The sequence below is a fragment of the Chenopodium album genome, chromosome 21 (genome assembly GCF_948465745.1).
Source record: "Chenopodium album chromosome 21, dcCheAlbu1.1, whole genome shotgun sequence".
Classification (NCBI taxonomy): Eukaryota; Viridiplantae; Streptophyta; class Magnoliopsida; order Caryophyllales; family Amaranthaceae; genus Chenopodium; species Chenopodium album.
This window is the reverse complement of record NC_137854.1, coordinates 34,046,647-34,118,735: the sequence shown is the minus strand read 5'-3', so window position 1 is coordinate 34,118,735 and position 72,089 is coordinate 34,046,647. Positions and strand designations below refer to the sequence as shown.

The 72,089-nt window shown below is 33.8% G+C and overlaps 4 protein-coding genes across 5 annotated transcripts; 1 reads left to right on the top strand and 3 right to left on the bottom strand.

Annotated features, from left to right (window-relative positions):
* Positions 1–14,265: 14,265 nt before the first annotated feature.
* LOC145600698 (uncharacterized) lies at positions 14,266–14,922 on the bottom strand. The gene has a single exon (XM_081656578.1). It carries the CDS (start codon positions 14,920–14,922, stop codon positions 14,266–14,268), a length of 657 nt encoding a protein of 218 aa, XP_081512704.1.
* A 4,555-nt stretch (positions 14,923–19,477) lies between these two features.
* Positions 19,478–34,674, top strand: LOC145601295 (protein COFACTOR ASSEMBLY OF COMPLEX C SUBUNIT B CCB4, chloroplastic-like). Of its 2 annotated transcripts, none has more exons than XM_081657293.1 (9): positions 19,478–19,653; positions 19,749–19,918; positions 20,995–21,094; positions 21,228–21,301; positions 21,619–21,800; positions 21,921–21,991; positions 26,532–26,615; positions 33,695–33,863; positions 34,348–34,674. In XM_081657293.1, exons 1-8 carry the CDS (start codon positions 19,531–19,533, stop codon positions 33,785–33,787), a joined length of 897 nt encoding a protein of 298 aa, XP_081513419.1. In that variant the 5' UTR covers positions 19,478–19,530; the 3' UTR covers positions 33,788–33,863; positions 34,348–34,674. The 2 variants fall into 2 exon arrangements, with proteins under 2 accessions (XP_081513419.1, XP_081513418.1); XM_081657292.1 differs by having other exon boundaries at positions 34,342–34,673.
* Positions 34,675–34,923: 249 nt separating this feature from the next.
* On the bottom strand, positions 34,924–37,535 carry LOC145601294 (glycosyltransferase family 92 protein At1g27200-like). Its single transcript, XM_081657291.1, has one exon. It carries the CDS (start codon positions 37,097–37,099, stop codon positions 35,204–35,206), a length of 1,896 nt encoding a protein of 631 aa, XP_081513417.1. The 5' UTR covers positions 37,100–37,535; the 3' UTR covers positions 34,924–35,203.
* Positions 37,536–57,703: 20,168 nt separating this feature from the next.
* LOC145602526 (TORTIFOLIA1-like protein 4) lies at positions 57,704–62,532 on the bottom strand. The gene is made up of 5 exons (XM_081658718.1): positions 61,584–62,532; positions 61,358–61,469; positions 60,242–60,939; positions 59,605–60,052; positions 57,704–58,372 (listed from the first exon to the last, which is right to left on the bottom strand). The coding sequence occupies exons 1-4, from the start codon at positions 62,409–62,411 to the stop codon at positions 59,612–59,614; spliced, it is 2,079 nt and encodes a 692-aa protein (XP_081514844.1). The 5' UTR covers positions 62,412–62,532; the 3' UTR covers positions 57,704–58,372; positions 59,605–59,611.
* Between the last annotated feature and the right edge of the window lie 9,557 nt (positions 62,533–72,089).

Here is a 72,089-nt window from a genome sequence, read left to right as displayed (position 1 = left end):
ATGTCATATTATAATATTTTACAAGGTTAGCACCCGTACGATGCACGGGTTTACCAGTAATTTATCTTTGGATTCTTGTAATTTTTTTTTGAGTTTAAAGTGTTCATAAGTTCAATTTAATTGACCTCAATTGTGCTAACAACTCCTATAAAGACTCCAACAACCTAATATCAACATAAATCACCAAAGTAATAGGTACTTATTTTAAATTAATTACCTAGATAATAGCTACTATCTGTTTAAAATTATTTAGCATTTTGTTTCAAAATAAAAAAAAATCAAAAAATTAGCATTTGAGCGGGGAATCTTTTCATGAAATAGAGCCACGTGTAAAACTTTGAAAAAAGATGACATCAGCGGTTGCTACTTTAGTATTTGTTATAGATTAGGGAAAAAAATTGACCAAATACGTACCAATAAAACGGGGTTATTATTATTCCTACTCATTAGGTGTAAGACATAATTTTAAAGTACTTATTTGGCTAATATAGAAAGGAATGGAGTTCGGGAAAGGAGCGAGGGCAGAAACAAGTATGATGCTCGTTGTCTAATTGACTATTTCGTTATATTTCATGTTTAATTTTTTTCTGAATCACATGTTTAATTTTATTTTATATGCAAAATAAGAAGAAAAAAAAATATGAAATATGTTAAAGTTGTATTTTTGTCCATGCTATTTTTTTTTGAAATCACTATGCAGGGCACATGACCTAATCAGTTAGTAATTAATATGAATTACTAAATGGTAACTAATAAATATTAATAAAAACAATTATTATTAAATACTTTTATTTATTGACAATTTTTACTATATTAATTATTACAAGCATTATTATCGTATTATAATTAATATTAATTATTATTAATTTTAACATTAAAATTAATAATTGATATTATTTTATTTAAAATATTAATAATACGGAGTAGTAATTATCATTATCAATAAATATAATTAATAATAATACTTTTTAATCATATTAATCACACAAAATAATTGTTAACATTGATATTAATCAATTATTGGAAAATGTTATGCATAACCCTTATATAAGCATTAAATAGACACTAGAAAATCGTATAAAGTTAGGAAATCATAAAAATAAACAATAATTACACTTATATATGCGTGTTTTCGTCATGAATTCCTAATTTTATACAATTTTCGAAAGTGTATTTAGGGTCTATTCACTTCAGCTTAATTTCAATTCAGTTCAGCTCCAATCAGTTCAGTTCAGCTCCTAATTTCCTTCTCTCATAAAATATTCATTTTAGCTAAGCTCAGCTCCAATCAGTTCAGTTCAATTCAGCTCCAATCAGTTCAGCTCATCTCATTTCAGTAAATGTGAACAGGCCCTTAATGCTTATATATAGCCCAACCAGACGATTTTTGATGATAATAAAATATTAGATATCATGTATTCGGCAAAAGCTTTTGGTATCAAGATTCATTTATGATATTTTGTGTACCTAATGAAGAAGTTTGTATTATTATAGCTACTAGTCAAAATTCATGTTGCTACTTGCACCTTGTTAAAAGTTCGTGATGTTGAGGCCAATCAATATCCCTACCTTATAAAAAGTACAAAAGAGCTCTTATGAATAGTGTGATGACTTTTTTTACCCCTAAAAATTTTTATTTATCCATATACCCATTTATGTCATATTAACTATTATGCTTCCCTTATTTATTTCTCTTAGCTTCTTTAGTCTTCCTTCCCTTCCAACGCTTAAAGTTATTTTTCTTCTATCTAATGTTAGAAGGCAAACCTATTCAACCTGATAATAGTCCTCTTCAAGGGGTGGGGAAATAGGTTGGATATAAACCACTTTGTTAATATTTTCATTAAAAAGAAATAAGAAAAAAACACACACACAAACCCACCGAATTTAATTACATCATCTCCTAATTAGACATTTTTTCTTTAAAACTTTCTCCGTTAGCTTTTAGTTGTAACATTTTAACTTTCACGCTTGTCAACACATAATTTTAATCTTTTGTATCTCAGATTATAGACATGTAAAAAACTCTAAAGATTAAATATTTAAAACATATATAAAAATCGAGATGAACCTAATAAAATCCCACATGAATATTATGCCCAACAAAAAAGGCAAAAAAAAAAAAACAAAAGATCAATTAAAAAAAAAATTGAAAAATATGTATATATTTTCAAGCGTTGCAACTAAAAGTGACGAATGATGTGTATTATAATTCACAACAAAAGCCATATTGCACCGTAAAAAGCTTACAACTAAAAAGTGAATTGTGTATATATATTTTCAAGTGTTACATTTCTGTACCGACTCAAGGATATAATTGTCAACAATTTATTTCTTAGTTTTTGCATTCAAAAGCCTAGCCGGCAAATTTTTGGTGTCATGAAAAGCTATTAGTCTATTACAACTCGACCATAAACATCGAATGTATCGCACGCAACGCGTGCGTAGGCTCCCCTAGTATATATTAAAACTCAATGGCAAGGATTGTAATCTTGCCACGTGTCACCAATCTTGCCACGTGTCGCCATGTCACCCACTATCATTAGTCATACATTAATGTTTTCCCTTTAAAATTTATGATTTATTAGCATTAATATTTGAACTCATAAACTCTTATTCATTAATATTAAACTTTAACTAACCACCAATCCATTGACATCTTATGATGATAAAGTTGTATTAAAAAGAGTTACTCATATTCATAAATTTTAAAATTTTAATTGTAAACTTATATGTGTATATTTTAACAATAATATGATTGCAAAATTAATTTTATTTCTTTCATTTACCCAAACATAATTCATATAGGTTATAGTTAATAAAAATATATAACCATGCAAAGCAATTTTAAAGGTTTTTTTTCCTTCTTTTTAACCACAAAATATGTTTACTCGAAGGAATTTATAATGACAGCTGAATGATAAAAAAAATCCCTTTAACAAATAAAACAAACTGATACAATATAAAATTTAAGATGCTGCATATTAAATAATGAATTTTGATTTTCAATTATATTTTAAAAAAATTAAAAAATGATATTATTTTTATAAAACCAACAATATGTTTCATTATATTTTGTTATAATTTTTTTATATATAAACAACGACCCGGGGCATCGCCCGGGCCAAAAAACTAGTTTTGTCTATATATATATTATACACTCCGTAAGCTAATGAAAGTTAAAAATTTGTGAAAGGTGAGATGTCATACTTATGATTAACTCATTAAGTCTTGGTCCTCCAAAATCCAATGGGAACATTTAACTTATCAGCTAGGGACTGTCATGGGGTTGGCTGTAATCACGTTTTTCAAGATAATAGGTGTTTGGTTCACTTGCAAAAATATGTGTTTGGATTAGGTTGTTAGGTGAATGAAATTGCATGTTGATTTAAATCATTTAATATTACAAACTGGACATATAAAAGTCCTTAGATAGTTAAGCGTGAGCAATAAACATACTGGATAAACGTACTCGTAGAAGAATAATTATGCATATCTATCTATATATGGTAATATAGGAAGAATTCAGTGCACTTTACAATCCTACAATCCACTTGGTTTACGTATACGCTAACTGGTAGGCGGTTACCGTATGTATATGGATTGCTGGTTTTATAAAACTATGTCCTATCTCCTACTTGTATGTGTTAGAACTTAGAAGCAGAGCTTTTAGACCCAATAATGCACAAATAAATGATAGATAATTTAGGTAAAGAGGAAAGGTGGCCATGGAGAGATTAAGAGAGGAATGGGATATACTAGTATTAATCTCAATTCTAACTCGCCGGCTGCTAGTTTTAGGTTACTCTACATGTGATGAATGTGCGAGCAATAGTGTGTTCTATACTTATATTATATTACTATCTTGTCAAAAAAAAAATACTTATATTGTACTATTATTCACCTAATTTTTAGATGAATCTTGCTAGCGAATACTCACCTTGAGTTAGATAAGCATTTAAAATACTACCTAAAATGACAAAATCACGAGTCGATCGGTGTAATTAATATTCATTTTTATTTAATCTTTCTAATTTTAGTTATCTTATCCAACATCCCGAGGCGTTCCTTAGCTTTTGCCTTTAGGAATTTAATAAACTGTAGTGATAAATTGAATTTGGGTAAGACTCTTATCAGCATTTATTTTATCTAACTTTTTTTTTTAATTTATTAACCTAAGTGAAAATAAGCCTCGTAATTACCATGTTACTTCAATTCAACCATAGCATTATCTATTGAACACATACTTATTTTTTCAATAAGCATCCTTAAAATCAAAGTAATTACTTCGTATAATTATAACTATTCAACCCTAGCCCCTCTCTCTCCTTTCTTTCTCTTCTCCTCTAGATTTTATTTTTTTGGCCGTTTGATTTAATTTTCATTGTTGTTTTCAATAAATCTACACTTGTAGTATAGATGTACCAGTCTCCATACGGTGGAGTTGGTGGTCTTTGGTGTAGTTGTTCATTTCTCTTAGGGAATTATTGTGGGTTAGGCCAATTGATCAAAAAATCTATCTTTATGTGGCTAGTCAAGATTTTAACTACGTTCAAATAAATCAGATGAAATTCATCCTCTATATATTATACTAATCGAATAATCCTATGATAACTGATCACATGGTGTGACCAACCACACATAAAAATTTGTACTTTAGATTTGGGCTAGAAGCTGCCAAAAACTATACTTTAGTAACTCAAATTGTATACTGTACTAATTACAGTATATGCCAAGTTTTTAACTTCTAAATATTTTCCGTACAATCTTGAACTATAGATGAGGTTAAGCGTTAACTAAGAATCTCAAATAAGATGACTTTATTGTACTTTATAGTAGGATGGAGAGTTGTAGACACGAGCTTCGATATTGCTTAATTATACTATTCTAATCAAAAGTAGAGTGATGATATACTGTTATATAATGGAATAATGATGAAAAGAGTATAATTAGGAAGACTTAAACATGGGATTTGACCTAATTAACAAACATGACCCTCATGATTCTTAATTAGTTGAACCCAAATGTAGTTGGAAGAGTCAAGCTAAGAGAATAAGTGGGAAATAATGTTTGGTTGTAAGTAGAAACCACAAGAAAAAGGATAAAAAAAAGTGAAGTAATTTCCATTTAAGAAAGCAAATGAAAAACGAAAACGAATGGTGTGAGAAAAAGAGTGATTCTCCACCGTTAGGTTGGCATATTCTCTGTTGCATACAAGTATATATTTGTGATTTTCTTTGAAAGCTACATTTCTGGTTGTCTCTAAATTGCACCAATGTTTATTCATTTATTTAATCACATTTCTTTTCACTTTAATTGCTCTTTCAATTCTTTTGGTGATGGTGGGTGGGTGGTGCGCTATGAGGATCCCAAACCCCACGTTACATTATTAAATTTGCAATTCTCTATGATTTACTTATTGTTTTAGATTGTACCGTTTGAATTAATGATATACAAATGTAACGAACTTGTAAAGGTAAAATTATTGACCATTAAAAAAACAAAAGTTGTACTCGTAGAAATTGAGGATTGATTTAAATGGTTAGTAAAAATTGAAAAGACAATTCAGTTGATCAATCTACATACTACTGTATTAGATTAGTCGGCCCTTAAAAGATTTACTTCATGTAGGTATTTATTTGAACTGATAATTCATAGAACTTGATTCTTTAGTTAATTAAATTAACTGTAAGGAGTTCGATCACTTCAAGTATTAGAGATAAGAAATTCAAGTATTCAACCACGAAAGAAACTCTATTAGAACTCGACTGATCTGTGATCTCGTGAGTTTGAGTTAATGTATATCATAAATATATGCACTATTACAAAAAGTTTTTTTTTTATTGTGGAGTACGTGCAAATTGATTATGCATCTTGATATTGATTTTGACCTTATATAGGTACTTTTGGGTTACTTGGTCTTCGTATCTTTTCACATATTGCTTCCACCTTTATATGTTGCCAATACATAAGCAAATTGGTAGGCTTTGAAGATTGGAGTGTCCACGTACATTGAGACATGTACTAATAAAAATTAAAAAGACGAACAAGAGATTAAAACCATGAGAAAATAAAATTAAAACCATGAAAAAATAATGTATTAGTCAAAATTCAAGATTAAACGAAATATAAGTTATTGGTTATCTCGTAAAGTTTTGAAAATCTAAACTTTTGAAATTTAGATAATACCTCCTTTTCTTATTATTTGCAACTTTGGAGTATTTTATATAAAAAAAAAATATACATTTTAATAATCCCAATTATGGGGATTTATTTTTAATAATCCCAACTAAGATTTATAATCTATTAATCTCAACTATGGGGTTAGTTTACCTCCAATAGTCCCAGCGGCGATGACCTGCTGAAAGGATAATTTTTTTTTTTAAAGCCACATATCACCACGAGATTGGTTTAATATTTTTTTAACAAAAAATTAATAAAATTTTTTAAAAAAATAATAATAACATTTTTTTTAAAAAAAAAAAAACCACTGTCAACCACCCCCTCCCCCATCGTGAACCCTAAGCCAACCCCTAGCCCATTGAAAACTGGCAACCGGCTACCTCCCACCTCCCTTACCTCCCAAAAATGGTCGGTCGTCCCTTCCCACCCCCGATACTTGTCGTCTGACATTCTAAGTGCCCGAAACTCTTGCCGCGCGTTAAACCCAATCAAGGGTTTCTCGGTCCTCAAAACTCCGGCCACACGTTAAACCCAGTCAAGGGTTTCTCAGTCCCCGAAACTCCGGCCGCACGTCAGATGGGGTGTTTGGGAGGTGGAGGCGGTGAGAGGGAGAAAGTTTGGGAAGGGGGGTCTCGATGATCTTGCGATTGAGATGTTTATGTCGAGTTTTATTGGTGATGTGTTAACCAATATTTTTATGAGAGAATTAACTGATTGATTAGGGTTTAGTTTAGGGATTCTGACCATATAGGGGTCGTATTTAGGTTTCTCAGGATGCGTGATGTGCACGATTCTGAAAGCGTGATGCTCACGCTGCTGAAATATTCTTGCGCTAGGGTTTATTCTAAGGGTTTTTAGGTAACTTCATTTTTTTTACAAAGTTGGGCTCGAAAAAATACTAAATTGCATGTTTTTTCAATCACCCAATTATATGAGCTCTTTGATACCAACAAAGTGTTGGCTTATTTGGTAGCTAAGTTTTTTTAGCTTAGATCCAAGAGTTTGGGCAAGCGAAGGTGCTTGGGGTAGGGATTGTCCTACCTATCCATCTACTCCCAAAAGTGTTTGACATGCAAGTGCTTGATCAAGAACTAGAGATTTGATCAATAAGGTTCTCTTTACTAAAGAAAAAAATAAAAAATTATATTGATGAGTTATATTATACCTAATGCATGGTGTTGTTAGCCAAGTAATGAGGAGATGGTGGAATTGTTAGGCCCTGTTCTTTTGAGCTTCTGGGTAGAGCAGAGCAGAGCAAAACAGATTTCAGCAGAGCAGAGCAGATTGAAGCAGAGCAGGGAAGAACAGGGCAGAGCAGATCAGAGCAGGGCAGGGCAGAGCAGAGCAGATTGAAGTAGCTATTTTTATGTACTATTTTTAAGCAGAGTAGAGCAGAGTAGAGCAGAGCAGGGCAGAGCAGAGCAAATTGAAGCAGAGCAGAACAAATTTCAGCAAAGTAAAGCAGAGTAGAGCAGATTTCAGCAGAGCAAAGCAGAGCAGAGCAGAGCAAAGCAGCTCTAAAGAACGGGGCCTTAGTCTGTTCATCTCCCCCCAAGTCGTTGGGGATTTGATTGCTCACCCAGCCCCCAATTCTTGTGATAGGGTAAGGGGGCCACCACGTGTATTATTGTATTAAAAGAAAAAAGGAAAATGCTAAGGGCTATGTTCGTATAAGCATTTAATACACATTAGAAAAGTTAGGAAATCATTTGAATATAAAGACTAATTACTCTGATTTACACGTGTTTTTGTCATAAATTCCTAACTTTATACAATTTTCAAGAAAATATGTAATGCTATATGTAACCCATTACACTAAAAAAAATTGGTGTTGTTAGCCTTGTTACATAAAATGGTTGTAATTTAATGTCACATTAGTAGTACATTGGGATGCACGTGTTCCCCACTATAACCTAAAGCAACAACTTTGTTGTGCAACAAACTTTGTCCATACAATTTTGACGTGCACAGTACACATTTGTGGTGCTTTGCTTTTTTGTCTTATCATATACTCTTATTATTCACTCTAATCATCAACGATAATTTTTTTTTTGGCTATAAATAAAATAATAGCGTTACATGTAGTTTTTGGAATTATAATAATGGCGGCTCTAGTTGATCCTAGGCTATTCCTAGCTCCCAACATATATTCTGTGTGCTTTTGAGTATCCTTTTAAACACATTATTTATTAGGATTCTTTAGGAACATTCCTAAGCATTGCAATCCATTTACTTGTTCAAATGGAAAAGATGTGTCGTTTGCCCTTTAAGATGTTCCACTTAGTGTAGATGATAATGCAAAATAATTTAGTATTAGGTACTTCTTGCTCTTATTATTCTTTGTCACGCTTTCTCATTTTTCATGGTTTTAGAATTATATTGAGCGAATTAGTAGTTTTCATTGTTAGTATGTATCAACTTATGTAAAGTAGAAATAAACTAAAGAGGAGCTTTGTTAATAAAAAAAGGAAATGAAGTAATTTTTAGGATAAACTAAAAAAGAAAACTAGGACAATCTTTTAAGTGATGCTAAGGGGTACATGCTTCTTACTTGTGTAGTTGTGTGCATGATTGACACAAGCAAAAAAAAAAAAAAAAAAAGTATTACGAGAGTATGATAGAATGAAGAGGAAATTGCATTGAGATTACTTAAGAAAATGATATACAGAGTTTCTTAAACGAGTTTTCTAGTCCATTCTCAAAGTATTTTCATAAATAGTTAATAACATAACGATGGACTATAATTATCTATGATATTGCAAGTAATATTCTACCAGATTTCTTATTTCCAATTGAGCATTATCTTTCAATTTACATTTGAGCTTTTAACTATGGCTTCATGAATCTATAGTACTATATAAAGAAAAAGGGATTTTTGGGTGATAAATTTGTTTTTTTTTTCAAAAATGCCTTCTTAATTTACAAAATTACCTCTCTTATCTACAATAAAAATTAAGAATTATTTTTCTAAAAAAAAATAAATAATTTTTCTATCATAATTCATAACTACTCTATAATAACTGCTCTATTTCTTTTACGTAAACTCCTTCTAAATTTGCTCATTTATGATTTTTTTTGTTCTTCTTTCTTTCCCATGCTTTTAATAAATATTTTATCTATATTATTTTTCCTTCTAATTTTTTATATGGTACATGCATGTAACGCTTAGCTTGTAATATTAAATCCAACAATCCATTAAGCTTTAATTTAAAATCAAAATAAGTTTCAAACCATTAATCTCGATAATCATCCAGATTTTTATAAGATCCACCTATCCCACCCCTTTAAATTTAAAAATTGTCTTAATTTTCTTTTTTTAAGTTTGTCGTTTTAAATTTGGGAGAGTAACTTTTGGCAAATGTTCTCCAAGGCAATGGAACAAACTTATATACCATAATCTTACAAAAAATGGAAGAAGTATTCATGTGCGTGTTTCAAGCCTATCGATCAAAACAAAAGTGTCAAAATCATTATCCAAAATTTAATCTGATAAAGTTAACACTATAATAATTTCGTAATGGGAAGACCTAAATGCGTAATATATGTGTCGATAAAATTAATAATTGAGACAAACAATAATCATACCAAAATAATGATCATGTGATTCACGACACCAATCATAGCAAAATGAGAAGATATATGTACAATTATTTCATTTATTTGCAGAAGGATCAGCTTTGAAAATGACCAAAAATGATAAAAGGGCCAAGTTCCTAGCTAGGGGTAATAATGTAATTCCTTAAAATGTAGATAAGAAACACATCTTATCTTTCATTAGTGAGCATCTTTTTTACGGCAAACTAGATGGATATAGCCATGCATGATAATATGATATGATGCATTATAAATTAGATAATTCCAAGATTTGATAAAACTACTTGCAGACTTGCAGGTAATTGCAGCATGCTTCTATATACGAAGTATATGATTATCTATGTTATTATATACACCAATAAAATGTTCCTCAAATAAATAATTTAATGTAAAGATATGTGCTTTCTAAATTTGATAAACTGGATTTACCTTAATGGTCACGTTTGTACGTTCATTCCCATGGAATTGCTAGCTCATCCTAATGAACAATCAGTAGAAATTTTCGTTCTCATCTAATACTTACTCCCAAATTCCCTAGTGAAAGTAATAAGATCGTTGCCTTTCTCATTGATTATCTTTGGGTATAAATACAAATTACAAGAGATAATCATGTTAACTAATTAGCTAGAAATTAGGCTATAAACAAGGCTAAATATACACTAACTATAATCAGTTATATACAAAGTCAACTCATAATATATGGCTTGCCATATATTCTAACACACCCCCGCAGTCGTAGCGGGAGATTCACGAACGCTAAGACTGGCACGGAAGTCATCAAACAGAACCCGAGGAAGTCCCTTCGTAAAAATATCTGCAATCTGATACCGAGAGGGAACATGTAAAACTCGTACCTCGCCCTTAGCGACTTTCTCACGAACAAAATGAATGTCCATCTCTATGTGTTTCGTGCGTTGATGTTGCACCGGATTGCCAGAGAGGTAGATGGCACTCACATTGTCACAATAAACAATAGTTGCTGTATGAATAGGAAAATAGAGCTCTAGCAACAAATTTCTGATCCAACAAGAATCAGATACCACATTAGCAACCCCGCGATATTCAGCCTCTGCACTAGACTTAGATAATGTAGGTTGCCGTTTAGAAGACCAGGAAATCAAATTATCACCTAAATATACACAATATCCGGAAGTAGACCGCCTGGTATCGGGGCATCCCCCCCAATCCGCATCAGTATAAGCAACAAGCTTATTAATGGAGGACTTATACAGATGCAAACCAAAAGACAAAGTACCCTGTAAGTAGCGTATAATACGCTTCAAGGCTCCCATGTGCGCATTGCGCGGATCATGCATATGAAGACAAACCTGCTGAACGGCATAGGAAATATCAGGTCTAGTAAAAGTCAGGTACTGAAGAGCACCTGCAAGACTCCTGTACTTAGTGGGATCCTCATATGGGGCATCATGAGAATCACTAAGCTTGGGTTTTGTGTCAACAGGTGTGGCACAAGGACTACAGTTGGACATGCCTGCTTTTTCAATAATAGAAGAAGCATATTATTTCTGAGACAAGAACAAACCATTAGCATCACGAGTCACAGCAATGCCCAAAAAGAAACTCAAAGGACCTAAATCCTTCATTGCAAATTCGGAGCTCAAAAGATCCATAATACGGGTCCGGAGATGATCAGAAGATGCTGTAAGAATGATATCATCAACATATAACGAATATAAGCAGTATCAGTTCCCTGTCTCAGAATAAACAAAGAATTATCAGATTTACTGTTAGCAAATCCAATAGAGGTGACATAATCTGCAAACCGCTGATACCAGGCTCGTGGAGCCTGTTTGAGACCATAGAGAGATCCCCGTAATAGACATACATGATCAGGGCGACTCTTGTCACGAAAACCCATGGGCTGATACATATAAACTGTTTCATTGAGCTTACCATGCAGAAAAGCATTCTTGACATCCAACTGATGGATCTGCCAAGAGTGGGAAGTGGCAATGCTAAGAACAGTACGAATAGTAGCCGGTTTGACAACCGGACTAAAAGTCTCATCACAGTCAATACCCTGCTGCTGAGTCTTGCCATCAGCAACAAGACGAGCCTTATATCTCTCAAAAGAACCATCAAAATTTCGTTTATGACGAAATATCCACATAGATCGAATAACATTCACATTAGGGGGCCGAGGAACCAAATCCCATGTATGATTATCAATAAGAGCATTATATTCTTCTAACATTGCATTTTTCCAATTATGGTCACGAATAGCACTAACCGGGTCCTTTGGGATAGGAGATATAGTAGTAGTGGTCATCATGTTTAGGTTGGAAAAATATTTTGGGTTAGGTTTTACAATGCCATCTTTGGCTCGAGTAGTCATATGGTGGGAAGTGGGATCTTGCTGGTCATCGATGTGGATAGGATGGGAAGAGGAGATATGAGAGGTGGTGCGTGAAATCTGGGCTGGAGAAAAGTGACCATCACTACGTGAGGTAGTGAAGTCTGGGGTGTCAGAAAATGGTGGCTGAAGTATGGGCGTGTGATGGAGTGTGGGCTGCCCATGTTGAGAGTGAGGTGTGACAGTACTTGGGCTGATTTGGGGTGAAGGTGGCCCATTTGGTGAGTGATCAGAAATTCTCAAGGGAGGGGAATTTGTGGGCTGATCTGGAGTCCGCATAGGAGTAGTGACGGGTTGGGCCTGAAGAGGAGAGGGAGTGGGCTGATTTGTGCGCAAATGAGGAGGGTGATTTAGTGGATTATGTTCCAAAAAATCGTAATCTTCAAATTTCGGATTGTGAGCTTTGGAAAACGGAAATTCGTTCTCAACAAATCTCACATGCCGACAAATGATGATTTTACCATTTGACAAATCATAGCACTTTGAGCCACGATGACTCGGGGCGGGACCAAGATAGACACAAGGAGTGGACCTTTCTTGCAGTTTGTTAATAGTAGTAGAGGGAAAAAGTGGATAACAAAGACAACCAAAGACCCGTAATTCCGAATATATTGGATCACATTGGTATAAAATTTGAGTAGGAGATTTATAACCTAAGACTTTGGTTAGAAGAATGTTCAATAGATAAGTGGCCATAGCTAGAGCATGATGCCAAAAAGAATGAGGTAAAGAAGCATGAGCAAGAAGGGTCCGGATTATGTTATTTATGGTTTTTATATGTCGTTCAGCTTTTCCATTTTGAGGAGAGGTGTGAGGACAAGAAAGACGGTATAGCATGCCATGATTATCAAAAAATTCTTTAAGAGTACCATTGACATACTCGGTGCCATTATCACATTGAAAAGTCTTAATGTTACGTTCAAATTGAGTTTGGACTACCTTGTGAAAGGATTGAAAAAGATGTTTAACTTGGGATTTTTTTGCAATCGGGTATGTCCATAGAAATTTGCTATAATCATCAAGAAACAATAGATAATAACAATGACCGGAAGAGCTAGTAATAGGAGAAGTCCAAATATCACTATGAATAATATCAAATGGTAAAGTAGTGAACGACATAGAATCATAAAACGGTAATTTAACATGTTTCCCTAGAGGACATGAAGAACAAAAAGAATTACAAGCCTTATTACATTCAATTAATTTTTGACTACTTAATGATCTAAGAACAGCATCTCCAGGGTGTCCTAGTCGATTATGCCAAAGATCGGAAGAGAGAGCAGTAAAATTTGAATGTGCGACGGAAGAGGTGGCTTGTCGGGTTGGAAAGATAGGATATAGGTCACCAGTACTGTCACATCTCATTAGGTTGGCCCCCGTCTGTAAATCATTCACAGAAAACCCATAAGGATCAAAAGCAATAGAAACCATATTGTCAGTTGTGAATTTACGGACGGATATTAAATTCTTGATTAATTTGGGAGCATGCAAAACATGGTTTAGGGAAAAGGGAGGGTATGGGGTGGGCAAAGTAGCACTACCATGACCAATAATCGGAATTAAATCACCACTACCAACAACAATGTTTTGATTTTTAATGCTCGAATTAACATAGGAAGAAAGAATACCTTGATCGGCCGTCATGTGAGATGTTGCTTCAGTGTCCATATAATAATTATTATCAGGACGGTTGAGATTAGCAAGCATTTGCATCGCCGCTTCTATATGCGTTGGGGAAGGATTCGGACCATTATCCATAGCACTGTAAGCTTGCGGAGCGGGACCCAATATGCCAGGCCCAGTAGGCCGTGACCCAGAGGAAGATGCAGCAGGTTTTGGAGCCCATGACTGATTTGGATATGGGCAGGGGGGGTTGGGCCACTGGGCTTGCCAAGGAGCCCAATTACTTGGCCAACCGTACTGGCCTTGTGGAAAGAACCATGGCTGCCCATTTGTTGGGCCAGACTGCTGCTGGGCCGAATTGTTGCGCGGCTTTCCAGCAGGTTTGGAGTTGGACTTCCTTTGCTTTCCACCTTTGTTGCTTGGCCTGGAGGAATTGGCAGAGGAGTCTGACTGGTGATTGCTGGTGGAAACAAGGGCGGTCGGGGAGCGATTCATGGACCCCCCCTCCTTAGCAAGACGTTTTTGATAGTCCGTTCTGCTAATTTCAATCGAGAGCGGCAACTTTCGAAGGAGGGCAATGGTTCTTGATTTTGAATAAAGTCCACCGTGCCGGCATATGCTTCGGGAAGGCCAGCCGTCAACTTAAGAATGAGACGAGTATCGGGAATCGGGGCATCAACATCCGCAAGACGATCGGCAAGGGATTTGATGTGATTGCAATAGTCGTCAATTGAAGTAAAATTCTCGAAATCAAGATCAGCAAGTTCTTGTTCAAGATGAGAGGCTCGGGCTGCTTTGTTGTCTTGAAACATAGACTCGAGACGAGCCCAAGCGCCTTGAGCGGTGTCATCCTTGAGAAGGATGGCAGTTAGGAGGTTGTGAGAGATAGAACCGTAAATCCAATTAAGGACCGCGGCATCCAGTCGTTTCCAATAGGCTAAGTCTGCCGTTTTGGATTTTTCATATGCAGCGAGTTCCGTCGGCTCCGTAGGAGGTATGATGTGATAAGTAAGGTCATGAACCCTACAAAGCACCTTGAAGAGGGCGGCCCAAGAGTGATACATTCCAGCGGTGTCCAAAGTAATCGGTATGAGAGATTTCACATTTGTGATAGCAAAAGCAGGGTGATATTTTGGAGTTTCTGCCATGGAATGTTTGCAGCGGAAGAGGAGAAGAAAATTTGAGGAAGAAGAAGAGGATGGGCCGTGTATAAGGGAGAAGAAGAAAGGTTAGGATCGAACCTAAACTGATACCATGAAAGTAATAAGATCGTTGCCTTTCTCATTGATTATCTTTGGGTATAAATACAAATTACAAGAGATAATCATGTTAACTAATTAGCTAGAAATTAGGCTATAAACAAGGCTAAATATACACTAACTATAATCAGTTATATACAAAGTCAACTCATAATATATGGCTTGCCATATATTCTAACACCTAGTGGTAGTGAATAAAACATGATAATAACACATGCTGATAAAATTGCATTAACGTGGGGATTACAATGTTAATTTCCTTAAGAGTGAAGGATAGCTCAAATGGTTAGAGCTTCCCTTCCAATTTCAGGAGATCGATTCTCACTTCCACCATTGTGGCTCTCTAAACTCCCCCCCCCCCAAAAATAAAAAAAATAAAAAATAAAAAAATAAAAAAATAAAAAGAAGAAGTTAATTTCCTTCCTAATTTACACTCAAAATTCATCTTCATTACCTAATTATCACTAGCTACCAAACGGACCGTAAGGAGTATTATGATAGTGTACCATTGGAAGATCCTTTCTTGTTTCTACTAAATAATTAGTTGGATCTTTGCAATTAGTGGTGTTTGCGGCCCAAAATAATGCAGTTAAAATTTAGTGACAAATTGTTAATTTTAACTTAATTTCCTCTTAGGGCCTGTTCACATTTAGTTAATTTCAGTTCAGTTCAGTTCAGCTCCAATCAGTTCATTTCAGTTCAGTTCAGCTCCAATCAGTTCAGTTCAGTTCAGCTCTTAATTTTCCTCTCTTATAAAATATTCATTTCAGCTCAGTTCAGTTCAGTTCAGTTCCAATCAGTTCAGTTTAGTTCAGCTCCAATCAGTTCAGTTCAGCTCAATTCAGTAAATGTGAACATGCCCTTAGTTAGACCATTATATCAAAATTTATTTTACAAACTTTTAAAAAATGTACAATAAATATTATTCATCTATCTATATCTATACAATATATATATATACTTTATTAAAAAGCGTTCCTAAACTAGTTTTGGTGCCATGTGGCGCTCTTCTCATTTAATCGAGTTTTTTTTACTCCATATGTTAAATTTATAGTTCTTACAAAATTTGAATCCACAACTTTAAATTTAAAGAAGGTCTAACATGTTATCCACTAAGTTATTAAGTACCATATTACATGTTATTTAATAAAATAAAATATTAGTGATAAGGATTTTTATCATAGAAATAATGCAGAATACTCGAAGCATTACCCGGGCTTAAAAATTAATTTTGCTTTGATTATAATTAAAAGCAAATATCATACGTAGCTTTTTTTTTTTTTTTTTTGACAAGAAATATCATACATAGCTACCCGCTATAAATGAGTAAAATTCATATCTTAGTAAATGAAAGTAAGTATATTAGTACCATTTTAAATTCAGCTCATTATCTATATATGTATTAAAAATTATATCAAAGTTATTCAGGTAAGGTTAAAAGTTATTCCAAATTGGCTAAGAGTTATCATGAAATTGTTTAATAATGTACACTAATGTCATTGTAAATCAGGTGTACACAAAACTTATTGATTATTTTAACAGGCGAAAGTAAGAGAACACTTACAGAATTACATTAAAATATTTCCTTTCAAAAGTATTTCGTGTAAACAAAAAATAAAGTATTCTTATGATAAAGAATGGCCGTAGGTATCTATGTATGATATTTGCTTTATATAAAATCTAAACTAAACATTTTAAAATATTAAATTGTTCATTATAATTTAATTATTATATTTGATTATCTGGTTATGTGGTTATTTTTTAAAAAAAATTACTTCATACATTTTAATGATTGGTGTGTCGAGTCTTTATTTTTATAATTTCGCTCGTATTTATAATTTTGTTGTCATTATAACCATTTAACAATTGTGCATCTATTACACGGGATTTAACATAATACCCAATGTTAAGGAGCTATTCTTATGATTTTGGGATTAAATTTTAAGTGAACTTTTTCTCGGTAATGGGTGGGCTCAAATCCTTGTTTAACAAAATAGTATCAGAGTAAGGCCCACAGTTAGGATCAATAATTGCTTTAATGTACAACCTAAATGTATAATCTTTGATCTACATGTTAGTAAAATATAGAGTTGAAGTAGTGTTGCTCTGTGATGGATCAACAAAACTTATTTATCTTGGAGTGGCGTTTTAGAATATCACGAAGTTTTGTTCATAAAAAAAAGTTTTGTAATTATTATAAAACACCCTATAACAATTTTAGTGAAATGGAGATGAATCACCCTAGTTCCAATATACAGGTTGTACTTATCTTTAAAAATCTTAGTACATACTTCTACACACTTTTAGTTTTTTCAGGTAAAAAACATACATTCTAGACACTTTCATATGATATGAAATTTGTGCTTCTAACAAGTGTTAATCAATTACAAGATTAGAACTAAGCTAGATAATTCTAGAGCATTTTTGAGTCTTCTTACATAAACTATAGCCGACATATACTAAAGTATATATATCCATAGTCCCTTTGTGTAGGTGTTAATATGCATGTAAAGTGTGAGAAATCCACATCATAATCGAGTTAGAGAGAAGTCTCCAAGCCATCATCTACAACTTGTCTACTTAGGACTTTTAAGTTGGTTGATTACGTGAAATATGGCCTTACAAGGGAATCAGCAAGGAGGCCCAACCCAAGAACCCAAAGAAGTCGACGAGGAAGCGAAAAAGCCCATTAGTTTAGAAGATGGAGCATCTGTAGAAAACTCTACTACAACGGTAAGTGAAAAGGAAGAAAAGGAACAAGTTGATGAGGAAAACAAAGAACAAGGTGATAGCAAAGAGGGTGTTAAGGGTAGAAATATTACTACTAGTGTTGTCAACCAAGAAGTTGAAGCTGAGGTATTTCCTTATTCTACTAGTACCTTTTAAAACAGGTATAATGGGAGCTATGCATGGGATGCGTATTTGTGGACTTGTGGAGTTGTGGTAAACTCCGATGTTAAAATGAACGTTTTTTTTAAAATAAGTTTCATAAAATAAATGTAATTATATTGTATTAAGAGTGCATGTGAGAGGTACAATCCATGTGATAATTTTTTTTTTTTGTTATTTTGTAGTTTGTTTACATTGTTCGTAAGTCTGTAATATTTGTAATAAATCTTCGTGAATCTGTGTATAATAAAAGTTTTATAATCATACTTTACCATTGTTTTGTACTACTACTTGTTACATTTTACGCTAACAACAAAGTAACAACTCAATCCCAAATGCCTAATGAATTGAAAAAAATGTGCTTATCTAGATTTCCATCTATCCAAAAGTTATAGAAACTGCACGTTAAGTCTCACTTTGCATACGAGTATACTAAATAATTGAACTACATGTTGTATTTAGGGGGCAAGGGTGGGCCTTGGTCTCCCTCTTGATTTTAGTTATCTAATAAATGTTGTATGCTAGTTACTCGTATAACATAGATGAGTTCCATAAAAATATATGAAAATATAGAGTTTTTTTTTTTCTAGCTCTAAGTTTGAACCTTCTCCCTAACTTTTTTTTTTTTATATTTCAATAACCCCATACTATTTTTATATGAGATATATTGCTACATATGTTAAGCTCGGCCCCCCTTATAAAAAATTCTAGTTCTACAACTGACTATTAAATCTAATGAATCTACATACGTTATGGATAATATTCTGTAGGAAATAACTAGTTATAATCTATAAGACCATAATACCAAATTCAACTTTTAAATTGAACATACAACTTCAACTTATAGCACAAGATTGCTCCGTAATCAATATATATCATAAAGTACCAAGTATATCAAATTTCATATTCACTTTAAAAACAACCTATCAAATCATCCTTTGTTAAAAAAAAAATAATAAATAAATAAAAATGTAATAGATGACTATCAAATACGGAGTATATATTTATCACAAACTTTTAAATAAAACGGATGTTCAGTAAATTACTGAACATCCGTTATAAAGTGACAATAAAATGCGCAAAAGTTACTTTAAAACGCACAAAAGTTAATCTGACATATATAAGAGTTATTTATCCTTCATTGATAAATTTTGACAAAAGTGACACTAAATTTGATAAAAGTGAACCCGATGTACAGTAAATTACTGAAAACCGGGTGTATACAAAAGTGATTGTATATTTATATAGTATGCAGAGTCGAAGATTGTACTCATTATCACAAATACATATATTCGGTATTTGTGGTTACAATTTCAGCCCAACTAACTACATTTGTTTGGGGTAAGGAATTCCTTACCTCTCACGCTCTTCCTAACCCTCTCTACTGTTGAGTGTTAGTCTGTAAAGCTGGATTGTCTTAATTTGTGAGAGATATTGGTTTAGTAAGATTCTTTATCTTATTATTATTATTTTTTTTTTTTAAAAAAAAAACATGATAAACTCCATATACTTGGTAGTATTTTTGTTGGCAAAACCTGAAGAAACAGAAGACTAGCAATTTACTCCGTACTTCCGTAGCATGCGTAGCAACTTCAACAAATTATAACAATGGAAGCGGGAACTCTCCACCTCCATATCCATTCTATTTATTGCACACCTAAACGACCTTTCCGATACCACCGTTCATCTTCCCCGACTTTCCCGCGCTTCTCCATTTCCAGCTCTATTCAGGTACTCCCTTTCTCTCTCCTCTCTTTTTCTCTCTTCCGCCATTTTTGGACCTCAAGCTTTTCTTCAAGCTAACAACAATGGAGCTTATTGTATAGTCGGAAGGCTTCAAAGGTCCGAAACCTAGCAGAAATTTGGTCGCTGATTGGGTCTCTAACAACGACAATGTCGCTCGTAGCTTGCCTATTTATGTCGGTGCTTTCTCTCTCCTCGCTGTCCTCTTTAATCGTACTGTTTCCGGCATTGCTCCTGTTGCCGACGCTAGTAGGTCAGTTTTCATAATTGCCGAATTTCTTGAATTTGTTGTTTAATTCAATTGTTTAGCCTGATAATTTCGATGTTTTTTTTGGCTGATTATCGCTTTTATTTTCGAATTGAGTTGATCAATTCTGAGTTGGATGTTGAATTTTTGTGGTTGTTGTTGCTACTACTACAAATTCCAGCTGAGATAAATTAGGGTAAATGCGGCCTGGAATTTGCTATAGATGATGTTGAATTTTCGTTGTTGTTTGATTATTTCACCTGATTGTTGCATGGATGAATTAATAGGGTTATTTTAAGATTAGATGTTGGTATTATAGTTGATAATTGAAAGCATTTTTGAATGGTAAAGCCGTAAAGGTTATGAAATGGTGGTAGCTAGGTTAGAAATGTGGCGGAAAATCGTTTCTAGGGGTGTCCTAGTTGGAATCGAAAGCGAGAAATTTGATGGTTTGATCTATGGAGAGTGGTGAATTGTGAGTTTTTGTAGGAAGACTATATGCTGTGACAGTATACTGCTAGTCTTGGGAAAATTTTGTAAATATATTTGTGGATTAGGATAGATAAGGTAAGTAGTTATTTGGAAGGATTCCGTGATGATGGATGGCATATTGGCATGAGGTAATGACAACCTAGTGCTCTTAAGAATAAGAAACTTCCATCAACCGTGTTTGCTAACTGTCAATTTCTTCTTCCTGATATGGTAAAATTGATGCATAGTTTGCGTGCATTTTGTTTTTCTGTTTTGAATGCATGTCAGATTAGACATTTGAAATCTAAATTGATCAGAGTTTAGAAGAAGCCTAGTTTTTACTCGCCGCCATGACTTTCTATCTGAATCTCTTTTTTCCTTCTATACAACTTGTAAAATTTTGTTATGAAGCCAGGCTTCCTTCTTCCTAGGCCAGTTCATAATACATCACCTCCTTTAATGAGAGAGGTATGTAGAGTCCGGAAGGGGGCACCATTCTGAGTGCAAGAAGCTTGTTATCTACGATGTCTCTTGTAAAGCAAGAACCATATATTGTGCAACGTTGGTTTGATTTATTTTCTTGACCTTGTATACTTAATTGTGTTTTGCAGCTCACAGTCAAGGGCAGATCTGTTGGCTCTTGGATTGGCTGTTACGAATATCTTAACTGGTCTTGTTTGGCTGTCAATAAGGCCCAAAGCTATCTCTAAGGTTAGGAATTCCATTACATATATAAATTTCTAATCATTCCTAGCATACCCTGTTTTTTTCATGGACCGAAGGATTCATTTCTACTACCTGGATTTTGTATGGCGATGTGTTCATCGGTCTCCTTCCATTTCAGGTGGATCCTGAAGGTGTGGAGTGTCGCTGGATATCTCCCAGCCTCCCTGATTCTGCTATTTCTGAATTAGAATGGTGCTGTATCTAATGCATATTTGTGCTCATTTCCGTGTTTGCTTCTCTTTTTGATTGCTTTTGGTGATCTTGTGTAATCAAATAAATTGTTCCAAACCTTCCAATGTACTCACAAAAAAAATAACCTTCTCACAGTATCTACTATCCCACAGAGATGTTATTAAAAAGAATTTTCACTAATATCTCTCTGCTAACACATTGAGTAAGATTGAGATGATGTATATAAACTATATTAATCTATTATGGTGGATGAAAGCTCTGATGATGTAGGTGGCCTTGGGTTTGGTGTCCAGTCATGATTCTCTCCCTTTTTGCAGGTTTTGGCAATCTCTTTCAGCTGTCACATGCTGCAGATCCTTGGTCATTATCTATGAGGAGAGTTGTATCTGTCAAATTGGTGTGGCAGCTGAATCATTGATCAGTGGTGAAGCAGAGAATGTAGATGCCAAAAAATTGATTCAGGGCACACTTTACAGAGGCATCATGAAATCTGGAGCTCGTATGATATTTAATTTGATTATTAATGCTGTTGCTTCTTTTAGTATTGAATATTTATGAAGGAAAAAACCATTATTGTACCCTTACCTTGACAAAAAAATGTTCTTGCTTGTGTCTGCAGAGAGCTACTTGGCAAATCTCTCTCTGTATCCGGGCAAGTCTGAACTGCCATTTTTGCCATCAAACACACAGGTATGCCTTATCTTATTGTGTGATGATAATGTACCTTAGGGCTTGAATAATGTGGATGCAGTCAATAGGTGTATGTCAGTACTCAGTAGTGATCATGGTTAGGGAAGAGCCCTTCTTGTATAGGTTTGCTGGAACGTTTAATTTATGTGTAGCAAGACTCCTGCAGGCCACAGGAAGAACTAAGTAGTTGATGCACTTATTCAGTTAATTGGTGGATTTGAGGCTGTAATGCTTATTAATATATGTTGGAGTTACTTTGATATTGTATGAGCCCTTTAGCTAAAGCCACATCATATCAGGTTAGGTTGAACAATAAAAACTTGGATATGGACATGATGCATACAACACCGGCAGGAAATTTTGTCCTTATTAGCTTGGCTTTATATATGGTTTTCCATTGTACTATGTATATATATATTTTGAGCTGCCTTCTACATAATTATAACTGGAAATAGCCTTGTACCATCATAAACAAATAGAGTAGGATATGATATACCTTGTTTGTGGGTACAAAAGCTATTTCAAGCTAGGTATTCTTTACAATCCCAAGAATTTTATTAAATTTAATTAAAATTACTAAAGCCCAGATATGTCATAAGCTTTCTTGTTCTTGCTCTGCCTTTTTTCTAGAATTTTCTTCTTTTTTACTCTGTCTTTTTTGGGATTTAAGGGTGTGAGGAGCTAATTTTATATGCCACTTGAAATTTAGAAATTAAGCCGGTTGTTCGTAGTGATGGTTGATTGTGCTATTCACTAGATAATTGTAGTGGGAATCAAAATATTGTTTTTTGTCCTTTAGTGGCAGCGCTCTACGAAATTGATAGATGCATTGAGGCCTTGAGGGACATTATCAGAATTTGAAGTAAAATGGACTAGTATCTTACTGAACTGTAATGTACTAAATTTAAATGTGTAGCTGTAAATGAGTGATAGAGAATGAAAAAGTGGAAGAGCATAATATTAGAAAGAAGGAAAATTTGTAAAAAATTACAGGGAATATAAGGAATCAGAGGGAAGGCAGCAAACATTTGCAGGAATTGAGAAAGGGAAAGATGGAACGGAATGTATCTACAACTAATCATAGTGTCTACCAAATTAATTAACAAGCAAGTATAAGTTAGAAACTTCAATTTATTAACTGCTAGGAAACAAAAGAGAAAAGACAAATGGAGATTAATTGGTTACTTGATCCTAAAAGCTGAAAAATACTGTAAGAAAATTCAGAAGTTATTAATTTTTCTGAACACTTTCTTTAAATAACGCTTTACTCCTGGATTCATCATTTTCTGCAGTATCCACTATCTGGCTTGAAAGAACTGGCCTCTAGATAGTTACCAATAAATGTAGTTACCAAGTAAGTCTAGAGTTATCCAAAGTGACAATCTTTTCTGCTATCATCAACCAAATTGCATGAAAAGGGGAAAGATCAATGAAAAGTAAAAAAGAAAAGAAAAAAATAAATAAATGAGTGGTGATTAATTTTCCATCCGTCCATCCTTAATGACTATTCTTGTTAACAAACTATGAGTTGCATGTAATGAAGTTCCCATTCGTTATGGATACTTTTCCATCAAAAAAAGGCTTCATCTATTCATTCCATTATGAGTGAAAGAACACTTGTAATCAACCAACCACCCAACCATTATAGTATCAACAATGATTGATTAGTATTTTGTAACAAACACAGCACAACACCAATACATATTATAATAATAATAATATAATACTCCCTCTATTTTTTTAAAGTGACACATTAGCTTCCACGCGGAGTTTTATGAGAAGTATATTGGTTGTATAGGCTGGGTGGTTTGGTGGAGAATTAAATATTAGGATGTGAGATTAGAGAATGATAAAGGTTTTAAAAGTTGGGGACTATGAAGATAGAGAAATAATTTTAAATGTAGTGGTAAGGACAAAAGGAGTGAGAGATATGATTAAACATGGTAGAATATTTCCAAAAAGTAAAAGTGTGTTACTTTCAAAAAAATTATTAAACCAAGAACGCGTCAAAGCCGTCAATTGATGCCAAGTTGGTACATTCCTAAACAACCATCACTTTTAGTGATTACCAATTTTGGAAATTTTTTTGTATGGATATGAAAGTGTGGATATGCCTTCAGTTTTGGACAATTTTCGACTTTTCTGATCTTGGAAAGGAAAAGGGTTGGTATGCTTTTCACGGATCCCCGTCACCCTAGGAGGCCAATTTGGTGATCACTTTGCCTTTGAAGTGTCAATTTAGTTGTTTACCTATATGACTCCTTTCATTAAATCAAGGCTATCTCGCGACTTTATATGATTGACTAGGGGTCATATATGGTTCCAAACAAAATTATGTGACCTCAAAATGCATCCATACAATCCCGATAGTTTTCAACATCGGGTTTCAAAACCTTTTAAATTTGTCTGATTTTGTGTATAGCCTTCCATTGGACAATTTTTTACTTCTTTGGACTCGGAAAGATAAGAACTTTGGGTGCTTCCCATGGAATTTACGCCACCCCCGAAGGCCATTTGAGTGGCTGGAACCATTCACTTTGCCTTTAAACTTTCAATTTAGTCGTTTAAGATCATGCCTCCTTTAATTAACTCAAGGTCACTACGGGCCTTTATGTGACTGAATAATGGGCGCATATGGTTCCAAACAACATTATATGAACCCGGGATGCATTCCTTACTATCTAGATAGTTTTCGACACAACATAGTGGTTATACTTACAGTCAAGACATTATTCACAATCTATTCATCAGTATCTATTTTTTTTTTTTTTTTTTTTTAAGTTTTTTCAAATTAAAAATAGTAGAAAGAAAAGCATGAGGACAAGGTGTCCTCACAAAGTAATCATCAAGAACGGTAATAATGAGTTTGGACGGAAAGGATTAACAATGAGTGAGTGTTTTAAAATTTTGGGTCGATCATCTAGAAGAATGGTGACATTGATAAAGACGTGGCCCGTGGGCTTCAGTCGGGGTGGCTTGAATGGAGAGCGGCCACAGGAGTGTTATGTGACTAAAGTATTCTTTTAAAGTTGAAGGGGAGATTCTATAGGACTGCCATAAGACTAGTGTTGCTCTATGGTATATAATGGTGGGCTTCTAAGAAGAAACGCATTAAAAAGATGGAGGTTACGGAAATGCGTATGGTAAGATGGATGTGCGGGAACACTCTAAGAAAAAGAATAAGAAATGAAGTTATTTGCAAGAAAGTGGGTGTTGCAGGCATTGCAGACAGACTAAGGGAAAATTACCTGCGTTAGTTCGGGCATGTAAGACGGAGACCTCATGGTGCACCAGTACAAAGAGTGGAAGAGTGGGATCATATTGATGGAGAGGTTAAACGAGATGGAGGGAGATCGAAAATGACTTTGTTGGAAGGAGTTAGGAAGGATATGAACTATGAAGCATATGGATTTGCATAAGAATAAGGTATTTTATCGTAAGGGATGGAGGAGGAAGAATTTTGTGGATGACTTTACGGAATAATCACTTTTGGTTCATGATTAAGGCTTTGATTGATTGATTGTGAACTAACTAATTAAATAACATATAGATAGTGCCCGTAAAACTTGGTGAACTTTTTTCTAGATATTTTTTTGTCTTAATGTTGATTTTCCAAAAGCAATGACTTCTCAAGTTCTCATGTTGCTGAATAAGAATGTTGGCATAATTTATACTTCGTCATGTTAAGTGCTTTTTGGAGGAATTGGTTCAGTTGCTGATTTGCACTACATATGGCCGACTGGTGGACTTTCTTAATGTTTGAGAGGATCTGTTGTGGGTCTTGTGCCTTCGCATTTGAATCATAGACTAATATTATAATTATAATATTGTCTTATTTTATTTATCATGCTGTACTTCACCTCCCTTGGAGACATATTATGTTAATGCAAAGGGCTCTAACCCTGGCTTGTTAGTACCAATTCAAGACATTAGCTTTAGAAAAGAAAAAAAAAAATTAGGATTAGGTGGAGAAAGATCAATCCAATGGAGGCATAAGGTGTATATCAATCGTGAAGTAGAGAAGGTTCGCCCGAACCATGAAGTGCAATGACTCAAAATCACTGGAAATTAGTTTGCCCGAACTGATTGAGTGGTTCGCCGAACCTCGGAGTTCCTTGTTTAAGCAGCTCAGTTTAGTCCGTTTTTGCGATATGGTGTAATCTTGGTTTTAATCCCTAGACTATATATTGCCTTTGTCCTCTTATTTTAGGTATTCACAATATATTGAACACTTTGCTAGGGTAGTAGGGTATAAGGGAGGTTTTGTGGGAGCATTTGAATATCATACTATTCATGCTTGTAATCTCATTTGTCATTCATCATCAATACTACTCCATACTCCATAGTCTTAGGTGGGTTTTTCTCCTCATTCTCGGGTGTTCCCACTGTAACACTGTCTCCATTTCTCCTGCTTATTTTCTTCATTGTTTGTTCTCTATTAATTGCTTGCTTGTTCATTGTGTTGTTGTGGGTTGATTGCAAATTAGTTGGCACTCTAATCCTATCAAATAGATTTCTTCTAACTGTTTCTGCTGAACAGGCTGTCATTTTGCAGCCACTGGGCGACAAAGGAATTGCAATTATAGGTGGTGATACAATAAGGGGGTTTTCCACTGCTGACCAGGTGTGCTTAACTATTATAAGAAGCTCTCCATTTTCATCGTATATTGAGGTTCTTATATGTTTTTACTGTTCAATAAAATACATGCCAACATGGTTTCAAAAAAAAAGGAAAAAAAATATACATGCCAATGTACATTTCAAACTCCGCAAACTTGCAAAGGGCAGAAGCATTACTGATTAGTGGTTGTGGTTTGTGGACAGCTTGCACAAATAACTAATTCTTTTTTTTTTTTTTAAGTGATGGATTGATGTCCGTAGATAGCCTGATACAAACTATGGCTGATACACACATCTGTGAGAGAATTGTATTATTTTTCACTTGAGATCCCCTTCTTTGAATTTAGTCACCCATATCTAAACGTAATTGAATGATTATTCCTTGGTCTCCAAGAAAATGAAACCATGTGTCAACGTGTTTGCTTCTCCCATGTTGTACCAGACTTTTATCAAGTTTTATTGCTGACACGTCAACATATATTGGGTAAGTCCTTGTAAACGGCCTAAGTTCTTGCATGATATTTTATAATCACAATGCTTCACGTACTACAAATGAAGCTGTTATATACTTGGATATATTGCTTCCTAAATTCATAATGCCACCATTGGCAATTTTTTAGAAATCCAAGTATTAACTGTCAAACCTAGATAAAATGAATATTGTGTTGTAGTTTTCCTCCAATATTGATTATTGACCCAATCATTATCAAAGTAAACAAACAATTTTGCTTCATCTCCATAAGAATAAAACATTCCAAAATCTAAAGTATCCATAATGTACCTCATAATTCTTTTTACATTGCACCAATGAGATTCTTTAGGTGTCTCCATATATTGATGACAAGCCCAACAAGAACATCCAACTAGATTTTTGTATAAAGTTGGTCAATTAATTTTCCTTATCCAACTTTTGTCATTTTAACACTGTTTCAACAGTTTTAATTATAGGTATGCACGAGTCTATTTGAAATTTCTCAAGAATCTCCTTTGCACATTTGAAAATCAGAATTTCTCATTAAGCCACTTTAATGCTAAGAAGAAAATTCACAAGACCAGAATATGTGCACAAAGTCCTTAAGCATTGTTGTCTAGTAATCATCAACATAATATAGATACATCGTCGCTATGCAGGATGTTCATATGGACTCTTAGTAAAACTAGTTTGTTTCCAATATCCATCAATTCGTGCATTCTAGGCTTGAGGAGGTTGGTTTTAACTAGAACTGCCAAAAACTGACCTGAACCGAAAAGCCGACCTGAACCGGCACTGATCTGAACCCAACATGTACCACAATGGGGTGAAACTAGTAACCTGAAACCGACCTGATGTTAACCGACAACCGATTTGATCCAATACTTTTTGACTTGAACCCGAACCTGCACCCCGAGTAACAGTGAACTGATTTAATCCGACCCAACAACAATCTGAACCCGAACTAGTACCCGACCCAATTAGAACCTGTACCCGAGTCATGGAAGGTTTAATAAAATCTATGTCTTTTGTTCAACTTATATACTGTTAAAAATCTGTAAACCCACAATCCGATTTAGCTTGTATACATTTTGTTCTCTATTACTCATATATAGGTTTATTAAAATCTTGATAATGCTGATCAAATTATGGAAGGCGTAATTATAAAGGTTCAACTAGAGTACATTTATATTTATTAGAATTGAAATTGAACCAAAACCTAACTCAACACTAACTCGAACCCAAATGTACAATCTATTAATCCACTCAAACAGTCAAACCTAACTCACATACAACTCGAACATGAAATTGAATCCGATCAAAATTTGGCTCGAATTGAACCCGAGGACCCGACTTTAACCAACAATGATCTAAACCCATCCTATACTCCAACAATGGGGTGAATTATAGCCTTCAATTTTGCCACTTTTCGTCACACGGTCCAAAACCTCAAATTTTCCTTTAAAGAGTCGATTATAACCTTCAATTTTGTAATTTTTTTTTGACCTTTTTTCGCCTGGAAATAAAAATTGCCGAGATGTTTACCATGGTCCCTAATATCCTTCGGGAGTCCAATTGGGTCGGTGGAACCATCCACTATGCCTTTAAACAGTCATTTTACTCGTTCACAACTTGCACTGATTTCGTTAACTCAAGCCTATTACGAACGTCAATGACAACATATAATGATTATATATGGTTTCAAACGGAATTATATGACTCCGAGATGTATCCATTATGGTCTCAAGGCTTTTCGCCACCGGGCCCCAAAATCTCAAAATTTCCTCAAAAAGCGTGGATTATAGCCTTCAATATTGTAATTTTTTGACCTTTTTTCCCCCTAAAGTAAAAGTTGCCGAGATGTTTACCATAGTCCCTTATACCCTCCGAGAGTCCAATTGGGTCGGTGGAACCACCCAATATGCCCTTAAACGGTCATGTTACCCGTTCACAACTTGTAGTGATTTCGTAAACTCAAGCCTACCACGGACATTTATGACAACATATAATAATCATATATGGTTTCTAAAGGCATTATATGACCCCGAGATGTATCCCTTAAGGTCTCAAGGCTTTTCGTCTTCGGGCCTCGAAACCTCAAAATTTCCTTAAAAAGCGTGGATTATAGCCTTCAATATTGTAGTTTTTTGACCTTTTTCGCCGTGAAATAAAAATTGCCGAGATTTTTACCATGGTCCCTTATATCCTTCGGGAGTCCAATTGGGTAGGTGGAACCATCCAATATGTCCTGAAACGGTCATTTTATCCGTTCGCAACTTGCATCAATTTCGTAAACTCAAGCCTACCACGAACGTTTATGACAACATATAATGATCATATATGGTTTCAAACGACACTATATGACCCCGAGATGAGTCCCTTAGGGTCTCAAGGCTTTTCGTCACGGGCCCCGAAAGCTCTAAATTTCCTTTAAAACGTGGATTATTGCCTTCAATTTTGTAATTTTTTGACCTTTTTTCGCTTGAAATTAAAAATTGCCCAGATGTTTACCATGATCCCTTTTACCCTCCGGCAGTCCAATTGGGTAGGTGAAACCATCCAATATGTCTTGAAACGGTTATTTTACCCGTTCGTAACTTGCACTGATTTCGTAAACTCAAGCCTGCACGGACGTTTATGACAACAAATAATGATCATATATGGTTTCAAACGGCAATATATGACCTCGATATATATCCCCTAAGGTCTCGACACGTTTCGCCATCAAGTCGCGAAACCTCAAAATTTCCTCAAAAAGCGTGGATTATAGCCTTTAATTTCGTAATTTTTTGACCTTTTTTTCCCCTGAAAATAAAAATTGCCGAGATGTTTACCATGGTCCCTAATATCCTCCGGGGGTCCAATTGGGTCGGTGGAACCATCCAATATTCCCTTAAACGGTCATTTTACCCGTTCACAGCTTGCACTTATTTAGCAAACTCAAGCCTACCACGGATGTTTATGACAACATATTATGATTATATATGGTTTTAAACGACATTATATAATCCCGAGATGTATCCCTTAGGGTCTCAAGGCTTTTCGCCACCGGGCCCCAAAACCTCAAAATTTCATAGCCTTCAATATTGTAATATTTTTACCTTTTATCGCCCGAAAATAAAAATCGCCGAGATGTTTATCATGGTCCATAATACCCTCAGGGAACCATCCAATATGCCCTTAAACATTCACTTTGGTCGTTCACAATCTGCACTGATTTCGTAAATTCAAGCCTATCACGGATGTTTATGACAACATATAATGAATATATCTGGTTTCAAGTGGCATTATATGACCCCGGGTTATATCCCCTAGGGTCTCAACACTTTTGGCCACTTGGCCCCGAAACCTCAAAATTTCCTCAAAAAGTGTGGATTATTAGAGCTGGCAAAAACTGACCGGACCCGAGAAATCGGCCTTAACTGACAATGATCTAAACCTAACCTAAACTCGAACAATGTGGTGAAACTAGTGACCTGATCTGATCTTAACCGAAAACCGATTTGATCTAGTACTTTATAACCTAACTCGAACCTGCACCCGACTTGATAGTAACCGTAAACCGATTTAATCCAACCGAAAACAATCCAACTAGTATCCGACCCAATTAAAACATGAACCCGAGTCATGGAAGGTTTAATAAATTTTATATACCTTTTATTCAGCAAATAATTATGTAAACCCTCAATCCGATTTAATAAAATCTTTTGTTCAGCTTATATACCTTTTGTTCTCTATTACTCGTATATAGGTTTAATAAAATCTTGATGATGCTTGATCAAATTATGGAAGGCGTAATTATATAGTTCAACTTGGCCACATCGATATCTGTTAGAATTGAACTTGAACCAAAATTTGACTCAACACTAACCCGAACCCGAATGTACCATCTTGTTAACCTATCCAAACCCGACTCAACATAACTCAACCCTAAAATTGAAACCGATCTGATTTTAACTCGAATTGAACCCGACCTATATCCGAAAAGGTGAACGATCTGTTATAACTTGAACTGAAATTGACCCGACCTGAACTTGAACCTAATCTGAAGCTAGATTGACCCAACATAACTTGATCCTGATTTAACCCGAGACCTAATTTAACCTGACCCAAACCCGAATACCTCAATTGACAGCTCTAGTTTTAACCATTAATTTAATTTTAATTAAAAATTTTGTCATATATTGATCACATACACTATATCTTCTTCTCCCTTGATTACATAACTTTTGGTAGTTCCGCATAAACCTCTGCTTTGAGCATGCCATAAAAAAAAAGGAACACTTGATATTAGGTTGATATATCTTCCAATTATGGTGTACCACACGTGATACTCTTGAGACATTATTTGAAGGTTTGGAAAAATAATATATAAACCATGCGAACCATGTATTTCTCACTTATGTTGTGCCGCAAGCCCGTAGGAGATGCTCTTTTATGACTTTATGGTTTATACAAGAAAAACATAAATAGTAGTATTCATAGATTTAAACCTTCGATAAGAAGGTTTTGTGATTAAAGGAGATAAAGTTATCTTATCAATTAATGATTATGTGTCCTATTAAAATAGACATTTTTATGGTTAAAAAAAGCAAAATGCTCATTTATGGAATGCATGCATTGATTAATATTTTATATGAACATCGAGTCTATGTGAACAAGGATGATATGTTCTTATGGTTAGCCTATATGTTGATGATATATTGTCCATCTGCAATAGTCATGCTATATTTGATGATTTCATGGCATCATTGTGCAAGTAATTTGAAATGACAGGTAGTGATCTTATCAATTTCTATTTTGACTTAGAAGTGAGCCAATGAGAAATGAATTTTTTTTATTTTTCCCGAAGTATGCAAAGGGATTCATGAGAAGTTTAAAATGGACTTGTGTAAACTTATTAGTGTTCCATTGCGATAGGGATAAAGTTGACAAATGAAAGAGAAAAGGAAATTGATTTAGACAACTTTATACAAGAGCCAGTTGAAAGTTGGAGATACTAAGCCACATCACAGGCACCTTGATATTGTTTATGGAGTTAGGCTAGTCAGTTGATATATGGATACCTAAAGAATAATGCACCTCAAAGAGTCTACTGAACAGTTTTTAGATATTGGAATTTTTTTTTTTATCGAATATTTAAAATTATTTGGTTACTCAAAAAGTGATTGGACATATGGTCAAGTTGAGAGGTAGAACAAAATAGGATAGGTATTTTATCAAGATATGAAGCATACAGTAATGTATAGAAAATTTATCTTCAATATATTAGTCATTAAATTAGAGAGCTAAAATGAAGAGAAAAATACAAGGGTATGGGAAAATAACTTCAGAAAAGTTATACTCCAAATTTAATTAAAGAGTATTTATTGTTTTTCTTGCTATACCATATTTGTTTCTCCACTATGAAATCCTTTTAAATTTACTTTTTTTTTTTTTTTTTTTTTTAAAAGTGTTACACTTTGACCGGCACATATCTTTTGGCAATTTAATTGACTTAAATATTATAATAGGTAAGTAGAGTAGTTGAACTCCGCCAGTAGGTCTCTCGTTGCCACTCCTAGAATAAAGGAGGAGGGTTACAGTATGCCAATGACAACTACTGTAAAATTTTATCACATCACTTGACATGAGCCACAATGATTGACAGTAGTAATGTAGTATTAGTTTGATTGAAAACTATCAAGTAGACAAGAAGTTTAAATTACGTAGAGAGAGCATGTTTTAAAGAAAGCAATCATGAACAGTAGAAATCTGGAACTGCACTTAGATATTGAGTATGATTTTTTTTATTTTTTTATTTTATTATTTTTTTTTTTTATTGTGTGTGTGTTTGGGTATGTGTCATTATGGTGCTTGTAGGTTTTGGTGTTTAAGAGGAATTGATGGGGTGGGCTATTAACATCATGGTGGGTGATGAGGCAGATGATCAATTTGAGAGGGCAATGTGGAGTATGGGTTTTGAACTTAGGATGAGGGTAGATGGCTTTTGAATTTCAAGAGGATTGGTATCTTGTTTTTACTCTTTATTTTTTCTACCTCTTTCATCTAGTTTTCATAACTAGTGGTAGTAGGATAAATGTACTCTCCAGAAGTTGTGCGTATTGGCAGTATTCCATCATTGTATTTTTAGCTGTTAACTAAGTTATTGGACACTGACAAATTTTCTTTCGAATACCTTTGAAATGGAATCTATATGAGGAAAACATTTTAGGATCACTCCTGATGTGCATTTCATGGGAATGACTTCTGCAGATTTATAATTTTTATCATTTTATTTATTTAATTTTTGAAAGCTTAACTTGAATGTTCTGGTTTCTTCACTTTTCTGAGTTGTTGCAAATTTTGGAGGCTATATTAATTGATAAGATATGTCATTTAGCTTATATATTGTTTTGATCATTAAGATTCCTCAACTCTATGTCACCATCCAACTCACATACAAGTATACAATTTGCTCAAGGGATTATTTAGTAATAATGTTTTATTTGTCCCTTCAAGCAGTTGATAATTTGACATTGATTATTATTATTTTTTTTTAATATTCCTTCCAGCTAATGTTTCAGTGATCTTATAATTTCCTAAGTCAACATCTCTGTTATTGGTTATAGGCATGGATATCATTGATTGGTGACAAGTTGGATGCTACATTGACGAAGTCTGTGACTGGGGATGCACTAATGACTCCAGATACAGGTCGATAATGATAATGTAAATTCTCGATGAATTGTGGTACACAGTAATTTGTACGGATGCTAGTTACTGAAGCCTATAGGCAAGGTATTTTATTTCTTTCCAGTGCTCAAATAAGCCCCCAAACATTGAGAATATATTAAGCAGACAATGCCATGAACCTTTTTTTTTTTTTTGCCGACTATAAATGTGCAATAAGAAAAAATAACAGGAAGGAAAATGTCATTGTAATGTAGCTCCTGATTTCTAAAAGATGAATTTTAGGATGTTGTATGTTGAGTTTTTTATATGGTCTAAATTGGTTTTTGACAAGCAGGGGAGTGATTACTGTCTGCCTTTTCAGTGGATTAAGTTTAAATACCTTATCTGAGTTATTTAACAAGTTTAAATAGCTCTACTAAGTTCCATTAGTCATTTTTGCTTACTAATCTCAAAGTGTCTGTTAAAGTCTATTGATTGAGTAATTGACCATTATGGTAACTTTAGCATCTTCCAGTAATGGAAATACCTCAACTTTATATTTTCTGATGTCAAATATGAGTCAGTAATCAAATAACTTTGGCAGATTCAGGTCTCAATGTCTCATAGATGTCGCAGGGAACATCAGTATCCCGTCTCGGAAAATACGTCAAAGGAGAAGTATATAGTTCATTCAATTTTCTTTGTACATTACCATTAACTGTAAGTTTCCGAATCTTATGTACATGGGCTTCCACATTGGTTGATTTCTCGATTAGTTAAAAATAGATTAACAGAATTCACAGCCGCTGGATACAATTTCCAGCAAGTGTTAGTTATCTATTTTCTGTTTAATTCTCTTGATGTTTGCAATGATTTATTCAGTATTTAGTGTTAAACTTGATTTTGCCCACAGATATATTATCAGATAGAAATTACTATATAAAATTCGGGGAAGTGAGTTCCCCATGTCTGATATCTGTGTCAGAAAGCAGTTTTTTCTTCATATGCACACTTGTAGTTGCAGTAGCAAAATTACAATTCACAAAGAACTGTTTTGAGCCATTGAATGCAGGACTGCAACTGACATGCAGTAGTTTGAACAAAATGCTCAACAATGCACTATTTGTGAAGTCGACATAGTTCAGAAGATTACTACTCCGTACCAAGTATGTGATTATTCTTTGGATTCAAAAAGCTCTGCACTGTATTACAAATTAATCCAGTAAATCTTCCAGAAGATTACATACATCAGCAGATGAGGAAGAAAAACAGAAAAAATATTTTTTTAAAAATAAGAGAGGTATTTAATATCTCTCTAATTTGCCTAGGTAAAAACTGTAACTAATCTATGGCTTCTCTACAAAACATGCACAAGAAATAGGTTCAATAAATAAGGGAGAAAAAAGAATTAGTGTGTCGTTTTATGTTTTACAAATGTAGATGAACTGCAGGCATCTCGACCTTGGTCATTGAACAGACCTCTGCCATGGGAGCAACCCTGTATTCCGATCAGCCAGGTTAGACAGAACAAAGTCCCTTAACCTGGTATCCCAAACCTCACAGAACTTTTGGGGCCAATTAGGTGGTTCAATAGCTTCTGTCCCCAACCCAGGTGCCCTGTCTCTTGAATTTTCATTCTGATTCTCTTGCCAGTCAACAACATAGGTTGAAACCCTTCTGTAGAATTTTGCTTTAAAGTTGTCCCAAACTTGGTACTTGTAGTGGTTTATCACGGCCCGATGAAAATTTAGCTTCTTGAACTCTTTTTTCAGCTTGAAATGATGAACTTGATTCAGAAGACTATCATCAACAGCATCAGGCCTAACAATTGACTTATGCCTCTCAAGGCCCTTAAGCCGGCAAGTATACCCTAACATCAGTCCCTCTGCCGGGGTTTTCTTTAGCCCTGAGGGTCCAAAATTATGGCAGTCTGTTCTTATTTCACCTACTGTTCGCTGTCGTGCTGAAACATGCTCCACTACAGTTTGAAGAGCGTTTGGTCCCCGATAAACAATGGTTGAATTTTGCCTGGGTTTTGGAGGTGGGAAGTTGTAAAACTCATCCACATCAAAGAATGCAACCCATTGACACTGATCTCTGGCCCTCAACAAACAGTGTGAGAACCCTGCCTCCTGAGACTTAATCCACGGCCAAGTGTGCCTATTCACATCATAATTCTCGGCATTCAGCTCATCAATCACATCCTTTAAGCCGTCATCGCTGTTATTATCATAAACAAACCACCTCTCAACCCCAAGCCAAGTATGGTACATTACCCACTCCCTAATAAATGCAGCTTGATTCCAAACCATAGTACAAGCACAGAGCTTATATTTAAGTTTAGACCTACCCTTTACATTATTCTTATTACTGCTCTGATGTAATTTTGCTATTGATGGTACTAGTAGTCTTTTCGTACCTGTCAAATGGGACCTTCCAGGCACTTTGGAAGTCACCTCGACTGTAACTCGAACATCTTCGCCATTCCACGGTTTCACCTTCAATTCCGGAGGCAATGGGCACCTGATTATCTCCTGTGCTGCAGTGGTTGCCTGTGTAAAAAGTGCATAATCCTCACCCTCCTTCGAAAATCGACACCTAAATGGAGTTGGTTCCGATTCTCTGTCTGACTTCAGCTGCAAACCCTTGACAAAAACAACAGCCATATCCTCCCCATCAAATACCGCCTCGTAAGCCACCATATCCCACAATTGAACACTCTTCTTATCCCCCCTCCCCATCTCCCACTCAATACCTTTCCCACTCTTCCATTTCCCCTTCAACCCAACAGCCGCCGTGTAATTCGCAGGCGGTACCGGGCACCGAACCAACCACCTTCCATCCCCATAATCATCCACAGACAACATGGGATGATTGACAGTTTTCTTCCCAACACTAACACCCGATTTCCGGGGGTAAACACAGTCAATTTTCTCAGGAAGTTGCAGATGTAAAGATTTACTCTGACTAGCAGGTAAAATTACCAACACATGATCATTAAACAATACTCTGCTCTCAATGCTCAACCCCATGAACAAACCATCACCTTCACTACTATTCTTACCATTACTAATAATCTTTATCTTACTAGTATTACTTTTACTCTCACTGCTACCAATCACAACTTTTCTCTGGGTAGAAAGATCCTGCACTGAGTTACTACTAATTGAAGAGGATGAAATTATAGCCAGTTTCGGGACGATCGGCGCAGGCCGAAACGTCCCGGATCCAAAATTAAAATTCCGAGTAATAAAAACAAGAAACAAGAAGCAACAAAAACACACCATTATATACCTTGTTGAGAAATTCTGTGTTAAAGATAATGGTGTTTTAAGTATCCGTTTTCTCTTCCTAACATCCATTTTTTTGTTAGCTTAATTATTGTAAAAATCTTTCAAAGAACACAGAATTTAAGAAGAGAGACAAAAGAAGAAGATCTGAAGATTAATGGTGATAGAACAAAAAAAAAAAAAAAAAAGTTTATGTGGATCTGGGTATATTGGACCGACAGTGGGTCGGGTGAGTTTCGTTGTGTTTTGTGTCGGAAAGAGGAGAGAGAAAATTAGAAGAGAAAAACACGCGTTTAAGGCTGCGGATTAAGCCGAGTAATGGGAGGCGAGTTTTTAAACTGCTACTTAGTAAAAAGAATGTGTTTGTGTTCTGGGTTTTTTTGGTGGTGGAATAGGTACGTGAACGGGAATCATTGGTGGTCCAACGTTATACGTTGGCTACTATTCTTTGAGAGTTTGATTAGTGAGTAACTTTTGTTTGATTGAGAGAATTTTAATTTGGTTTAGCTTTATGTTATTGATGGGAAGAACATCGTGGCCTCGTGGTTTTGAGGATATAAAACCCGATTTTTTTTTTATTTATATTAATAATAAAATTATTTTAATAAGTGCATTTATTACCAAGTCCTGAGAATTTTAATTATATGATAATGGACTGTTATTTAATTTTTGGGGTTTACTAGTTGGTATTATAAAATTGATGGTGACTTGTAATATTCTTTTAAGGGGTAAGTTGATTTGTTAAGAGAAATTATTTAAAATGGTTTTTGGGTATGAACCGGTTCATGTGATGAGCAAGGTATTAGTTGTGTTGTTTTTTATGCTTATGTCATGTAGACATTATGTTGTGAGTCAAGGATATTTAAATTTTAAAATACTTTAATGCCTTCTTGCATTTTTCGTGGAAAATTATTTAACAAGTTGGTGATGGTAATTTGAAAGTTTCTTTGTGGGTTTACTTATAGAAGGTTTTACAATTTCAACTTTTTTTTTTTTTTTTTTTTTTGGACACCCAACTTTTAAGTTTTTTAATTACAAGTATTTTCTTACTTTCTCATAAAATATTTTGATGCAAAATGTGGTACATTAGTGGTGATCATGTCAATATCTTCTATTCTTCCATCATGATTGATGAACCCCAAAAGTTTTTGTCTATTTTGTTTCCTCTTTAATAAGCCCAAGATTCTCATGGAGTAAAAAAATGTTATGTGTATATCAATTTGGGTGTCTAGTGTAAGTGTGTAACTAGAAATTCAAGTACAGCAAGGTATGACCTAGAATGAAATAAACGTAGCTTAAGAAACACATCCAAAAATAATGTTTTTAGGAACAATGTATTTACCCAATGGGATGGGTCGTGATTTTGATTTCACCTAGCACAACATGTGCACACTTTTTTTTTTCCCCATTGTGCAATGCCAGACCCAAATCATGGTGATTCTAATACGAGTATGATTTGTAATCGATAATATTTTAAAAGTTAGGTTTAACTAAATTACTTTATATACTACCTCCGTTTCTTATTACTCGCAACAAATGGGTATTATTTGTGAAATATAAAATATTCATTTGTTGCAAGTAATAAGAAACGGAGGTAGTAGATAATAATATTCCATCAAAAAAAATCTCTCTTTTCCCTCAACAGATAATTCAATTGCTAATGAATGCCGTCAAGAAATTGTTGCTTCATTTAAGGTTGGTTTTTTTTTTCCTGTCATGTGTATTTGAAAGCCAATTGAACAGTGGATTATGTTACAGCTTTAGGCCATCAAATTGAAAATTATCTAAACAATTAATCCGATATAATTATAAATTTTCTTATTTAATTTCATTACATAAATTAGAGTACAATTTTAAGAGAAGACCTACCTAACATTTATATATTTCCTTAAGAAAAATCAACCTTAGCTCAACTAGGGTGGATTGGTAGAAAGTAATATACACCTGGGATAATTTACTCATTTAGGGCCTGTTCTCTTACGTTGAAATTCAATTCAGTTCAGTTCAGCTCAGCTGAGTTCAGTTCAGTTCAGCTCAGCTCAATTCAGTTCAGTTCAGTTCAGCTCAATTCAGTTCAGTTCAGTTCAGCTGAGTTCAGTTCAGTTCAGTTCAGTTTAGCTGAGTTCAGTTCAGTTCAGCTGAGTTCAGTCAATGAGAACAGGCCCTTAATCAACACAAATGAGGAAATAAATTTTTACTCATTTGTTAATTAAATAAGCTAATGACCCCAAATGTACGGTACACCCGGATGTATATAATAGACTCTTGAAGATTGGAGTAGCCTAGTAAGGGCTCTCTAAAAAAACAAGTTTCGAGTATCAAACGAAAGTTGTCCTTTTCACCTAAACTACTACTCGTACTCCGTAATAGTCTTCCTACAAATGTACTCGAGCTTCTGTCGTGCTCAATTAACCTATTACTCTATTAGCTTTATTTTATTACATTATTAAATTTTTGTAGGAAATAACCTACTATAGCCTTTTAAAAAGTCTAATATTTACATATAAAAAAAAAATGTATCGTGCTTGTCACTTATCCGTTAAAACATCCCTATCACTTTACCAGGAATCCCCGCAAATCATACACTTTTATATTAGCAAATTTACACTCTACTTGCCTTTTTTTTTTTTTTTTTTTTTTGGGTATTTTTGGTAATACCGGATTATTGTCAAAAATGATCCGGAGAATAATAATTGAGCATATTTACAAATTGCAATAAACAATTAAACGACAATAATTACCGTAGCTTCTCGTCGTTTCAGAGATAGGACATGATGTAATATTAGCAACCACTGCCTAATCTTGTCCGATTTAAAACCCAACAATCATTTTCAACCGTTGGATTTGATTAAAATTCAAAATTGACCTCCACATGAGTTGGAAATTTATAGGTGGAACGAATAATATAATTATTTGTCGTACCCATGTGATTATATTGTTAACATTATTAGGCCGCCTTCGTTTTGTAGGATTCTGATTAGTTAAAATAAATGAGGTGTAGTTGTCACCTTTAAACATACAACAATGTTAAAAGTAGAAGCAACGTATATTAGTTGGTGTTACTATTAAAACATTCATGTAGGTAGTTGAGGTACTACGTACAATATATGCTATTGCATGCATGATTTTAGCTAGAATGAACTATGAAGGTTGTTCTTTTTATCATTTCTGATGACTAAGGAATAAGGACATGTCACTCCCCAGTCCTACCCAGCCGATCGAATTTATTGATTATAATTTTATAAATAATTGTTTTTACTAATCAAGCTAATTTACGCCACGCACTATAAACACATAAGCTCTTTTTTTTTTATTATTTAAATATTTTATTTTTAAAAAAATTATAGCCCTATAGGAATTTTTTTTGGCTACTTATGAGTTATGAGTATTTTGATTCGGTCAATAAAGTGCTAGTTGGTAAATTACATTTTTTTATTGTTGGTTGCGATTTGTTTTTGTTAGTATTGATTTAATTTTGTTTTGGTATGCAATCTAGAGTATATTTTTCAAATATAATGATTGCTTTTATGGTTTTTTCAACACATCATACCCCTGAGTTTTTTGTTTATTCACTATAAACCCATGAAAATTTTTAAATTCACCATATACCCCTAACTTGTTACAATAATTCACTATATACCCCTAATGAAAATAAGATGACTAAAATTTTGTTAATTATATCTCGAAACCACCTTAGATATCTCCCCCTCATTCCAAAACCACTCATCTCCCTTTTCTAGCCCCCAAAACCACTCCAAATCTCCATAACCATATCCGAATGATTGAATTTGAGGATGAGAAAAGGAAATTTAGAGTGATTTTGGGGGTGACAAAAAGGAATGTGGGTAGTTTCGGGGGTAGGGGACTCTAATGATTGACAAATTAAATTAACAATCATTAGTCATCAAGGGCATATGGTGTATTTTTTGTGAAAACTCGGGGGGTATATGATGAATTTAAAAAAGTTCAGGGGTACATAGTGAACAAACAAAAAACTCAGGGGCATAGGACAAAAACCCGTTGATTTTATCAAAATTAGTTTTTTTTTTTTTTTTTTTTTTTTTTTTTTTTTTTTTTGTAAAGAGGGTCAAAATTGAATTGATTTGTAATGATTGATACTTTTGTAAAATGAAATGAGGTGAATTGAACATACCTTTAACTCAATACAAAAAAAAAACAAAAAAAAAAAAAAAAATAAATAAATAAATAAATAATGATGAAAAGAGTAACACTGCATCCATTTCATAGAGTTCTTCAACTAATATTTTAATGTTCACTTTAAAAGGTTAATTGACTGTTAAAACGTGAAATAAATTGACATATGGAGTTTCTTTTTTTTAATTGAAAGTAATTTTAAATATAAAAAAATGTCTTGATGATTAGGCATTATACATTGCACGTTTTCTAGCCATCAAGATGATTGTTTTTTGATAGTGGGTAGGGTCTGTTCTCTTCAATTTAAATGCAGTTCAGTTCAGTTCCTAATTTTCTCCTCTTATAAAATGTTCTGTTCAATTCACTTCAGCTCATTTCAGTAAATCAGAGGCCCTAAAAAAAGCAAAACTTAAGAAAAATAATTTGGGATGTATTGTATTATAATACAGACCACTACATATATTTTGCAAAAAAATTTAAATTTATAATGATGAAATCATTGGCCAATGATGTTATAAACTTATAAAAGTGTTCTTTCTGAATTTTTTTTTTCTTTCTTAATTTTGAAATTTTTTAATTTAGCAAATTTTGTCATCGTTACAGTGACACTATACACCACATTGTTAAGACTACCAACCTAACATATATTGAGTAAATATTACAAATGCCCAACAAGTAGGACATGCTAATACATGTAATACTTTGATAAAACTGGCATGAAAGAGGCATCACGATCCTTGAATAATGACATTGAATTATTAATATATACAATAATAATTGAGGCATATAGTCAACATTAACAAAACACATGAATGAAGGAAGTTTCCAACTACACGTGCTTTCATGGGTTTCATCTACCATTCATACTCTTCTATGTTGAAATTTGGGCAAATTGCGTAAAAATTGAGAGCAATATTGATCAAGTTATGTTTCATTTAATTAATTCGAAAATGATATAAACTTTTTTTTAGGGCTTGTTTCATTATTCATTTATATTGTATAAACTTTCCTAATTACGGGTATATTACATTCCGTATTTGAACTTATTTAGGCTAGACCAAATTATATTATAAAAATTTATTAAAAAATTTAAGCTTATGTATCTTTAGTGAAATTTGATTGACATAATTTGATACTTAGCAAAAAGTCCTAATAATGTTACATGTGTGTATATATAACGAGTTAAATAAATACGGTGTAGAAAATATTAACACCGAACAAAAAATACAATATCAATTATTTATACTGTACTAATTTAAGTGTGATTTTGTTGTACACTACTCCCTCCATTTCATGGTTAGAAGCCTACTTTTAACATTTGTTACTCACATAATAAAGAGAAATAGACTTTTAATTATGATACTACGATTTAACCAAATTAAATTATGTATTAAATGTTTATAGGCTAACCTAAGAGCCATGCGTCTATTAAATATGTAAGTATGTAATTTGATTACCAACGATGAAGTTGTGATTGTGGAGATTTGATGCACGTAGCAATGTGTTGTGATTTGTGGGACTTCACTAGTTAGTTTTTTTTTTTTTTTTATTATTATTTTTTTTTTTTTTGAGGAAAACTTCACTAGTTAGTTACAAATACGTATGTAGTATACTTTTTCAACACCAACCTTGAGAAGTTGAGGGTCACCATGCATACCTCAATTTAGATAACAAATTTTCAATGGAATAAATTAATCCAACGGGATCTCTCGAATACAACGACTAGATAACCAACATTAAAACAAAATATTCATTTGCCAACTTTGTATTCAATTTGACTTTATTGAGTGTATGTGGAATTGTGGATATAGGTGAACACAATTGCTCATAATATTCATTCTTAAAATTTCTTGGGTGGAACTATAGACATATACAAGAATTGTTATGAACATACATATATTAGAATGTGTAATTATATGTGTATAGGTGGCACAAAGGAATAGGTTGTTAATTTATCGGAGTAATAATTTTGATAAATGAAATTATCTAATTAAGTTCTACTTCAAAGTCTAGCCAATAAATAGTACAGAGTAGTATGTAGGAGCCATTTTATAGTTAGGTAGAGTTGTTAATCTCTAGCTTAGCATAATTAAATACGGAGTACAACATAGGTAATGGGGCACAAAAAAAGTTGTGGAAAATAAAAAATTAATCATACACGACACGAAAAAGATAACGTGATTTCATTTATTTTTGAGCAACCATTCAAATCAGCCAAAATATAAGTATGTGCTAATTGTCAACTCGGTCTTATTGCATGTCTAGTTCACATGCTATATCATATTCCCATTTTCAATAGGAAAATTTTATTTTCTATATTTTAGGGGAAATCACTTAAACCTTCCAATAAATATAAAATATAGTTATAAAAAAAAAAACAAAAAAAAAAAAAGCCTTGAAGTACATTATACAAAAATCTTAATCTGTATGGATAGTTGTAAAATATAATATGAAAATAAGGGAACGACGTTCTAAAAAAGAGCATGTGCATCGTCTTGGCCATTATCTTACCAAGTAAAGTTCCAACAATTGGGCATCTGACAAGCCTCAAAATTTGGAGTTTATTTATTTATTTTATCTATAAATTGGTGGATAATTAGATATAGCCTTGTGGGAGAGATCAACGGAAAATTGTAGCTATGGTCGTTACTTTGATTTGCGGTACGCCGGTACATTTTTTTTTTTAGGAAAACGGTACGCCGGTACATGATTAGCTTAAAGATGGATTTTCTTTTTCCCCTCTCTTTTATTCGTAACTAAAGTGTATCCGTGTAAATACACTGAAAATACATAAAATATAGGTCAGGTTCTTTTGAGCTTCTGGATTGAGCAGAGTAGTGCAGAGTTTCCACACACTGTAGTGTAGAGTATAGTAGAGTAGAGCAGAACAGGACAGGGCAGAGCAAAGCAGAGAAGAACAACTCAAAAAATAGGGCCATAGTGTATGAAATGATATAACTTTTTAATTTTATTTTTCTTATGTTTAACTAGTAGTTGGAGATTATTTAAAACTGCAAGCAAGTTCCTAGCTATAACTATTGAATTTGCTCTCATATGGAGTATTTTCGATATCCTATTTTCATAAGATTTTTCATTTAATTTGGTAGTCAAAATATTTAATATTATTAATGACTTAACATGTACTATGACTGATGAACATATTAGACAAAATAAATATCTATTGGTATATCTATTAATTTTATAACTAATATTTTGAAATACAATTATATAAGACACATGTCGTCTCCTTTGTCTTTTTTTACTCTGTATTTCTTTTTCATGGCTCATTTCCTTATTCACCTTGTCACTATAAATTTAATCTGTATTCAATATTAATCAGAAATTATAATTACAACTCATTAAATCAGATGAAGATAGTGGACAGATGAAAACTCTAATTTACAATAAGGAAAGGAAAAAAAAATCACCCAAAAAATTGATTGGTCAATTGATTGCAAATTAAGTTTTGAGAAGAAAATAAGTTACACGTTTTAAACTAATCCACAGTTCCACACTCTTTAGTCTTTACCCATGATTAAGTCTTTAACAACTTCAAACTAAAGCCAATTTACAACTTTGAAAGAGATTCTAATTGACCAAGCTGAATTTATGTGCTAAAATAAGAATGTTTATGCATCTAATTACTTAGTTATTTTTGTATATTCATTATAAAGATCTCCTATTGGTAAACTAGTCCCTTTCATACCTAATTTTTTGGCCAATTTCTTACAATGTAGGCCTGGTATATTAAAGATATGATAAGTTGTCATCTTAAACTATACATTACATCGAATTAATATATTACATTATCACAATTTAATTATTGATGCGTAAAAAGGTACAAATAAAACAAACTTGCTTCAATTGCTAGCATAATTGCATGTATGTTATATTACAACGCAAAATATGACATGATTTTTCTCTTTAAAAGCGTAATACCACCGTAAAAAATACCTAATGTCTTTGTATGGATTAATATATGAGATTATTATATCAATGAAATTACCTTTTTTTTTGGCTCTAATTGAGCAGACATACGTGGGATCGGATTTGCTTGGAATTATTTTTAACTTAATAATAACATGGAATATTGGTATGTATTACTATCCACTAAACCTGCTAAAGTGCTAAGTGCTAATATTGACCAAGCAAAATATAAACAAGTAGGTTAACATTGACAATTTCTGATATAACTCGTATATACTTTCTTCCTTTTTTATAAAAAAAAATAAAGAAAGTTCTTCGTTTTTTACATTGCACTACTGCCACTATACTGATGACTTTTATAATATCCACATATACTAATTAATTTGATTATTTTTGGTGATACATATAATAAAAACATACTTCGTATATGATTGTATATATAATTTTGTCAAATGCGTTTCAGTGTATCTTATTTGTAGTTAAAGTAATGTATTGACTGTCGGAAAAATAGCCTATGTATGTATATGTTCCATATCAATAATTCCTACACTTGCTAATCTTACCAATAGTTAGATGTATTCCATCAAAGATATCCAAATGTTGAACAAATTTTTTGTGTAAGGTTGTCTGACAACCGACAAAATAATCAAACACTCCTAGTCTCCTACGTATATATGTGGATAACTTTTTCTTTTGTTGAAGAACATGGATAAATACCTTTTAACCCCACATCTCACCCAAAAAATTAAATAAAAACAAAACAATAATAATAAATAAATAAATCCTTCCTAATTACTGTGATAACAAAGACAAAAGTCTAGAAGAGACTAGAATAATACGACTCCGTACAAACTTCCTAATATACTTAAACATGATTTCACTATTAAGCAAAAAAAAATACTAAAAAAAAAAAAGGATTATATTTCCTAAAACTAAAATAATAAAATTATTAGGTTGTGATTAGTGATTACTAAAAGATTAGGACACGTTTGAAATTATTGGTATCTATAGAATGGACAAAATGGAACCCACAATTTAGAGACTAACTTGTAAAGTAGCCTCCTTTGCAATGTGGCGGCCTTTTGTGACAACTTGATTAATAATTGTGCTCTATCTGTCATTTTTATTCAATTACGTCCTTTCTAGTTGCATTAATATTCGACGGGTCGATCATTTTAATTAAATTTATCGTTTTGTCATCAACGTTCTTGAATGTGCGTCTAATATTTGCTACTATTATTTCAATACCGTGAAGCAAATGAAATTGTTATTGACAAAGGAAGAATAGTACCAATCGCCTAATTGGACGAAGATGTAGACATTATTGTAGAGATTAATGTGACAGTTAATTCGTGATGCAGAGAGTACTACTATATATAACTAGTAAAATGCTAGACTTTAAAATGTAGACATTCAATCGTAGATGTATCCTTATCTTCTTTTTCTTCTTCCTCTATTTTCTAATTCAAACTTTAGCCTCTATATTTAGTGAATTTTAGTAATTTTGTTTTCATTTATTGATTGTCATCATCAATTGAAAGCAACACATCTTTCATATTTTTGTGGTTTATTTCTTTAGGTTTATTGTTTAGTTACACTTCCTTCTTTTGCAAGGTACTTCTCTCTTAAAAGAAAGAGTTATGTGTCCTTCTCTCTTTATGAGAGATTTAATTAAAGAAAAAAGTTCTACAATGACAATTACGAGTAAAATGGATTACCATGAAATTGGTTTGTTAATAACATGATCATAAGGATTTTCAATTTTCCAATGCTTTTAATTCAGGTGAAGTTTTTGTTTTTGTTTTTTTTTTTTATTTTTTTTTTAAGAAAATCAGGTGAAGATTCATTAGTGTACATTGGTTCTAAAATATCATTAGACTTTTTTTCTAAAATAGTCGTAAATATCAATATATGTGCAAACGATGTATCACAAAGCACGATCTTTTCAATGATCATAATTTGACGAAGAAATATGATTCAATTTTTTATCTAATGTTGTATGACATTTACAAACATTTTTGCATAAAAAAAGCTAAAGGCAAAAGAACTAGTCTTCGTTTTCATCAAACTTATAATTGTTTCCTTGTTGGAGAAAATACTCAATTGAATATCATGTCCCACTACATGCAAACCAAAAACCAAATAAAAACTATAGAAGTCAATACCAAATAATACGGAGTACATAACATAGTACATAGTTGTATAAAAAAATTACTCATGAATAAATAAATTTGCCAACTATTAAAATATAAAAATGAATATTTTATTAGCTTTAGTAGTACTCAAATTGAAGAATTTCGTATATGCTATAGTTCATGTTATTTGCTGTCACATGTGATTGATTGCTAATGATGAGCTCCAAACATCGATGCTCCAATATAAATTAAAGCGTATATTATACGGAATTACGTAGTATAAAAATACGGCTATTATTTATTTTTTACTTCAATTTATTGGTTAAAATTTAAAAAAACATAAAAATAAAAACAGTTGCCGACAAATAATACCTTTTCTTCGAGGGTCGTCTGAGGTGAATTAGGAGTTGCTTGAAAGGCAAGGGAAGAATGGCTATGTTGTTTTGCTAAGGTTTCTTAATTTTCTTCCAAAGGTTTTTATGTTTGTTGGAGCTACCATTTTATAATGAATAAAGAGATAAAGTGATCAAATGAAAGGTATAAAGAACTTTTTATTTTCTTTGATTTGATGACATGAAGTTTAATGATCCAACAAAATGATCATTAGTAGCTTGATGCATAGCTAGTAAATACTCCCTCCGTCCCTAAATTACATTCCTCTTTCTAGCATTAATTCCTCACATAATAGAGAGAAAGATGAATGTAATTTAGGGACGGAGGGAGTACACAATATTATGAGTTATGACATGGTCAAAACATTGAAAGTTAGATAAGCATGTTTTTTTTTTTAACCTCTTCCCCTTCCATTCTTCTTTGTCATCTTCTTCTTCTTCTTTCTTGAACGGTCCTTACTTGTAAAAGGATAACTCAACTCAAAGATGGAGTTGTATCACTACTCATTAGTTTAAGTTTTAAATGGTATTCATCACATATTTTAAGATCATCCTTCAGTATTTTTAAGGATTGATGGCATGATTGTAATCGTACCTTTGCCATTTTCACTCTTATTCATTAATAATATCTAATATATTTTTAAACAGTATGTGATAACATATCCAACAAAGGTCATGTTTGGTAATTAGCTGGTAGCTGATTGACATAGCTGATTGTATTAGCTTATTTGACTAGCTAGTTATAATAGATGGTTTGAATAGCTGGTTATCATTAGCTGATTGTGTAAAAATGTTTGGTAAATAGCTATTAATTGTTAGCTGTTGTAGTGTATTTAAGAGCAAAAAAAGCTAATTGTTCAATAAGCTAATTTTAAATAGCTCTTATAACAAGTTTTTTTTAAAAGAATTTTTTGAGTCCAAAAAACTCTTTTAATAAGCTATTTACCAAACACCCAAATTAGCTTTTTTATTTAGTCAAACCTCTAATTGAACAAAATAAGCTAAAAGCTCTTTAAAAAGAGCAATAACGCCAAAATACCATATGCCAACTTTTTAATAGCCGGTGTTGGAATTGTTGGGCAAATAAACCATTTCTACCGTAATAAAAATTTAGCATGTTGGGAGTTGCTAACTAAATGGAGTAGGCCCTCTATGGTAAATTGGCACCATTGAAGATGGGCATGACTGGTAGCCCTAACATTATCCCAAACACAATTGGTCTTATAGCTACAACAAGTGAGGCCCAAAACGCACGGTCTAAATAAAAAATGAACATTTAGTTGAAAAATATGAACACGAAAAAAAATGAACATGTAATAACAAAAAATGAACACGTAAAAAAAATGAACATTTAATACTAAAAAGTGAACATGTTATAAGGAAATGATCATTTATTAAAAATGAATCTGATTATCATATAATCATAAATTTGCTAGACCATGACCTTAAAAATGAACATTTAGTTAGAAAAATGAACACATAAAAAAAAAATAAAAAAAAATAAAAGAAAAAGAATATTCAGTAATAAAAAGTGAACATGTAAAAAAAAAAATGAACATTTAGTATATTAGAAATGAACCTTTATCATACAACCACAAAATTGTGATCATATACATTGGAAATTCTCCAACCTAAAGGCAAATTCACTGTACATATCATATACTTCTTCATCACTTCTTACTTGTTTCTTCACTAATTCAGAGTCTTGTCTTCTACAAATACAATTAATCTGTACTCACTAAAATATAACAAATAATCAGAATTTTCATAATCATCACAAAATAAGTTCATAATAATTATTTAGAATGTTCATATATATAATCATTTTTTTTTTTGACAACCCTTATATATAATCATCAATACATGTACAATACTTAAAAATGTAAATAATAATCACTCTATATGTCATATGTGTTCATAATCAATAACAGATATGTTCGTAAAGAATAACGAAAAATTTATATTCATAATAAATTGTTCAGATTTTCAACAATAAATGTTCAGATAGTTTAACTTTCAACGTATTATATTTTACTTTCAACCTAATAAAAATGAACATTTATTATTAAAAAATAAAAACTTATAAAATGAACATCTAACAAAAAGTTATGAACATTTAGGATATTAAAATGAACATGATTTTCATAAAGGTTCAAATTCATTGTACATAATTATTAATGAAAAATAAAGATAAAATAATTTTTTGAAATATGTTCATTTTTTATGTATTTAATATTCATTTTCGGTGTACTAAATGCTCATTTGTAAAAGATGTTCATTTTTAAATTCCTACGTATTCATTTTTTTTTTTTACAGAAATTTTATTCAAGATCAATTGTAATTATTGAAACTCTAAAAAATTGAATATACACCTTAAATCTAATCTTGATTCATCATAGAGAAAATAATTATTGATTTGTAACATGATTAGAAATCAAAAGAAAGAGAGAGAGAGAGAGAAAATAACTACAAATTAAGCAATACAATTGATATTCATTAACAATTAATTAAGCAATTTAATTGATATTCATCACAAACTCATAATAATTTCAAATAATCAAACAATAAATCATCATGCATGATCAACAAAATCATACAAAAAACAATTACAAATTGATAAAATCTAACCTCCATTGTTTTCTTTGACCTCAACTTTCTCTCTCCTCCATTTTTTCCTTTCCTCTTTGATAAAGCCAAATGATTGAACCTAAAACTCATAAATTTAGAAAGAAAGGAGTATACCCATCAAAACACGAATTACTAACTCAAAAATTTATATAAATAAGAAGGAAAATTTAAAGATTGAAGGGAAGTGAGGTAAAGAGGAGAGAGAAAATTTTAAATTGAGAAGAAAACTGAAGAGAGAGAAAAATAATAGAGCTAAGGAAGAAGAAGAAAGAGAATTAAGATATGAGGAAGAAAAAAAAAAACTGATGTTCATTTTAACGTCCTATATATTCATATTTAATGCTGTTGTAGCTAGCTTGGCTGCACTAGAATCAATCAATCAATCAATCAATCAATCAAAGCCTTAATCCCAAAAGTGGGGTCGGCTAACATGAACCAAATTTGATTATTCCGTGTAGTCATCAACATAAATCTTTCTCCTCCATCCCTTACGATCCAAAACTTCATCCTCACGTAAATCCATGCACTTCATATCCTTCCTCACTCCTTCCAACCAAGTCATCTTTGGTCTCCCTCTTCCTCGTTTAATCCCTCCATGGTCCCACTCTTCCACTCTTCGCACCGGTGCACCCTCGGGTCTCCGTCTTACATGTCCAAACCAACGCAGACGATTTTCCCTTAATTTATCTACAATGCCCGCCACACCTACTTTCTTGCGAATAACCTCATTTCTGATTCTATCTCTTAAAGTGTTTCCACACATCCACCTTAACATGCGCATTTCCGTAACCTCCATCTTTTTAATATGCTCTTTCTTAGAAGCCCAACATTCTGTACCATAGAGCAACACTGGTCTTATGGCAGTCCTGTAGAATTTTCCCTTCAACTTTAAGGGAATGCTGCGGTCGCATAGCACTCCCGTGGCCGCTCTCCATTTAAGCCACCCTGACTTAATCCTGTGGGTCACGTCTTGATCAATGTCACCATTCTTCTGGATGATCGACCCTAGGTACTTAAAACATTCACTCATGGTCAAATCCTTTCCATCCAAACTCACCACTTCATTGCTTGTCCCCCTCTGAGTGCCAAAACGACATACCAAATATTCAGTCTTACTCCGACTTAGCTTAAACCCTCTAGATTCCAACCTTTGCCTCCATTGCTCCAACTTGACATTAACCCCATCCTTAGTCTCATCCACCAAAACGATATCATCTGCGAACAGCATACACCATGGAACCTCATCTTGAATTGGTCTAGTTAATTCGTCTAGAACCGTTGCAAAAAGAAAAGGGCTTAATGCAGACCCTTGATGCAATCCGATTGTAATAGGGAAATCTTTTGTCAACCCTCCGCATGTCCTCACATTTGTTGACACATCCCGATACATATCCTTAACTAGGTCTACATACCTTCGTGGGATACCTTTCTTCAACATTGCCCACCAAAGTATCTCTCTTGGCACCTTGTCATATGCCTTCTCTAAATCAATAAAGACCATATGAAGATCTTTCTTCTTTACCCTATAAAACTCCATCATTTGTCTTATCAAATGGATTGCCTCCATAGTAGATCTCCCAGGCATAAAACCAAATTGGTTATCTGAAATGCTTGTGCATGCCCTCAACCTTTGTTCAATCACCCTTTCCCACAACTTCATAGTATGGCTCATAAGCTTAATTCCTCGATAGTTAGAACAATCTTGAGCGTCTCCTTTGTTTTTATAAACCGGGACCAAGGTGCTCTTCCTCCAATCTTGTGGGATCCTTGTAGCCGTCCATATCTTGTTGAAAAGGTTTGTTAACCAATCAATACCAATCTTACCCAAACACCTCCACACCTCTATCGGTACCCCATCAGGGCCAACCGCCTTCTTAGGTTTCATCTTCCTCAGTGCAATCTCCACCTCTACTCTCCTAATCCTTCGCACATACTCCATGTTGATTTCTTCATCACTCATAGAGGTATCTCCTATCACAACTCCATTACTTCCATTAAATAATTCATCGAAGTACCCCTTCCACCTGTCCTTGATGCCCTCCTCTTGCACTAGGACCATTTGGTTCTTATCTTTGACACACTTCACCATGCCAATATCCTTCCTTGCCTCTTGTCTTCTCTTTGCCATCTTATAAATGATCCTTTCTCCCTCCTTGGAATCAAGCTTTTCATAAACCTCCTGATATGCCTTTTCTTTTGCTTGGCGAACAGCTGCCTTTGCCTTACTCTTAGCCTCCTTATACGCTGCAAAGGTTTCATCACTCCTACATTTTCCTAAGGCTTGATAGCATTCCCTTTTTTGCTTAATTACTGCTTTCACCTCTTCATTCCACCACGAAGTATCTCTCTGTACCGAAGTTCTTCCCCTTACTTCCCCTAAGACCTCTTTGGCCACTCTTAGGAAACAGTTCTTCATTCGTAACCAGGTCATGTCCGGATCCACCTCTCCATCCCAATCCGCTTCTTCAATTACCTTTTCTGTAAAAACCTTAGCTTTTGCATCCCTTAGGGTCCACCATCTTATCCTTGGTTCTTCTTGTCTAACTTTTTTCTTCGCCTTCTCTTTCAGACGAATAGTCATTACCAATAGCCGGTGTTGGGTGACCACACTCTCCCCTGGGATAACCTTACAGTTTATGCAACTTTGTCTATCTATGCTCCTTGTGAGCAGGAAGTCTATTTGAGTTGCATTTGCTCCATTCCGAAAAGTTATCAAGTGTGAATCCCTCTTCTTAAACCAAGTATTAGCCAAAATTAAATCATATGATTGGGCAAAATCCATAATAGCTTCACCACCGGCGTCCCTCTGCCCATACCCAAAGCCTCCATGGACACTCTCATAGCCATCTCGGCTCGCCCCAACGTGCCCATTTAGATCCCCTCCAATATATAACTTCTCTGAGTGGTGGACACCCTGCACCACCTCGTCTAGGTCCTCCCAAAATTGTCGTTTCTCTTCTGCATCTAAACCCACTTGGGGAGCATAAGCACTGATAACATTCACAATCTCCTTGCCACATAGCAACTTCAGCCTTATCAACCTATCGTTCTTCCGATAGACCTCGATCACCTCTTTTGCCAACCTCTCATCGAGAACCACACCAACTCCGTTCCTAGCTCCACCATTCCTTGTTCTGTGGCTCGTTTCTTGCCCAACATACCATACCTTATACCCCAAAACCAAGCCTCGAGCTCCTTCTCCTGTCCATCTTGTCTCTTGGAGGCACATGATGTTCACGCGTCGTCTTTTCATTACTTCTACCAATTCTGCTGATTTTCCCGTAAGAGACCCCACATTCCAAGAACCAATCCGCAAACTAAATTCTTTTCTCCCACGCTCCCTCCTGATCCCAACTCCAAGTCCTTGATTATTTGACACCACAATTGGGCAATATGGCGCGTCGCTTCTGGGCGACGACCTAGCAACCCTTACATACTTATCACTGCACCCGGGTCTGGGAAGTGCAGCGCGTCGCTCAGTAGGGAACGCCCCAATGGCACGCCCTTGCTCATTTGACACCACACTCGGGCAATGTGGCGCGTCGCTTCTGGGCGACGACCTAGCAACCCTTGCATACTTATCACTACACCCGGGTCTAGGAAGTGCAGCGCGTCGCTGAGTAGGGAACGCCCCCACGAAAATATCTGTTTGGCTCATGTCATGGGATGTGACGAAGTTTTATACTGGCTGTCACTGGCCTACCGTAACCCTCCTCCTTTATCCAGGCTTGGGACTGGCAGCGGGAAACCCACTGGCGGAGTTCTTGGCTGCACTAGAATGCAGCCAAGAATTTGTAGACCAAACTGAGTGCCCTCACTTGAGGAAGGTACAAGGGGCCCATATGTTGTTACATTGTACTACGTTGGCCCATATGTTGTTACATTGTACTACGTTGTTTAAAATCCTTCGGATTTTGGAGGCTGTATAAAATCAGTTTTGTGGTGCAACTGATGTGCATTCAGTGAAAACTTATGAAATTATGATGGCATGAGTATATCATAAGAAGGTGATCACGGATTCACGGAGTATATTGCTTTTGTGCTAAATCGGAGAGTGTTGTACATGTCGAATGTTAAAACCGTGTATGTGTCGAATGTTAAAAATCGTGTGCTAAATCGGAGAGTGTTGTACGCATAAAAGATGGGAATGAAAGGGGAGGATTCAGGGCAGATGGGAGGGAAAAGATATCTCATTGTGCTTACTAATTTTTGAAGTATTTACAGAAGTTGAATAATTAGTGAAGTGCCTCTAACGGCTCTAATTGTGTTAAACTCGGTCTTGTAAGAATGAAAGAATCGGCCCGACAATCCCACAGTATCTTTTACAGCACAAAAGGCTAGCCCAGGAAGTAGATTTCTCTGATCCTTTATTTATTTTAACACCCCATCTCTTTAGTTGGAACTTGAAAGTTCTCAAGAAAAATTGAAAAAGGCCCGAGGTCATAATAGAAGGACATATTAAAATGCAATTAGTCTAAGGTGCACCCTAGATAGGTGCAACAACGTAAAAAAAATCAACACTACGCTCTACAAAATGAACATTTAATTAACAAATATGAACATTTAGTAAAAAAAATATGAACATGAAAAAAATGAACATTTAATAATAAAAAATGAACACGTAAAAAAAATGAATATTTAATACTTATAATGCATATGTTTCATAATCATATTATTTTTTTATTTCTTTAAATTTTTATATTCATAATTAAATGCATTATATTCATAATAATATTTTATATGTTCATATATAATTTCAAATATTCATAATGTAAATATGTAGTGTTGTTCATGAAATATTAATTAAATCTGTTTATGCATATGTTGTCTTTCTTAAATGTTTATGTTCATATTTTTTTACGTATATGTTCACCTTTTGAATGCTTATATTCATTTTAAAAAAACCAATGCTTACGTTCATATTTTGAAATGTTATGTTCATTTTCTGAAATGCACAAGTTCATATTTTTTATGCCTATGTTCAGTTTCTGAAAAGCTAATGTTCACATTTAAGGGAACCTATGCATATGTTCATATTTTGCATGATTATGTTCATTGATGAAAAAAAATGCAAAAAATCAGATAAAATTCAATTCGTTAGAATTAAGAAAATCATATACTACCTCCATTAACATTTAGTTGCAACTTTGGAATATTTTATGTCTCTCAAATGATACCCCAAAGTTGCAACTAATCGTTGACGAAGGTAGTATAATCTAATCAATCGAAGTTAATCACAAAGTCACCACATAAGAAATCGAAAATCACCACATTTTTATGCCTATGTTCACTTTCTGAAAAGCTAATGTTCATATTTTTTATACCTATGTTCACTTTCTGAAAAGCTAATGTTCATATTGCGCTGTTAGTGTTACACCTATTTCTAGGTGCATGAGTGTGCACCTAAGAATATGCGATTAAAATGGGCTTAGATTAAGTATAACATTGAATTTGTAAAGCCCAAATTTATTGAAAAATAGACATTGTGATATAAATGGAAAAATTTGGGAATTAGGTGTAGATAGAGCCGCAAAGATATTATGTTGATGGATTCAATCCTAGATTTTGGATATCATCTCCTATCAAGCTATATGAAATCCACAAAAAATAACAATTGCTGAATATCGCCTCTTCAAACCCATCACTGAAAAGCGCTAGAACAATATACACGGGACGGGGCACGACAATGAAGTGTTGTTTGAGGAATAGACAATGAAAGGTTAGTCTAAGCCCATAGGTTATGCGCTATGCCCAATGCTCATATGGTAGTGCATGGAGCCATGGAGTGTTGATAAAGTTTCTAGTCAAAAGCCAGCTTACTTAGCTCATGAGTGAAGGAAGTTTGTAAATTGCAAGATCACCTAACAGTTTATAGGCCATTTCCAGAAAATAAAAGTTCAAACAACAGTATGTACAGAGAAGTTACTAGGACACACAAGTTTTGGTGTTCCATTGAGATCACACACACCAGTGGAAAGAGTTCTTTTTCTTCTTCTTTTTTTACAAGTCATTTCTTTTGATCCAAAATCATATAGAAGTACCCACCTACAATAGGTGGGTAGCAATCTCAAATATTTGAATATTTCGACAAAATCATATAGAAGTAGAGGTGATCAATGGGCGGGCCGGACCGAAGGCAAAAAATTTGCCCATTTCTCGGTCTAGGTCAGGCCAAGCTTTGGGCCGAAAAACGTGTGCCCAAACCCGGCCAAACTAGTCGGGTCATGCGGGCTTTTCAGGCCGGGCAAAAAAAATCAACTTAAAATGCATAAAATCCATTTCCCAAACCCGCCCAATTTATTTAAAAAATCGGGCCGGTCCAACCCTATTTCGGGCCGGAAAACTCTAACCAAAATCGGGCCAGGTTGGACCGGGCTCATTGGATCAGCTCTATATAGAAGTACAAGTTTTTTTTTTTTTAAAAAAAAAAAACTTAGTTTCTACAATACTAATGCCCTTAGCTGATAGAAGTTTCATTTTTATCCTGATAAAAATCCCCTCAATTATTAATCATTGTAAACATATGATTAATATTATTTTTATGTAAGACTTAATCTCCTGAGTTTTACTTGGATAACCTCTAACAATCTTTCTATACCAAGAAATTCCACGTATTTAATCACGAACCTAATCTTTCTATACCAAGAAATTACACATACTTTAAACACCAACCTATTGAAACTTGATTTGAAACACATGATGTGATGTGCTGTAATACTGAAATAAAGAAGAAATCAAATATATGCCACCATATTAAAGAACTTACCTATGTATAAACTATAGGGTTAGGACTACGCTTGGATTTGTAAGTAGTCCACCTAAATACTTTTTTTGGTAAAAAAAAAAGTTCCAAATCCATTTCATATATTCGATAAAGATTTGACATAACTAATTATGCTAAAAAATACACTTTCCAAATTAGTGTTTCGTTACGTTAATATATCCTTTAATCTACGCAACTAAACAGCTCATAAACTTGTTTTTTTTGTTGAACTAACGCATTAATGCTATATGCTTTGCAATATGCATTATGCATTGGCTCACCAACAAAATGTCGACTGAATTTGTGGAATAATTTTTCGAACCACCACCTTTCACTTTGTAGTTGGTCCTATATAATTTCCAAATACTAGTATATATTATGTGGAGTTCGTAATTGGTTCCTTTATCACTTGCATTTGTGCATCATATCCTGAGAATATGATCTAATAATCCTAATTGTTGGATATGTTTGGCATATATTTCGCATAAAGTCACGCGTCAATAATAAGTTATTCCGTACGCTAGTTTATTATTCCCTCTGTTGTAGATTATCAATGATCGATTTGATGAAAATAAGTAGCATAAGTATTCAAATTAATACATTTTTTTTTTGTCTCAACATTACGGTTTTGTTTGAAATTCCTTGATAATCTATCTATACTATTTTGAAGACGAACTAAAATTGATAATCCCCAATTAATAACTAGTCTTCCCCAGTCTACTCTTTTTGTGAGCACCTTCAAGGTGTTTAACTGACTTAACAAGTGTATAATTTGGCACCCACCAACATACTGTGTTTTGTTCTTTACAAAGTATTGATTTGTTGTTCTCAATGTACAGTTTATTGTTCTTGTCTTAATTTGCAATCGGTGTTACCAGTCCACCGAATAATACTTGTTTGTCACAGACTTAGAGCAAGCTGAACTCTTGAAGGCCAAAGAATACAAGAATATGAATAATAGTAACGCCAAGATTTTATCTTCTCATCCCTTTTCTCCTGTACAAACATCATCATATATATACCCCTCCACAACAAAGAAATCCGAAATAAACCAAGCACAAGCTCTCAAAGATCACAGCAAACGTGAATGGTGATCATCACCGGCTGTTAACACCAGCCTAACTGCGAAATGAATCGCCACGCCTATTACAATGAGGATGTTCCAAATGACACATTTTGGAGTTAAATACATGATACACCCCTTTGTCAAGGTCAAATGAAACAACATACAAGCTTCAGTAGTAGTCACGGTCATCAAAGACAAGTCCATATCGAATGTCTAGTAGCTAAAGCTAGCTTGAGGATCTTATCTTAAAAGTTCTTTAAACTTCATCCATTGCAAATGCTGTATTAAATAATTAGATGATAAGCAAAAAGTTGTTGATGATGGACTCTTAATATAATAAAAGCAACTATAGTATAAAAATGTTGCAAAAGATAGTCATTACAAGATAATCATTGGATTCTAATTAAAACAATAGTTCATTACTTCTATAGTATTAGTCTATTAGACCTAGTGGGCATACAGCATCTAATTGTAGATGCAAGTAGCTTTGGATGCGCCCGTAAAAAGAAACAACACCTTGAATGTAATTCATCTTTATACTTTATGTTTCTCATGACCAAGATTGATTATCAAACGGAATTGAACAGCAAAAAAATACTCGTATCCAATGATTATTATTCATTCATTCACAATCCCTGAACTTATTAGTCCTTATATCCGAATGACTAAACTTATTTCGCAGCTTATTACTCATTTTTTCCCTAAACTCTACCATTGAGTTTCACATAGTAGATGATAGACATAAATAGGGAAGGACCGACAGTTTAAAGGGCCCATACTATCAATTAGATAAAATCAACGATTAAGTCAGCAACAAAATCCCATCCCACCTGTAATATATTGGTCAGATTTAATGGCTTGACTGACATAGATATGAATATTCCAAAATTCTAGCATACTCAATAATTCAAGTGCTATTTGTTATATGACAGATTTGGTGGCCTTATCAATCAATGTAATCTTTACTATACTATGAGAAGAAAGGAGGGGAAAAGGCATATTATAACAACAGGATTCACTGTCAAGAGAAGTAAGAAAAAGATCCTATGATGGAAAAGTAGAAACAGGAAGTTGGTAAGGAATTTGATGTGTAAAATCATTTCTAGAACAATGATCATTAATTATTCCATCAGGTTGTAGAATGAAAAACAAACTGTGTATATCAAGTAGAAGTGGCTAGCGGGTTGTTTGGATCAGGTCTGTTTAAGTTTTCGGGTTGGGCAAAATTTGCGGCCATTGCCAATATCACGTCAGGTCAAATCAGGTCAATTTCGAATCTCATTATCTAATATCAAGTAAAGTATGGGTTTTTACAATTTACGAGTCGGTTTTGATGACTACCTACTACCACATAGTGAGTGACTCATTAATAAGTAATGGAAAACATTAAGAAGCATTTATGAAATGCTAAATGCCTGTATCAACTAACTACAGCAAAAGATATGATGGCAAAGGCGAAAGAATTGACAAAATTGCAGACTAATTGGGTAGGAAGTGAATTAAGTTTTTACCTGTAGTCTATGCACCTCGAACCACTGAATTAAAACAAGCAGCAGTGGAAGCTGAATCAAAGCTTCTGGGACTGCAATTTCTTCCTCTCTGGGCAGTTTGGCCAATGCCTTTGACACTTCCCCATGACTCCCGGTAAAAGCCTTCGTTCTGCTCGTGGTACTTAAAACCATCCATCTGTGGAGCAGCTTCGAGACTGGCATCTCTATTAGGCATACTTCCGGAATAAGATGACTTTGGAATAGAGGACGACCTTCCTTCTGTTCTTCTCCAGAATTTCGGACTCAGGAATTCTGTACTAGGACAGCAAGTGCTTCCTGCTGAGTCATTGTTGGCAATTCTTCCACTTTGCACTGCTAAATCATGGGAGATCTCATCCAATGCTCTCTCGAGGCCAGATACTCGATTCTCCAAAGAGTCAATCCCACTTTGAGAATTACCCATAAATCTCTGAATAAAGCAGAAGGTTGATGTCAGTTATCAATCTTCAAATTAACTATGCAGAAACTACAATGATTTTTTTGTACTACTCTCATTCAGTCTGTTTTTCGGGTGTAAATTAACACAAAAAGATACCAGAATACAAAACAGCCAGTTCTTATTAATAACAATGGAATACGAAAAGAGTATGCAACGAACCTGGATGAGAACCATCATATCAGATTGCTGTCTCTCTATCTGAAGAAGCTGTTTTCTGATCAAAGACAGGTCCTCAGAGTCTGCATTGCTTTCACCGACTTCTTCATTTCCTCCTCCATCAAAGTCCAACCTCCGAGGCTCATCTTCCTCGGAGAAAGGAACAACACGAGACCCAGGTTTGAAAGCATTAACCTTTGGCACCTTTTCTTGAAAGTACTTCTTTACAAAGTTGCTGCTCACATCTGATTCAACCGTTTCAGATGAAGCAGCAAGAGCAGCTAATTCAACCTTCCAATTATTTGACAATTTCTTAGGCTCAGCATTTTGGTACACACTCGTCTTCTTATCATTCGCCTTCAAAGGCAAAGAAGACCTGCCCTTGGAAACACTTCTTTTGGACTGAGCAGCTTCAAAGGCAACATCAGGGGAACTTTTAGAGACGGAAGAAGAATCAGTGACAGTGGAGTCATCGGACAAGGATGATCTGCTTTTCGACAGTCTCTCCTTCCTTTGCGGCGTCTCAAGTCCTATACTCCCTTGAGTGCTTGGGGACATGGAAGGTGAAATAGTGGCAACTGGACCATCAGACAAAGATGACCTACACTTTGCCATTGCTTTCTTTGATTTAGGAGTTTCAGTGCCAGCATATGAACATCTCCTTGGGATAGGAGGTGAAACCCCACCTGTTGTACCACTTTCTACTCCATTGAAAACATCAATAAATTAAAAATTAATTAGTTAAAATATCCCCATCATTAATTATCTCAATCTCCAAGATAAACAAAATTGATTGCTCAACTATAGTACATGCTTCCATTTCAGTTCCACATCTCCATAATTTTTATTTATTTTTTCAAACAAAGAAAATTCCCCTGATAATTAGTCATACGACATCTACAATAAACATGAAATCGAATCACAAACAAGCTTCATGGCATTCATGAATGGCAATTAGACAGCTCAATCTGAAAATTTTTGCATGATATTTGAGATTTACATTAATTAAAAACTACCTAATCCAGACAAATAAAAACTTGCAAGTTGCAACAAAATATAATCTGAAAATTGCACAAAAACTCAGAAAAATATAGTCAACAAAAAAAGAAAAGTTAATACCTTTAGAAATTGATGAATTAGATCTAGATAAAGCGATTTCCTCCTCAGGACCACCAGGAACCTCCCTCCAAGCCTCCAATGCCCGGTTCATTATTTCACGGGTAGCCTTAACCTGTCAAAATCAACCATAATACAAACTTTAAAACACAATTAATAAAAACAAATCTACCAAATAAAATCAAATCTCGTCTACATTACTGCCCTTTACGACTCGATTTTAATTTACCTTATCGAACCTCCTGGAGTCCAAGGAATTCACCACAAACCGCTTAACCTCAGCAGCAGAATCCTCATCAACAACAACCGCCATTTTAAGCAAAAGCTCAGCAGCAGATTTTCTAGCCATCCAATCGTCGGAACTCAACATTTCAACCGCAACACCCACGACATTGCCAACTAAATTACCACCATTATTATTACTATTATTAACAACAACACCATCTTTAACACCAACAACGCTCTCAATCACGCTTAGCAGAGCTCCTTTCGCCTTAAACCCGTCTCCTTTGATCAACTTCATTGCTTTCGGCAACACCCTTTTTCTCAGGTCAATCACTTCTTTCTCCTCGAAAGTACCTGCATCAATGGCCGCCTTCAGGCAGAGGCAGCACCCGATCTGCGCGTTTAAATCCTGTTCAATCGATATCGACCCGAGAGTTGCGTCGAGTAGAGGCGGATAGTTTAACGGGGAGAGCGCGGTGACAGCTGAAACACAGGCATTGCGAACAGAGGAGTCGGAATCCCGTAAACGGCGGAGTAAAAAGGGGATGATCTTGGGTAAATGAGGAGAGAGAAAATGTTTGTGGGTTTGATTTAAAAGAGATAGAAGAGTAATACAATGAACACGAACAGGGGATTTTAATGAAGAATCGATTGAGAGAATACAAGACAAAAAAGTTGGGAGAAAATCTAAGGAAAGTGATTTAGCGAGGTAATTAAGTTCGGAAGAAGCTTGAGTGAAGGTTGCTCTGTCTGAGAGTTTGTCAATGGAGGTGAAGATTTTTTGTCTGAGTTCGTGGGTGTTTGATGGTTTTTGGTAAGAAGCCATTTTCATAGCATTTGATGAAGGAAGAGAGAGAAAATGGAGGAAAACGAAGAAAGAAGGTGTTTTTAAAGGTGGAATTTTCAGAGGAATTTGTTTATAAACGTTTCAGAAGGAAGAAGGAAGAGAGAGGAGAGAGAGAGGAAGGAGAAGTGGGAGGGAGGTATCGTTTTCTAAGTTATAAGGCGGGGTTTTTTTTAGCTCGTTGAGAAAGTGATTTAAGTGGGACATTCTACTTAATTTTTTGATTTGGATTTGTATTAGTGATATCCGTTGCTAAATATTTACTCCGTAGTTTTTTCCATGAAAAAAAGAGTGAACTTAAATTATTTTAATTGATTCGTTCTTAAATGTGAAGTTATTCCGGTATCATTTAAATTTTACCAAATACTCATGAGTCACTTATCAATCTTCACTGCTAATAACTTGTTGAAAGCTAGCCACTACAAGTCTACCATACCACGCAGCTAGCAACCACCTAAACAGCTACTCCGTACATTTTTTCAAGCATGGTAAAAAACTCAAAACCCTTTAACAAACAACAACTTGTTTTGTAATTTGTACTAACTGTTAATATATTATGTTAATTCGTTAATTTGTACTCTGTATATTTCAATCTCATGTATAAATTTTCATATGTGCGTGATATTTTAAAAACAATCATAGGATGCCACATAATACATCAATTCATTTCAATAAATATTGATTTTATGTAGCAACAACTGATTTGAAAACCAAAGATTGATTCTCTCATATAACAAATAAAACAATGAACCAAATCCCTCCCCTCGCTAACAACCCACTATCCAATGACCTCGAGCACACATAATGGTATAGTGGTACGTGTGCCCAAAGCAAACCAAGTTAGGGCTTGTTCTAATTTACTGAACTGAACTGAAACGATTGGAGCTGAACTGAATAGAGTTGAAATGAATTGTTTATGAGAGAAGGAAATTAAGAGCTGAACTAAACTGAAATTAAGCTGAAGAGAACAAGCCCTTAAATTTCAATTTAGATTGAGTTATTGTTAAACATGTCATCTATAACCTTGCTAAATGATAATGATTTTTCAGAATGGTCGGGTAAGCTTTTTCCGAGTTAAGTTTAGTCTTCGATCTAAAAACATAGTTTTAGGTCCTGTGTGTAAGAATTTTCTCTCCCACACTTCTTATCACAATGTTTCCAAAATGATTCAATCCTTGTAAAACCTAGTTTGTTCTATAGCAAAAGAATAAATGGATTTAAAAAAAAGTACAATAAAACATACACAAATGAAAAATTGGATTGAATAATATAAGTATTGACATTTAAAACTATAAAAGTACTGTTGTTGAAAAAAAAAAAAAAAAAAAAAAAAACTATAAAAGTACTCATGATCATATATTTGAAAGCGTAATTACGAGATTAACTTTAAAAACAATTGGAAAGAGTATTATGATATTTACGTATCGTGTTATGACATATATTTGAGTAACTTCACATATACTTGGTACATTGTATTTAATGACTAACAGAGTAATTAAGCCAAATAATTGATTACAAGATAATAGATAATTCCTAGTTTTCTTGAAACAACCATTCCGGAAGTGTCGTGACGCTACGAGGACTCAACTTTTTGGTAATGTCACAAGGATTAACCTGGACAAGTGGTTATGTATGGCCTATGTCTTTGTTGACAAGCTTCTCATACATTACCTTATCATATTATACTCACAATATAAATGAACCTTTTAATTATTTTATAGATATATACTCAGATAAATTGCCTGAAATTGATTAAAAAGAGGATTATATAGATAAATCAAGTTATTAAAAAATGAAGAAAAAAAAAGGCGTAAATCTAGAGTGAAAGCATGTGAGAAAGATACAGTATGGGGTTAAATTAAAGTGTTCCAAGGAACAGCAAACCACGTGACTCCTCAGAAGTCTCTCATTCATTGTAGTAGTAATTCATTGAATGATGAGAGGGACTTGCTTACTTAATATCCAACAATGCCATCATCATCATATTCTCAAATCTCAATCCCCATTTTTTAACCGTACTATATTTTCAACAATGCATCGTGATTTTACTTCTTATGTAATTTTGCAAGAAAAGTTTCAAGACTTTCGATTTCAGCCTCGTTTCCCATACCACTCATCTAGTCATCTACATACTTAAGAGTAAAGTATATAGTATGTGATTGAATTTGAGTAAAGCTGATACATAGAGTAAATCATTTTGAGTTCTTTCAATACTCTACATTTTGAATGATAAGTTGTTTATTTAATATCAAGTCAAAAGGTCGCGTTTATTGAAAAGCTAAAACTGATTGTGTTATGCTAAGCCCACCACGTGAGTGAAAGTGTTGTTCTACATCAATCGAATGTATATGAGCGAGTATTGGGATTGATGTGTATTCCATATTGAATAAAAAAATTAAAATTGTGTCCATTTATAAGGCTGGACAATTACTCCCCTCATTATCATACACTCCGTATGATTTTGAGGTAGAACTTTTTGGACTTATAAAATGAACACTTATGGTGGGTACAACCTAGATCTTGAAACCTACCTAGAACAATTGTTATAATAACATAATTCACTACTCCCTCCGTCCCAAAAAGAACGACCCATTTGGGTTGATTACGCGGGTATTAAGGAAGTTAAGTAAAAAGAAGTAAAAGTATATTGGAAAGATAAATTTACATGGGGTTTGTAAAAAAATAGAGAGAGAAAGTAATAGAATAACATGGAAAATCAAATTTTTATATGGGGAAGCTAATTTTGCACAAATATTGTAGCAAATTGGTGGGTGTTTTAATGCAAATGGGTCATTCTTTTTGGGACAAAGTTTTGGCCAAATGGGTCATTCTTTTTGGGACGGAGGAGTAATTATACAAATAAGGGCAAAACTGTCATTTTAGCTCATCTTAACAAATCAACACTTTAAAAACGTTAGTACTCCCTCTGTTCCAAAAAGAACGACCCATTTGGGTTGATTACGCGGGTATTAAGGAAGTTAAGTAAAAAGAAGTAAAAGTATATTGGAAAGATAAATTTACATGAGGTTTGTAAAAAAATAGAGAGAGAAAGTAATACTCCCTCCGTGTTTTATTAAGTGATACATATTCCATTTCCGGCCGTGTTTTTTTAAGTGATACATTTCCTTTTTTGGCAAAACAATACATTAAAATATTATATCTCTCTCCTCTCATGGTCCCCATCCAAACCCACTACTACTTTTTTATTATATCTTTCCTCTCACATTTATTACTTTTCAATAAACTATTAACCCCACTATCTTTCTTTAACAATTTTTTAATACTCCACTACCCCACTTACCTCTTATTTTATTTAAGTCAATTAAATTACCTAAAAATATGTGTCGATCAATATGTATCACTTAAAAAAAACACGGAGGGAGTAAAATAACATGGAAAATCAAATTATTATATGGGGAAGTTAATTTTGCACAAATATTGTAGCAAATTGGTGGGTGTTTTAATGCAAATGGGTAATTCTTTTTGGGACAAAGTTTTAACCAAATGGGTTGTTCTTTTTGGGACGGAGGGAGTATTAGCTTAAATTTTTTGACTAGTCATTTAGTCAATTAGCTAAAATTGGTCAAATCATCTAGTTTTATCAGTCACTTATTCTCAGGCTCATTATAGTTCAATTTGGGTTAGTAATAGGACTTCAATCAGATGGAGTAGCGTTGGGTTAGGTAAATTTTCTTACACGGCCAACGTTGTATTGCACAATAGACTATACATGACTACACATGCATGCATACTCTAAAGGAACCTTTTTTTTTTTTTTTTTTTTTTGACAAGCTCTAAAGGAACAAAAATGACACGGTGTTAACGTACGCAATCTCATAGTATAGATTTTGATGACCAAAAAAAATATTGCAAAGTCATGAATTTTGTGAATGATATTCACAAAGATTCTACAGTAGAAGATTGTACTGGGTCTATAATCAGTTCATTTTTGTAGTACTACCAACTAGATAGTGTGAACAAAGAAAATATTGCAACTAACCAGATCCGTCATAATAAATCAGAGAGTTGCAAATACTGAGCTGTTGAAAACTATCTAGCTTCAAGACCGAATCAACTTTTGTTCGCACGTTTAATTTTCAGTCATACAGTTCATGAAAAACAAAGTACTACTACTAGTCTTCTGCTCTACTGTGTTGCAGTATATCATGACGTGCAAGTCATTTGCTAACGACAAATTTGGCTCGTCATTTAGGTTGCAAGCTCTCTTTCACAAATCGTCAAATCTGGGAAATTGATTTTGGCACACCTTGGGAGCGTTTGGTATAGTAGTTTTAGATGTAGGAAACGGATTCAATTAAGTGTTTTCATTTCTAGTTGTTTGGTATGAGTTAAAATTAACAAATACCGTTTCCTAACGGTAACAAAATCCCTCAATTTGTTACCCTTGACAAACTAGTGGAAACAAAATACTCCCTCCGTGTTTTTTTAAGTGATACACTTTCCATTTCCGGCCGTGTTTTTTTAAGTGATACACTTCCTTTTTCGGCAAAAAAAATACATTAAAATATTATATCTCTCTCCTCTCATGGTCCCTACCCAAATCCACTACTACTTTTATATTATATCTTTCCTCTCACATTCATTACTTTTCAATAAACTTTTAACTCCACTATCTTTCTTTAACAATTTTTTAATACTCTACTACCCCACTTACCTCTTATTTTATTTTAGTCAATTAAATTGCCTAAAACTATGTGCTGGTCAAAGTGTATCACTTAAAAAACACGGAGGGATGGAGTACGTTTCCTTACTCAATCACAATCTCCTCAAATTATTTCCATTCCACTACGATACCAAACATATAGTAAATGTAACGTTTATATTACCTTTTCCCTTATTTGAATCCTTTCCGTTTCATTTACAATGTTTATACCAAACACCCCCGATACATATGCTCTTCTTACATAGAGATGTACCAAAATCAATTTCCCAAATCTGTCATAGCTGTTTATGAGTATTTTTTTCATTTTTTTTTTCAAGCCCAGTTAACACAAATTATATCTATATGTAAATGCTTGGGTGATAAAAGGATTGACCATGATCCCCTTCTAAAGAGTACGAGTACTATTTATATATTCTCCATATTATTCTCTCTTAATTTCCTCCCTAATCCTAGACTTGTAATCTTTTGTTACCTTTCTTAGTTGCTAATTACTAGCATTGTACTCGTAATATTATATATATTGATCACATATGTCATAAAACAATATCACTTCTTTTCTATTCTTAATATGGTATCAGAGTAATCCATTATTTAATCCGTAATATACATGCTGACTTTCAATCTTAACCATTATTGTCAAAGTTCATCGGTATCGTATTAATTTACTCGTATTACATTACGGATCACTTCAGATGTAGTACTCTGTAATATGTTGTATTACTCAGTCCCTTCCTCTCAATTTAATTGTCACATTTTATTTTAAGCTATCATAAAGTAATTGTAATGTTATTATTTTTGTAAATTTTCAAATGCCTTTTTCTATTAAGATGAAATTCACACTCATTTTTTATTGTACTCTTTTTATTTTATTTATATATTTATTTATTTATTTATTTTTTGACTTTTATGCTAAAAATTGTTTATGGCCAAAAAAATAGATTGGAGGTAGGAAGTACTGTACGTACAACCATTTATTTGTGTACGTTCATTTCTGTTTCATTGTGTCTTTTGTTCTACACTAATGGGCGTATCCCTTCGTTTTTAATTAATCCCAAGACGTCTTTTGTTGTACACTTTATCTTGTATAACCCGAATAGACTAAGGGTCTGCTCTCATACGTTGAAATTCAGTTAAGTTCAGCTCCTAATTTCCTTCTCTAATAAAATATTTATTTCAGTTCAGTTCAGTTCAGTTCAGTTCAGCTCTGTTCAGTTCAGTTCAATTCAATTCAACTGAGTTCAGTCAATGAGAACATGCCCTAATACTCGGCGCTCTACTTGACCCTGTTGCAACTTTTCAAGTTTGTGCCAATTTAGTAAGAGTAACTGTGTTATTATTACATTGTTCATGCTCGTTGTTGCATTGTAAACGTTACAAATTTCGTGGTATCGGGAGACAATACGCAACATTCCAAATTCCCAAGAATCAACCTACTAAGAAAATATTAAGTGTGCGTACAAAAACAGCATATTGCACATTGAATTTTTTATGCACGTATCTTAGCCATTCTGCTCTCCTATGAATTGTACGTAAAATCTATGAAGCAAGGATACTCCATAATCAGTGATAATCTTAAAATTTTATACCAGTACATTTTGATCGATATGTATCATGCTCATGTTAGCACTTTAGCACTTAGCATGGGAGAATCTCTGACTCTTTGCTACTCTATGAACAGAATCTAAAAAGAAGAAAAAAAAAGGGTGAATTTTCATTAAAGAACAAGGGCCCTACATAGCTAGTATAGGTTGGCCATATCCACCTTTTTTTTACCAAACAAAGCTCGGTGGAGTTGGTGGGGAACTCACCTTGTGACTTTGAGGTCACGAGTTCGAGCCCCACCAACTACAAAATGCTTGGTAGTAGGGGGATTCCCTTACCTCCCCCTCTACTCTCAAGTGATGACCTGCGGAGCTGGGCTGGCTAAACCTGTGAGAGGTACCGGCTCAATAGGGTCCTTCTTCTTACCTTTAAAAAAAAAAAAAAAAAAAATCCACCTTTCTTTTACTGAATTACACTATCAATATTTTTCAATTTATAGTAAAGCTAACCCAAAAAAAAGAAGGCCTAATTCGAGCAAACCAATAAAAATAAGAAGCTTTTATTCATGTGTTCATTAGGTTACTAATACGTTAGGTTGGTATTGTATTAATTGATTGACACAGCACACTATTAAGCTTATCTTCCCTTTTTTGATCTTATGGCCTAAAAATGGCAACATAAAGGAATAGCTGAGCTCCTTCTTTGATATAGTATTCATATTTAATGTAGAGAACGAAGGCATTGTGTAATTAGGTACTCGTACGGACTATAGCTAGCGTGGTGCAATATCTATGAGTAGTTCACTAGATATAGTTGGCATGCGTCGTTATGTTTATGAAGAAATGTATCATCACAACCGAGTTTTAACTATCTTTAAGAACATGATCGTTGTGAAATTCTTTTCAATAGATCAATAACCTTGGTAAAAGATGAGTTAATTTCTTGTATGATGTTACATTTCCAAAATGCCAAGAAGTACTTACTAATTAGCGTGAAAAAATAAAATACTACACTCCTGTAATCCTGTATGAACTAATTTCTTGTGCATGCTATATTATTTTTCGAAAGAAACTACCTTGTAACTTTGTTACAACCCTACAATAAATGAAAAGTAAATAACTACTTCTGTTAGCATGTTATAATGCAAAAATGAAAAGTAAATAACTAATTCTGTTAACATACATATTAAAATGCAAAAATGAAAAGTAAACCAAATAGTTCAGTATCATCAGTATAACTATTCATAAAGTGGTTAAATAGTTCATATTCAAAAGAGGACTAACGGTACTTATAAAAAAAGGACTAATGGTAATTAGTTTTCACTTTTTCGTGCAATTGTGTATTTAATTCATCGAATCAACGATTATAATTACACCAAATAAGTCAACTAGATTTACAAAAATAATTATGGAGTATAGTGTTTGGCCGGTTAAATCTCTTAATTATGAGCAACTATTTAGAATTTTGGATTGTTACATTGATATAAAGTTTTAGTTAAACTTTTTTATAGTACGAAGTAAGAGTTGGTTAGACTTAGACCATGTGTTGTGCAGCTATTGGTTATGGACTTATGGCATGGTAAAAACTAACACAAATATTTTATATGTGGTCTGTCACACCGTGTGGTTGAGGTCACTTATAAGGGTTATTTATTCTGAGGTTACTTATTCAGATATTAAGGCCTGTTCTGATTGACTGCACTGAGCTGAACTGAACTCAATTGAACTAAACATTTTATGAGAGAAGGAAATTAAAAATTGAACTGAACTGAACTAAACTGAACTTATTAGAGCTGAACTGAACTGAACTGAAAATATTCTGAAAAGAACAAGTCCTTACTCGTTTAATCAAGGGTTACTAATTTAGTTAGTATTTATGAGATAATGTCAAGGCTCAAGAAGGACAAGAACTACTTAGACCTCATCTCGCATATGATAGCGAAATACACCTAATTAATATCCAAATACTCGCAAAAGTCGTGGAATGAGGAAGAGGCAGTGCACATGAAGTAAAGCGGATCCATGTGATACGAAGGTTAGAAGACAAACAATTTAGACTTGTGTTGTTATTGTCAACTATATATCTAGTAGACGTTGTACTGTACTCCGTAGTAGATAATCCAGTAGATAAGGATCATATGACATTACTTGTTCATCCAATAACCAAACGAACCCGCAATTCCTCGGGCCACCTTATATTTGAGAACTACACTACATAATCAAATTATAGTACTTGTAATATTTTGAGATGAATATTCGAGTTTATGTTTCATATCTAAGGTTTGAAAACTACGGAGACACGGAGTATATAATGATATGAATGTCAACATCAATTCACGGGCTTCCTTAATAACATTTGATAGCTTTATTTTATTGTCTCTATCACAAGATCACATAGATTCTCGACAGCTACAAACTTGGAATACTAATTTAGTTAGAACAAATCGGAACTTGAAAATTATTCTATATTGAATTTTTTTTAAAGTGGTGATACTTGGCCAATTGTATGTCTATGGAGTAACGATTTTAATTTTACAGCTACTCGTATTATGTACTCCATACATCACAAATTTTTATATGTGACTAGGCACACGATGTGGCCAACCATCATAAAGGTTATTTTATTAGTGTTATAAAGATTATTCGGTAAGTGTTACAGAAGTTAATTACTTCGTCAGTGTTATACAACCAATTTTATATAATGTACAATTAGTTAATGTACAATTCGTTGTCATATTATATAATGTTCCTAAAATTTCCTCTTAAAACAATTAGTTAGGATTTAATAGAAAATTAACAAATGAATTCCTCTGAGCTATCTCAATTCCAAAACGAGAACATGTCCACTACTGGGTAATTTTGTACTCTCTCTGTTCCTGAAAATTCAACTCACTTTTCATATGTACGGTCTTCAATGAACATTTTTTATCATGAATATCTTCGAATATGTATAAGTGAAAATTATAATTAAAAAAAAAAGTTGATATTTGAAAAAATTTTAATAAGAAAAATCTAATAAGATTTCACATACTAATTTATGTCTATTGTATAAGTTAGGGCATGTTCTCATACGTTGAAATTCAGTTCAGTTCAGTTCAGTTCAGCTCCTAATTTCCTTCTCTTATAAAATATTCATTTCAGTTCAGTTCAATTCAGCTCAGTTTAGTTCAGTCAATGAGAACAGACCCTAAACTATGTGGTCAAATTTATTTTACATTGTCCCCATACAATAGTTAGTGAGTTGAGCTTTTAAAAACGGAGTTAGGGCCTGTTCTCATTGACTGAACTCAGCTGAACTGAACTGAACTGAGCTGAGCTGAATGAATATTTTATAAGAGAAGGAAATTAGAAGCTGAACTGAACTGAACTGAAATGAGCTGAATTGAACTGAACTGAACTGAATTTCAACGTTAGAGAACAGACCCTTAGTATATTGGTTTA

What these genes read in the sequence shown, in the direction of transcription:
- LOC145600698 (XM_081656578.1), bottom strand. Translation starts at nt 14,922, where the DNA reads ATGGCAGAAACTCCAAAATATCACCCTGCTTTTGCTATCACAAATGTG.
- LOC145601295 (XM_081657293.1), top strand. Translation starts at nt 19,531, where the DNA reads ATGGAAGCGGGAACTCTCCACCTCCATATCCATTCTATTTATTGCACA. An exon ending in GCTATTTCTGAATTAGAATG is followed by an intron (nt 21,302 to 21,618) that starts GTGCTGTATCTA and finishes CCCTTTTTGCAG; the next exon opens with GTTTTGGCAATCTCTTTCAG. An exon ending in CATCATGAAATCTGGAGCTC is followed by an intron (nt 21,801 to 21,920) that starts GTATGATATTTA and finishes TTGTGTCTGCAG; the next exon opens with AGAGCTACTTGGCAAATCTC.
- LOC145601294 (XM_081657291.1), bottom strand. Translation starts at nt 37,099, where the DNA reads ATGGATGTTAGGAAGAGAAAACGGATACTTAAAACACCATTATCTTTA.
- LOC145602526 (XM_081658718.1), bottom strand. Translation starts at nt 62,411, where the DNA reads ATGAAAATGGCTTCTTACCAAAAACCATCAAACACCCACGAACTCAGA. An exon ending in ACTCCAGGAGGTTCGATAAG is followed by an intron (nt 61,470 to 61,583) that starts GTAAATTAAAAT and finishes TGATTTTGACAG; the next exon opens with GTTAAGGCTACCCGTGAAAT. An exon ending in ATATGATGGTTCTCATCCAG is followed by an intron (nt 60,053 to 60,241) that starts GTTCGTTGCATA and finishes TGCTTTATTCAG; the next exon opens with AGATTTATGGGTAATTCTCA.